This window comes from Pristis pectinata, chromosome 29 (assembly GCF_009764475.1).
Source record: "Pristis pectinata isolate sPriPec2 chromosome 29, sPriPec2.1.pri, whole genome shotgun sequence".
Classification (NCBI taxonomy): domain Eukaryota; kingdom Metazoa; phylum Chordata; class Chondrichthyes; order Rhinopristiformes; family Pristidae; genus Pristis; species Pristis pectinata.
Genome location: NC_067433.1, coordinates 6,383,076 through 6,455,164, shown reverse-complemented (window position 1 = coordinate 6,455,164; position 72,089 = coordinate 6,383,076). Strand labels below are relative to the sequence as shown.

Here is a 72,089-nt window from a genome sequence, read left to right as displayed (position 1 = left end):
TCTGTGGAAAGACAAAACAGTTCAGGTCCAGGACTCTTAGAATTGAGAAAGAAAGACAAAAAATAAGTTAGGTTTCAGTAGCAGAGAATGTGTGGGAGGGATGGGTGGGACAAAGGGCATATCTCAGTTAGGGTGAGACCAAATGTGTTAATTGGGTTTATTATTACTGACATACGCTGTGAAATTTGTTGCTTTGTGGCAGCAGTACAAGTGCAAGACAAAAATTACTATAAGTTACAAAAATAAATAAATAGTGCAAAAGAAGAATAATGAGGGAGGGTTCATGGACCGTTCCGAAATCTGACGGCAGAGGGGAAGAAGTTAGAGTGACAATGAAGCACGTTATGCTCCTTTGTCCATGTAATGTGTTGTTAATAGTGAGGCTGTGGGATATGCCCAGTAAGTCACTCTATACCAATGGAAACAGAAAACTGAGCCAAAATGATGAGACGTGGAAATGGCCAGTTCTGAGACAGACAGGAAGGGCTGGTTACTTAATGTTGGAGAATTCATTATTGAGTCTGGGTGGCCCAGGTAGGAGATGAGACATTGTTCCTCAAGCTTGCATTGAGCCTTAATGTAACAGGGCAAACAGAAAGGTCAGAGTGGGATGGAGAAGTCATGTGTCAGGCAAGATGATACTCAGGGTCGCCCCTGCGAATGGAACACAAAGCGATCCCCTATCCGCATTTGGTTTTCTAATGTAGAGGAGACCACATTGTGAACACTGACTGCAGTACAGATTGGAAAAAGTTGAAGTGTATCACTACTTCACTTGGGAAAACTGGGTCCCTGGATGGTGGGAAGGGAAGGGAAGGGGCGGCAAGGTAGCGTAGCAGTTAGCACGACGCTATTACAGCGCCAGCGATCGGGGTTCGATTCCCGTCGTCTGTAAGGAGTTTGTACGTTCTCCCGTGTCTGCGTGGGTTTCCTCCAGGTGCTCCGGTTTCCTCCCACATTCCAAAGGTGTACGGGTAGGTTAATTTGGGTTTAAAATGGGCTGCGCGGACTCGTTGGGCCGGAAGGGCCAGTGACCACGCTGTAAATAAGATTTTTTTAAAAATTTAAAAATTTAAAATTTAAATTTGAAAGGATGGGTGTTACATCTCCTGTGGCTGCAGGAAAAGTGTCATAAGACAGGGAATGGTAGGTGTGGACATGAGTGAACCAGGGAGGTGCAAAGAGAATGATCCCTTGGAAGAGGAAGGGAAGGAAATATATGCCTGGTGGTGGAATCCAGTTGGAAGAATGACCGGTTGAAAGCGTCGGCTGGTGGGGTGGAAGGGAAACACCAGGGGAACTCTTCTTGTTCTGTCCAGAAGGCGGAAGTCGGGAAGGGGTTAGAGCAGAGGTGTGGGAAATGGATGAGATGCAGTCAAGGGCTCCGTCCACTATGGTAAACTACAATGTCCACTACGTCTCATCCTTGGAGCAAATCTGATGGGAACGGAAGAATATGGGGATTGGAGTTTTTTGATCTTCATCTACTGAACCTTGGCAGTTTGAAAGTGCATAAAAAGAGGAGTTCATTCTTGTACTCCCGTTTTAGCTCAGGGTTTCTATACAAGTCCTGTAAGCTTAGTAACTATAGTGGGGAGTTAGAAAATATCTACAGGGTTAGTTCCCCTTTAGCCATTGCTACTCAAATGCAGAAAACTTATAATTTTGGGTTTAAAATGGCAGCTACCAAATCCACAAAGATACAGCCATTGTGAAAATCTCCTGATTTACAAAGAAACGCTCCAGCTCTAGAATTTGGGTTGCATGCAAGAGTGCAGTTCAAATATTGTATTAGATGGTCTTGTGCAAGGCAGATTCCTTCAACGGGATATTTTAATTTTTACCTTTAACAGATGGTGCTGTGGTCTGTTGTGTCACCAGAGATTGCTGATGTTTGTGGGCAGTAACATCATGGCGTTACGTGGTGCTGTACCCTGGTGAAGTGTTGCTGGTTGAAGGCTTGTCCTGATGTCGTGGTTAATGATCGGAGTCCTGATGCTTCTACTGGAAGTCCCCCTGTTCCTTTCCAACACCCAGTCGAAGGACTTGGCTCGCTGGCACCGGCCTCGGCGTGTGGAGACAGCATCTCAGAGGAAGAACCTTCTGTCCTTCCTGGGCGCCAATGCCACTCGCAAGGTACATCACTGCCGTGCAGTTTTCCCCGTTAAGCATCCATGCTATTGGCCTCCTGACTCCGAATGGGACCAGACTCTGCATTCTCACCACTCCAAGTACTTCTGTAAAGGTTTCTCCAGAATCTGTAAATGAATAATCAAATTTTAGCCCTTAACGTGTATTTTATCTAAAATTTACTACCGAAGCATCTTCACTGCATTTACTTCATCAAAATGTCCAAAGAAATGTTATTTAATCAACTCATATTCCAGAGAAAATAACCTGACTGTCCAGGCTGTTGATGACTGTAATCTCTCAATTCTGACTGTAATCTCTCAATTCTGACTGTAATCCCTCACTTCAGACTGTAATCTCAATTCTGAATATAATCCCTCAATTCTGACTGTAATCTCAATTCTGACTATAAGCCCTCAATTCTGACTGTAATCACATTCTGCTATAGTCTCTCAATTCTGGTTGGAATAATTCTGAGTTTAATCATTTCTAGCTGTAATCTTGAGTCTGTTATCTCTTGGTTCTAGCTACCAGAACTGGGGGAACCAGTGAATGTGGTGTATTTGGGTTTTCGATAAGGCCCGACACAGGAGGTTAGTGAACAAGGTTAGAGCACGGGGAATTGGAGTAATATACTTGGGTAGACTGTGAGTTGGATAACAGGAGGAATAAATGGATCTCTCTCAAGCTGGCAGGTAGTACTAGTGAGGTACCACAAGTGATTGATACCTGGGCTCCCGCCATTCACAATTTATACCATCTATTCAGGGACCAAATGTAGTATTTCTAAGTTTGCTGACGACACAAAACTGAATGAGAATGTGGGTGGTGATGAGGATGCAAAGAAACATCAAGAGGGGATCAAAAACAAGAGCATATAGGTTTAAGGTGAGAGGAAGGAGTTTTAAATGGGATCTAAGAGGCTGATCTCTGGAAAGCACTGCCAGAGGAGGTGACAGAATCAGATACAACCACACTGTTTAGGCAGCACTCGACAGACACTTAAATAGGCAAGGCAGTGAAGGGTACTGGCCTAATGTGGGCAAATGAGATTAGTATAGATGGGCAAATGGCTCAGCATGGTGGGCTAAAGGGCCTGTTTCTGTAGTGTACAATTCTATAACAAGGAACCAGCTGAGTGAAGGGGCAACAACACAGATGGAAAATGATGTGGAAAAGTGCAAAGTTTATCCATTCTGTTAGGAAAACCAAATGCTGATTATTTTGTTCTAAAACAGAGAGAGACTGGGAAACATTAATGTTCAAAGGAATCAGAAATAGATTTATTATCACTGACATATGACATGAAGTTTGTTGTTCTGCAGCAGCGGTACAGTGCACAGACATAAAAATCTATACATTACAAAAACAAATAGTGCGAAAAAAGGAATAATGAGGTAGTGTTCATGGATCGTTCAGCAATGTGATGGTGGAGGGGAAGAAGCCGTTCCTAATAGTTGGTTCTTCAGGCTCCTGTACCTCCTCCCCAATGGTAGTAACGAGATGGGCAGACTTGTACACAAGTCATTGACAGTCGATATACAGGGGTGCACTGGAAGCTGTGCTACTCTTGGTGCTTTAACCTTGCTAACAACCTGTTGTTCCAGGTTCCACAGGCAATTATCATCGGAGTTCGGAAAGGGGGAACTCGAGCTCTGTTGGAGATGATAAACCTGCACCCTGACGTTGTGGTGGCCAGGGCAGAGGTCCACTTCTTTGACTGGGATGAGAATTACCAGAAGGGCTTCGACTGGTACCGAGAGCAGATGCCAGTGTCTCTGCCCCACCAACTTACAGTGGAGAAAACCCCCGGTTACTTCACCGCGTGGAAGGCTGCTGAGAGAATCCATGACATGAGCAACTTGACCAGGCTGCTACTCATCGTTCGAGATCCTGCAGAACGCGTCATTTCTGACTACACCCAAGTGTTGTACAATAGAAAGGAACGTCGCAAGTGGTACCAGCCTGTTGAAGAAATTCTAGTGCAGAATGGGAAACTAAACGCCAAGTACAAGGCCGTCCAGCGCAGCCTGTACGATGTCCACATGGCAAGCTGGCTGAGACTATTCCCATTGCACCAAATCCACCTCGTGGACGGAGATGTTTTGATCAAGGATCCACTGTCACAGCTGCAGGAAGTGGAGAGGTTTCTCCAGCTTCCCCCTCGAATCAAAGCCTCCAACTTCTATTTCAACCAGACCAAAGGTTTCTACTGTATGCACACTGCAGGACGCGAGAGGTGCCTGGATCAGTCCAAAGGGCGGCCCCACCCTCTGGTGAATCGAACTGTGCTGTGGCAACTCTGCCATTACTTTGGAGAACACAACAAGAACTTCTTCAGAATGGTGGGGAGGACATTTAACTGGTGCTGAAGAATCCCAGAGGAATTTATTTCAAATCCAGCGTCAGTACCACTGCACTGTTATTACACTTACTAACTATGCCTGATAAACGATTAGGGGCAGCACGGTGGCATAGCGGTTAGCACAACGCTATTACAGCACCAGTGACCTGGGTTCAATTCCCGCTGCTGTCTGTAAGGAGTTTGTACGTTCTCCCCGTGTGTCTACGTGGGTTTCCTCTGGGTGCTCCGGTTTCCTCCCACATTCCAAAGACGTACACATTAGGAGCCGTGGGCATGCTATGTTGGCGGCGGAAGCGTGGCGACACTTGCGGGCTGCCCCCAGCACATTCTTAGCAACGCAAAAAGACGCATTTCACTGTGTGTTTCGATGTACATGTGACTAATAAATAAATATCTTAAATGGGGCACAACACAGACCCTGGCAGACCACAAAGCATCTCCTCTCAACATCAGACCCTAGGCGGGATGTTGGGCACTATTTATTACATACTTTTATCAGGGAAACCCTGAGTCTGATCTTTACAAACTTTTCTAAGAAGACTATTCGCAAATTTTGTAGAATATAAGTGGTAAAACACTTCCAATGAATGAAGAATGAAAGGCAATTTCATTAACAGAAATAAAACCATTACTTAGTAAAACGTAATGATCCAATCATCTTGAAACTTTCTGAATACTTCAGTTGTTATTTTGATTGCTGTGTAGTTGCTGGTATCTTAGCTGCAGGCTGTTCACGTTGTAATTACATTGGGACATCGCTTCAGTTACCCCATCTGTCAGTCAGTCTGAGTGACTGCAGTTACAGCTCATTCACCAGTTCAATAAAAACTGTAGCTGTGTGTGTCATAAAAACAGTAAACAGATTAAAAAGTGTGAGATGTTGAATTAAAAGATACTAATCGCTCTGGTATTGTTATTTGGACAGAGAGTAGGGTGGTACACCCCATGGCCTGAGCTGTCATAAAGTAGCCAAGATAAATGCATGTCCCAATCTTTGAGTGTCCACTGAATTACTGGAAAGAGCAACCGACAATCTGCTGGCGGAACTCAGCGGGTCGAGCAGTATCTGTGGGAGGAAAGGGACTGTTGACATTTCGGGTCGAAACCCTGCATCAGGACTGAGAGGGGAGAGGGGAGATGGGCAGTGTAAGGAGAGCGGGAGTGGAGGGACAGGAGCCCGAGGTAAACGGTGAACTGAGGGAAGGAGAAAGAGGGCAGGCAGATCAAGCCAGGTAGGGGAAATGGAGGTAGATGGAGCGGGGGGGGGGGGGGGGGTGGTAAACGTGGAGACAGCTGCTGGAAGGTCCTCTCAGCCCCCATGCAGGCTTGTGACCCAAAACTTGGCTTGTGTCTCCAGACAGTACCGCTTTGTTGCGGGACATGGCGCCCAGTGTCCCGGGACACCGACTCCCGCTCTACTCCATACACGAGATCTTGACAGGGCACTCACTGTCTCAGGACATGAGGTTCCACGCCGCCTCTTCACTAGCCGGTATGGAGTCCAATTTGCACCCGTGTTGTCCCGGGACACAGGAGGTCCAAACTACTCCCACATTTTCCTGGGATATACAGTCTAAACCAGGTTATTGGGATACAGGGCGTCCAGTCTCCACCCGCACTGTCCTGGGACTTTGCTTCTGTGGGGGCACCAATTTGTCCCGGGACATGGATTCCACCCTCCACCCGGGATATATTTTCTTCCGGTGCATCTGATTATCCCGGGATACGGGACCCAAACTACACTATTATTCCAACACTGGATGTCCAAACTACATTCGCATCGTCCGAGACACCAATTCCTGAGTGTAACGCAGCGCCCGGGTACACCAGGTACAGACCGCCTCCGTGTTGTCCCGGGACACGGCGTCCCATTGCATCAGTTTATTTGCGGGACACAGGATCCAGTTTGCACTCGCATTGTCCCAGGACACCGCATGCAAACAGCACGATTGAGTCAGAACACTGCACTTACTTTGCAGCCACGATGAGCTGGGAGCCCAGAGTCCCCACGTTGCTTCAGCACGGGCGATCCACACAGCAGCGTTTTATCCCGGGACACCAGGGCAAAACTGCACCATCTGACCCCGGGAATAGGGTCCAAATTGCACCGTTTTCTCCCAGGAGAGGGGACGCAGGCTGCACCGTCTTTATCCCGGGCCGAGCGGTGGGGTCTGGGCTTGGGATTCCCTTGGGCTGTCACTCAGACTGAACTAACCCTTGTTAAGGGTTAAAGTTTTAAATCAAGGCTTGACGATCGTTTTTTTCCCCCCAGAAGCCAAGTAAACGATTAAAACCAGAACCACTCCTGCCGACAGACTTATTGCATCAAGGGTAGTTTCCCTAATTTAAGGACGGAGACGTCTGTCTCCAAATCCGGGCGCAGGCTCGGGAGGAGCTGCTGCAGAATCAGCGCGAAATGGCTGCACGGCGGCCATTTTGTGAGAGCTGCTGGGAATAAGCCCTATACACTGCACAGGGGAGAGGTCAACACTGCACAGGGCAAAGAACTGCAACAATCAATGCACTGGTCTACGAACTGGTCTACAAATCATCATCGTTCCTCCTGATATTAAATGCATTAAATAACAGAGCTGATTACCAAAGGCCTAAGAAGGCAGCACAATAATTGCAGACACAAGACACTGCAGATGCTGGAATCTGGAGCAACACACAAAACGCTGGAGGAACTCAGGGGTCGGGCAGCATCTGTGGAGGGAAACGGACAGTCGACGTTTTGGATCGAGACCCTTCATCTGGCCTCTGCGTTTTATATATTGCAGCACAATAATGGTCTTGGGCAAATTGTAATTAAGTTCACTAACGTGGACTTCTGTGGGTGCTAGGACACAATTCCATAATAGAGGGTGCCCCTAAGATAGAAAGTGACAGCATGAAATGTAAACTCGAATCATATGTAGGATAAGTATCATTGGGACAGGGCATTCAGTCCAATGTCTCTGCCAGTGTTGGTAATGTGTCTCTTCCCAGTCCATCTATCACACTACAGCCTTTCAGTACATCTTTCCATTCCTCACTGTATCGTCTCACTTGCTCTTGAAGCATCTCAGACTCTTCTTGTGGTATGACATTACACACCCTAATTATTTTGAGTAAAGATATTGCTCCTTATTTCCCAATGTATTTATTAGTGACTTTTTTTGTATTTACGTCCCTGTTGTTTTAGAATTTCTCACAAGTGAAATAATTTGGAGTGGGGGGTGTGGGGACAGAACAGGGCAATGGGACTGAGGGGATTCCTCAACTTGGACAGCTTGGCAATGGGCTGAATGTTCTTCTCCTGTGCAAAAATGTTATGATACATCTTCTCCAATGAAGAACCTCTTCCATTTTACCCAAGAACTGTAATCTCTTCGACTTGATACCAACCCTCTGAATCTTGTTCATAAGTTTTCCCTTATTAGTAGTTTAAATAAATTCTCAAATAAACCCCTTCGAACAATTGTGATATCAAGGTGTTGGTCATTAAAAATTTTCAGCTCATTTTGATCAATGGTCTGAGTGTTTTAGTTGGATAAAGCCGCAAAAATTTCTTCTGCATTTCGCCTCCAACTTCCAAGTTCATGGAATCACAGAACAGATTGGGCCCTCCAGTTCATTCCAGCTCTCTGTAAGAGCAATTCACCCAATCCCATTCCCCCAACCTCTCCTCAGAGTGTTCTGGGTACTTATCCAGCCCCCTCTTGAATGCTACAATTGAATCAGCCACCAATTCTCCCCCAGCCGTGCATTTCAGACCCAATCCTCACTAAGTAATAAAAGTTTTTCCACATTATCAGTCTTGGCCAATCGGCTTCATTCTGTGAATCCATGGTCTGTCTGTCCCTTTCATCAGATCCCCCTGCAACCTCCTCTGTTCCCAGACATCGTCCTTTAATACGTTACCTCCTCTCTGTTACTCATTTCTGATTTCCCACCTTGTTCCTCATTACTATTAGTGGAGTGTTGTAGAACAGAGGCACAGGAGTACAAGTACGTAGTTCCCTGAAAGTGGTGTCACAGGTAGACAGGGTGACGAAGAAGGCATTTGGCAGCCTGGCCTTCATCAATCAGGGCATTGAGTATAGGAGTTGGGACATTAAGTGTCAGTTGTACAAGACTTTGGTGAGGCCGCACTTGGAGCACTGTTTACAGTTTTGGTCACCCTGTTACAGGAAAGACGTCGTTAAGCTGGAAAGAGTCCAAAGAAGTTTTACTAGAATATTGCCAGGACTCGAGGGGCTGAGTTATAGGGAGAAGTTGGGCAGGCTATGGTTTTATTCTTTGGCACATAGAGACTTGAGGGGTGACCTTATAGAGGTGTATAAAATCATGAGGGGCATAGGGCGAATGCACACAGTCTTTTCCCAGGGAAAGGGAACTAAAAACAAGAGCTGAGGAGGGAAAGATTTAAAAGGAACCTAAGGTGCAACTTCTTCACGCAGAGGGTGGTGCGTATACGGAACGAGCTGCTGGAGGAAGTGGTTGGGGAAGGTACATTAGCAACATTTAAAAGGTACTCGGACAGGTACATGGATAGGAAAGGCTTAGAGGGATATGGGCCAAATGCAGGCAAATGGGACTGGCTTAGATGGGCACCATGGTCAGCATGGACAAGTTGGGCCGAGGGGCCTGTTTCCGTGCTGTATTACTCTATGACTCTATGCACCACCCTTACAGGCAGTGAGTTCCAGACCCCCCATCACCCACTGAGCAAAAAACCTTTCCTCATCTCCCCTCTAATCCTATCAATTGCTGTAAATTCATGCCCCTGGGATTTGTTCACTGAGCTAAAGGAAATAAGTCCTCCCAAATCATCCTACACACTCCTCTTGTAATTTTATACACCTGAATTAAGTTTCCCCTCACCTCCACCTCCATAGAAATCACCCCCATCTTTCTTCATGGCTACAATTTTCCAGTCCTGGCAACATCCTCCCGAATGCCCTCTGCACATTCCCCAGTGCAATCGCTCCTTGTCTGTGATGTGGTGACTAGAACTGTACGCAGTGCTCAAGATGAAGTCCAACTAGTGTTTTAAACAGTCGCCACATAAGCTCTCCACTTTTCTATTCAGTCCTTCAGCTAATAAAGAAAAGCACCTGTTGTGTCCTTTTAAACACTTTCTTGACCTGTCCTGCTACCTTTAAGGATCTGTGGACGTACCACCCAAGGTTGCTCTGTTCCTCTGCACCACTCTATATCCCTCCATTTATTGTATACTCCCTTGCATTTTTGCCCCTCCCAAGCGCATTCCCTCACATTTCTCTGGACTGGATCCCATTTCCCACTTTTCCACTTCCAGAAGTCTAAACCTTTCATCCACACAATCAACCCCACAGACAGTGTTTGCTGCATCTGCAGACATCTTCATCAAGCTCCCTACATTTAACTCTAAATCATAAATATACACTACAAAGAAACAAGGGACTGAGTACCAAGCCTCATGGGACCTCCACTCGTGACCGCCTTCCAGTCGCTAGAGTACCTGTCAATCATCACCCTTTACCTCCTGCCACTGAGCCACCTTTAGATCCAATTTGCCCCTCTCCCTTGGATCCCACAGGTGGTTACTTCTTTGACCAGCCTGCCATATGGGACCTCCTTTGTTGTGTAACTTTGCAGCACCCAGTCCTGGTCACCCATAGAACCATAGAACAATACAGCACAATACAGACTCCCTCGGCCCACCATGTTGTGCAGCCCTTCAAACCACGCCTAAGACTATCTAACCCCTTCCTCCCACATATCCCTCTATCATAGAACAAAAGTTGGGCTCGTCACCCTGCAACCATGTCTCCATCATAGCTAGTAGATCTGTGCTTTCAACTCATCTGTCTTATTGCAAACGCTGCGTGCATTCAAATAAAGAGTTTTGATTTTTTTAAATAGCTTTTACTAACGGCGGATTTGCCCTGTTGCACACTTTTGTTCACGTTTCTGCCCCAGTCTGTCACACTTTGCTTGTTAATCCCCCATCATTGTCCTGTGCTACCTCTCTCTCACTTCCTCTTGATTTATTAGACATTCCATTCTGGGGGCCCTCCCTTCCTATTTATTTTAAAGCCTATTTACACCAATGTGATTCACCAGGGCTCTGGCCACAGCACAGTACAGACGAAGCCCATCCCAATGGAACAACGCTCTCCTTCCCCAGTACTGATGCCAGTATCCCATGAATCAGAACCCATTCCTACCACATTCTGAACCATGTATTTACCTCTCTAATCCTATTTACTTTACCAGTGATAATTCAGAAATTATCCCCTTTGTGGTTCTGCTCTTTAATTTCTCCCCAAACTCCTCATAATCCCTCAGCAGAACTCCCTTCCTAGTCCAACCCACGTCATTAGTGCTTACATGGACCACGACAACTGGATCCTCCCCCTCCCGCTCCAGAGGAGACGTCCTTAACCCTGGCACCAGGCAGAATACACAGCCTTTGGGACTTTCTGTCTTTGCAGCAGAGAACAGTGTTTGTTCCCCTCTCTATACTATCCCCAGGATTCAGATTAATTTGTCACTTACACCAGAGTGCAATGAAACTCCTTGCTCACATGAAGCTCACAGAGTAACGGTATACATAAGAAATAAGATACCTTTATTAGTCAGATGTACATCGAAACACACAGTGAAATCCATCTTTTTGTGTCGTGTGTTCTGGGGGCAGCCCACATACAACAACGAGCACGAAAGGGCAGAATGGTGCAAAGATTAAAGTGCAAATCTGAAGTAGTGCAAAAAGAAATGCTAAAGTGACAATAGCGGAAGAACATACTACCACATTTCTTTCTCGTTTTCCCCCCCCACCCCCCTTTGAATAGCTCCCTGTACCACGGTGCTATGGACTCCCCTCTGCAGTCCCCACACCCTCACCCACACAGGGAGCAAGAACCTGGTACCTGTCGGAGAAGGGGAAGGGCTGAGGCTTCGCTGGAATTACCCTCTGGATCCTTCTACTTCTCTCTTCTGCAGGCACACCGTCCTGTCCCTGAGCATTTGCTAGTTTAGAGATAGTTAACTTAAGGGGTGTGACTGCCTCCCAGAACACCATGTCCAGGTAATTCTCCCCCTCCCCAATGCGTTGCACTGTTCGGATCTCGGACTCCAGCTCATCAACTCTGATCCAAAGTTCGGCAATGTTCAGTGACCGCAACATTTACTGTAGTTGTGGTCACTGTTCATGACAATGGGGTCTCCCAGCTCCCACGTTTTCCAACCACAACACATTGTCTGCCCAGCCATCCATTCCAATTCATTAGTTACATTTATTAGTTTAATAAGCTAGCATATTAGTTTAGTAACCTAGCATATATAGTGTAGCAGTTAGCATAACGCTATTACAGCGCCAGTGACCCGAATTCAAATCTGGCCACTGTCTGTAAGGAGTTTGTACGTTCTCCCCGTGTCTGCGTGGGTTTCCTCCGGGTGCTCCAGTTTCCTGCCACATCCCAAAGACGTACAGGTTAGGAAGTTGTGGGCGTGCTATGTTGGCGCCGGAAGCGTGGCGACACTTGCGGGCTGCCCCCACAACACTCTACACAAAAAGATGTATTTCACTGTGTGTTTCGATGTACATGTGACTAATAAAGGTATCTTATCTTATAATTACTTTGGACCGATTTCACCACCTTAAGTGTGCAGAGCTCCCCATAATAATGTTCCCTGAATTAAATCTCTTGACCAATCAGAATAGAAAGAGAAAAAGAAAAAGTACCCACCAATCACTTACCGGCTGACCTGTGACATCATAAGCTGGCACGCCCAATCAGGAAGAGATGGTGAGCAGGGTATTTTTCACTTAGACTGAGTGGGTCAGATTTCCAGCATCTGGAGTCACTTGATTTTCAAGTAGTTTTGAATTATAGTTCCTGTATAAATGTAGGAGGGGTGTATGTGAGCCTCGGAAGGGAGGGTGGGTGCCTCGGAAGGGAGGGTGGGTGCCTTGGAGGGAGATTGCGTGTGACTCAGACAGAAGGATGCACGTCTCAGAGGGGCAGATGGGTGCTTTGGAAAACTAAAAGCCAAAAAAAAGGAAATTTGAGTCCAGAATGCGACAAAATCACCATGACAACAGTCAGGACATGGGCTTCCCCTTCCGGTCATCACAGAGCCTTTTTCTACTAAACAGTCCATGACTATGTGTTACCTAGCTGAAGGGGAAAGAGTTGTGGGTCAGGACTGCATCTGTAAAGAGGACTGCAAGAAAGTATAACAGGGACTTTATATAGTCTGTACTATTTTAGGAGGTTAAGGTGGTTTGGCTTGTCACCGAATGCTCTAACAAACTTCTACCGATGTACATTGAAAGTATCCAGACTGGTTGCATCATGGTCTGGTATGGCAATTTGAATGCACAGGAACATAAGAAGCTGCAGAGAGTAGTGGACTCTGCCCAGTACATCGTGGGCACATCCCTCCCCACCATCGGTAGTATCTACAGGAGGCGTAGCTTCAAGAAGGCAATCAAAGATCCCCACCATCCGGGCCATGCCGTCTTCTCACAGCTACCATCGGGCAGGAGGTACAGAAGCATGAAGTCCCACACCACCAGGTTCAGGAACAGCTACTTCCCTTCAACCATTCAGTTCTTGAACCAATCACTACAGTTTAGCAACACTATGACCACTTTGATCATGTTACACTAAAATGGACTTTCTTTTTGTTCTAATTGTGTTCCTTCTTGTAAAAATTGAGTGTAATTTATGTTTAATTTATGTTTTTTCTTGTGAATGCTGCTTATCTGATGCTATGTGCCTGTGACGCTTCAGCAAGTAAGTTTTTCATTGCACCTGTGCATACATATACTTGTGCAGATGACAATAAACTTGACTTTGACTGCAACTGGGCCAAGTCCATTGCCCTTTCTGGGATACGTGCTGGAGCCTGAACTATTTACAAACTATAACAGTGAGCTGGATGAAGAAAAGTTTGCTGATGGTATAAAGACAGCTGGGTTAGCACGTTGTGAGGAGCACACAAAGAGCCCACAAAGGCACATAGATAGGTTAAATAAGAGACAAGCCCAGCAGATGGAGTATAATGTGGGAGAAGGTGAGGTTATCCGTTTCAGAAAGAAGAATGAGGAAACTAATTGTTACACAGAACACAGACCATTACAGCGCAGTACTGTGCTGTAATTACTCTAATCCGTTCTGCCTGCATGTGGTCCATCTCCCTCCATTCTCTGCACATCCATGTGCCTATCTAAGAGCCTCTTAAACGCCTTCTTCGTATCTGCCTCCACCACCACCCCTGGCAGCGCATTTCAGGCACCCACCACTCTCTGTGTAAAAAAAAATACTTGCCCCGCACGTCTCCTTTGAACTTTCCCCCTCTCACCTTAAATGCATGCCCTGTAGCATTAGATATTTCAACCCTGGGAAAAAGATACCGACTGTCTATTCTATCTGGTCCTCTCATAATTTTATAAACTTCTATCAGGTCTCCCCTCAGCCTCCGCCGCTGCAGGGAAAACAACCCAAGTTTGTCCAACCTCTCCTTATAGCACACGCCCTCTAATCCAGGCAGCATCCTGGTAAAAATATTATTTAAAAGGATAGTAAAGTCTCAATCTGATAGAGTCTGATAGAGAAATAGAGGGCTATGTGGGAGGGAAGGGTTAGATGGATCTTAGAGCAGGATAAAATGTCGGCACAACATCGGGGGCCGAAGGGCCTGTACTGTGCTGTAGTGTTCTATGTTCCAAAATGCGCGAGCATTCAGGTACAACAAGTAATTAGCAAGGGTGCGGGATGTTGACCTTTATTGCAAGAAGTATGGAGGATGAAGTAGGAAAGTTCTGATGCCAGACCAGTGAGCCCACACCTGGAGCACTGCCTACAGTTTTCCTCTCATATTTAACCCAGGATGCGCTTGCTTTGGAAGCAGTGCAGGGAAGTTTCACCGGCTCGATTCCCAGATGAAGGGGTTGAGGTATGAAGAGAGGTGAAGCAGATCGGCCCGTACTCACTGGAGGTCAGAAGAATGAGAGGCAATTCTGAGGGGGCTCTACAGGGTGGATGGCGAGAGTATGTTTCCTTGGTGGGGGGGGGCATAGTTTCAGAATAAGGGGTCACCTATTTTAGAGGTGAGGAGGAATGTCTTCGCTTAGAGGGCTATTTGGAGTTCCCTTACTCCAGAGGGCTGTGCATGGGAACACCACACCACACCACCCACAGTTTTCCTTCCAAGTCATACCCCACACAGTTCTGGAAGTATATTTCTGTCCCTTCATCGTCACTGGGTCTAAGTGCGGGAACTCCCCTCCCAATAGCACCTCCACCACACCAACTGCAGTGGCTCAAGAAGGCAGCCAGTCACTTCCTTCAGGGGCAATTAGGGATGGGCAGCGATGCCCAGATCTTGCACATGAATAGAGACACAAGAGACTGCAGATTCTGGAATCCAGAGCAACATACACTAATCTGGAAGAACTCAGGTAGCATCTATGGAGGGAAACTCTCCCCTCCCCCATCTGTCTTTCACCCCTCCTCACCTGGACCTACCTATCACCTGCTGGTTCTTCCTCAATCCCTTCCCCTAGGATCTTTATACTGGATATCTCCCCCTCTATCTTTCAGTCCAGATGAAGGGTCTCGACCCGAAACATCCACTGTCCATTTCCCTCCAAAGATGCTGCCTGACCCGCTGAGTTCCTCCAGCTGTTTGTGTGTTGTTTGCAACTGAAAATCCTGTCACCAAACACAGAAATATTATTCCATAACCAGGCATTATTAAAAAACACAACTGGAGATATGAGCACATGAAATACTTTACATTAACCGCTTTCTTATTAAAATATAAAGAACAAACACAAACTGATAGGAACATGTAGCTGAAAACACAGAGTGAAAGACAGGTTAATATTTTTCAAGCATCAGACACTTGCAGTTTTTTCTTCATTAAATAACACATAATTTTTATTTTGCTGTAATTTTGCATCCCACCTCTGACTTTATTCCTTTGTCTGTGGGGAATGACACATACAAGGTCCAGACCCCTTTGGGTTCGTGAATGAAGTCCTTCAACAGGAAAGCCAAGAGCTTGGAAGTGGCAGAGGCGAGAAGTGTGCCTATATCATGGTAAAAGGTGACACCTTCTGGCTGCTCTAAGTAGTGTCCCAAATCTCTGCGTATTCCCATGGCTGCAAGTTTGGTAGCTGATGACCCAGCTCTGACTGAAGCAGGGCACCTTGAGTTCATTCTATCCCCTTTTCCTTCAGATCATTTTACGCCGCAGATTGCCGGAAATGAGATTCAACGGGGCAACTCGGTGAATGGGAGGACCAATGAGATTTGAGATTAAAAAAACAGAAAATGCTGGAAACACTCAAACACTCAGCAGGTCAGGCAGCATCTGTGGAGAGCAGAACAGAGTGAATGTTTCAGGTAGATGATCCTTCATCAGAAGAGCAGAGTGTTTCCAGCAATTTTTCTTTATTTTAATTTCAACAAGTTTAAAGAATTGAGAAAGAAACAGCAAATTACATATTACAGACATTGGACAGGTACATGGCTGGGAAAGATTTAGAGGGAAATGAGCCAAATGCAGGCAAATGGGGCTAGGTGGATGGGTACCTTGATTGGCACAGACCTACTGGGCCGAAGGGCCTGTTCCTGTGCTGTCTGACTCTATGACTTTATATGGAAATTCATCAAATCAGATGCAGGACGGGGAATAGAACTGGGCAGTACAGTGGTATAACCAGTGGAGCTGCTACCTCACAGTCGCAGTGACCCTGGTTCGATCTTGACCTCCAGTGTTGTAGGTGTGGAGTTTGCACGTTCTCCTGGTGACTGTGAGGGCTTCCTTCCGGTTTCCACCCACTTCTAAAGATGTACGGGTTGGCAGGTTCTGTAACTTGCTCCAAGAGTGTGGTGCGCGGTGGATTTGGGGAAGAACTGACAGGAATGTGGAGAGAATAAAATGGGATTAGTGTGAATGAGTGTTTGATGGTCAGTACACAATCAGTGGGCCGAAGGCCTTGTTTCTGTGGTGGGTTACTCCATGATTCTAATTATGAGAGGGGAAAAAAGAAATAAAACATAAGCAAAGAAGTATAAGATTAAATGATTCCTCCGAACAATATTTACAAGGCTAGAGTTTGACTTGTTCTCTCAAGGGCCCCCAAGGTTATGGGAACATTCAGCCAGGGTTACAACTAAGAAGGTCCTTGCATCATTAGATACCTTTACAGACGTCCTGCTGCAAGGTTTAATAACGTGGATGCAGGAATTCCTTGAAATGAACGGGAAGATACAGGGTGAGGTCCCATCGCAGCTTGGTTAATGTCTAACCAGCTCCAAACCTGCCAGTCCAGCTGCTCCACAGTGCATGGTAGAGCTTTTGCTCACAGCAAACTGCTAGTCTCTCAATCAGTAATAACAACCCCAACACATAAATACCCTACACACTAACCCTAACCCAACCCCAGCATGTAAATACCCTACACACTAACCCTAACCCAACCCCAGCATGTAAATACCCTACACACTAACCCTAACCCAACCCCAAGAATTTACCCTACACACTAACCCTAACCCAACCCCAAGAATAATTACCCTACACACTAACCTGAACCCAACCCCAACATGTAAATACCCTACACTCTAACCCTAACATGTAAATACCCTACACTCTAACCCTAACCCAACCCCAACATGTAATATCCCTACACACTAACCCTAACCCAACCCCAGCATGTAAATACCCTACCCTCTAACCCAACCCCAACACATAAATACCCTACACACTAACCCTAACCCAACCCCAAGAAATAATTACTCTACACACTAAACCTAACCCAGCTCCAACACATAATTACCCTACACACTAACCTTAGCCCAACCCCAACCCAGTTTTCCCAGGGCTCAGTGATCCCGCAACCACTGGAGCAGATTAAAGCTCAGCCGTCTCGCCACATCTGGAGCAATAGATAAAACAAATCCAGCTGGTGAAGAGGATGTGACCTAGTAGACACATGGAAGGTACAAATGAGTTGTATCAGTGTAATATGTCAGAGACGTATTGTTCCTGATGAACCCAGCACTTCACCCCTCCCCATGACCGGATGTAGAATCGTATGCCCTCAGGCCGCGTGAAGTATAAATATGTGCAAAATGTTTCATTAGGTAATATGTTTTCTTCATAATTACCAGCTGATACTGGCACAGACTGTGGCCATTTGGGAGTCTGTTCCCAGCCTCTTCATCCAACACATCCGTTCCATTTCTATATTCCTCAAGCATTTACGGAGCCTTTCTTTATCTATACCTGAGCTAGTATCAGCAAGGTCAAACGCAAAACCACGGGATCATTGTAAAAACTCTCTGGATCACAAATGTTGTTCAAGGAGGAAAATCTGCCATCCTTAATGTGCATGTGACTACAACCCACCAACATGGTTGATCAATACTCTCAATCTGGGGCAACTGTGGCAGCGAGCTCTGGGGCCATTAGTTCTGGTGAAACTCAAAGCAAAGCAAAGCTAAGCGAGTTGTTGGTGTGGGTCACTTGATGACACTGCTGTAGAACATCACGGGTTATGGGTAGTACTTTCCACAGCAGCGGTAAGGTTGTTGTTTAGTTGTCCACTCTAAGTGCACACATGTGCTTGAGCATGTGACAATAAACTCGACGCTGACTTTGACTCTGTCTGCCTGGATGTGGCAAGACTGTTGAGCTTTGATCTGCTCCTTGGGCTGTGGGATCACTTAGCCTCGGCTACAGCAAGTTGAATCGGCTGCATAGTCTGCATGTAGTTGCAGCCTCACCAGGTTGGAGTATCACTTTTAGGTTCATGTAGTACGACTCCTGGCAGGTACTGAGGTTGATGATGATGGCAGACTGAGGGAGATACCGGGACATGAGGTTACAGATTGTGGAGAAATACACTCTTGCTCTTGAAGGTCCATAACTTCTCAGAGATACAAAGGACTGCAGATGCTGGAATCTAGATGAAAAACACAATGATGCTGGAGGAACTCAGCAGGCCAGGCAGCATCCATGGAGAAAAGCAGGCGGTCAGCCATTCAGGACCTGAAGAAGGGTCCTGACCTGAGACGTTGACCGCCTGCTTTTCTCCACGGATGCTGCCTGGCCTGCCGAGTTCCTTCAGCATCATCGTGTTTTTCAACTTCTCTGAGATGCCCGGTTCTAACTTGCCAGATCTGTTGTTCTAATCTGCTCCATTCTGCAGGGGTCCTGATGCAGGATTTTGACTCCAAACATCGACAATTCCTTCCCTCCATCAGATGCTGCTCGATCCTCTGAGTTCCTCCAGCAGATTGTTTGTTGCTTCAGATTCCAGCATCGGCAGTTTCTCGGGTCTCCTCCACTCTTCACTGCAGTAACTTAAAACTAAATGAAGGCAGAATGATTGGACCAATACTTACTCACACCAACGTTATCAGACAGAAAGCTCTGTGGCCAGAACTAATGGGATGTTGTGTTGACTCCTTCAGTTTACAGAAGGGGTAAGCAACAGGTGTTCCATCTTGCCTGTGATCACTAGCTTTTTATTCTGGATTATTTTCAATTAACAGTTAAAATTCTCCTGCTTCCGTGGTGAGATTTGAACTTATGTCTCCAGATCATTCACCCGGGCCTCTGGATCCCTAAGGTCTCAAGCATTAACATTCCATACAACATTTTGAAGCAGGGTCTTGACCTGAAGCATCAACAATCACAAGGAAGGCACGCCAGTGTCTTTACTTCCTTAGGAGGTTAAGGAGGTTCAGCATATCACCGAACACTCCAAGCTTCTACAGATGTACTGTTGAAGGTATACTGACTGGTTGCATCATGGTCTGGTACGGAAATTCAAATGTGCGGAAGCTGCAGAGTAGTGGACTCAGCCCAATACATCACGGACACATCTCTCCCCACCATCAGTAGTACCTACAGAATGCGCTGCCTCAGGAAAGCAACATCCATCATCTAAGATCCCCACCATCCGGGCCATGCCATCTTCTCACATCTACCATTGGGTAGAAGCCTGAAGTCCCACACCACCAGGTTCAAGAACAGCTACTTCCCTTCAACCATTCGGTTCTTGAACCAACCTGCACAACCCTAATCACTACCTCAGTATAGTAACACTGTGATGATTTTAATCACTTTGCACTAAAATGAACTTTGTTCTTTTTGTTCTAATTGTGTCCTTTCTTGTAAAAATTGTGCATAGTTTATATTTAATTTATGTTTTTCTTGTGAATGCTGCTTATCTGATGCTATGTGCGTGTGATGCTGATGCAAGTAAGTTTTTCATTGCACCTGTGCACACATGTACTTGTGCAGATGACAACAAATTCAGCTTTTGACTTTTTGACTTTGGATAGATTGGAGGCAGACAAAGAGAAACAAAAATAAGAGGCAGATGGAGGTGGGGGGAGGTGGGGAGTGTGGTTGGGAAATGGGATTGTAGGATCAGTGTAAGTGATGGTCAGGGAATGATGTTACCAGGGAATGACACAAGCCCAGTAGCTGGAAAGATCTTATTTCAGGAGATCGTGCCTTAGAATAAGAGTCAGTCCGAGGTGCAGCAATATTGAGACTAAATCACAGTGACAGGGTATATAGTATCATAGAATGGTTACATTACAGAATGAGGCTATTCAGCCCATTGTATCCATGCTAGCTCTCTACCAGAGCAACTCACTAGTTCTAAACTCTGGCCCTTTTTCTCTCTAACCTTGGAAATGCTTCTTCGCGATATATTTATCCAATTCCCTCTTGAAGGCCATTATGTGAGTGTCTCCCCTGATTTCAATGATTTGTGCACACATACCCCGAGATCCCTCTGCTCCTGAACCCCTTTTAGAAAAGCATCAATATTGCCTCTCCCCATTCTTCCTGCCAAAGTATATCATGTCCCACTTCTCTGCATTCAACATCCTCTGCCACACGTCTGTCTATTCCTCCAGCCTGTTTATATCCTTCTGCAATCTATCAGTATCCTCTTTGAAGTTCACAAGACTGCCAAGTTTTATGTCAGGCACACATTTAGAAATTGTTTGTTACTATAGATCAAAAGAAGCAAAGCCTCCAAAACCAATCCCCAGGGAGCACCAAGATCCACCTTCCTTCAGTCACGGAAACCAGCCTCCCCTCCGTGGACCCTGTCTACACTTCTCGCTGCTTCGGTAAAGCAGCAGACTTAATCAAAGACCCCACCCACCCCGGATATTCTTTCTTCTCCCCCCTCCTATTGGGCAGAAGCTACAAAAGCCTGAAAGCACATACCACCAGGCTCAAGGACAACTTTTATCCCACTGTTATAAGACTATTGAAAAGTCCCCTAGTACGATAAGATGGACTCTTGACCTCACAATCTACCTCGTCACGGCCTTGCACCTTATTGTCTGCCTGCACAGCACTTTCTCTGTGACACTTTATTCTGCATTCTATTATTGTTTTCCCTTGTACTACCTCAATGCACTGTTGCAATGAAATGATCTGTATGGACGGCATGCAAAACAAAGTTTTCATTGTACCTCGGTACATGTGACAATAAAAACCAATTTACCAGTCCAATAAACAACTATTCACCACAACCCGCTGATGTCTGTTACACAGCCAACTTCATATTCATGCCACCAATGTTCCTTTTATATCACATGCATCAACTTTGCTGATAATTTGTGGGACCTTATCAAAAGCCTTCCAGAGGTCCATGTACACCACACTGACTGCATATCTTCACCCTTCCGTCTGAGGAGGTGTAGGATTAATAAACTATAACTGTATTCATAGTTTAAGACAGATGAGAATTATGGCTGCTTGAAATACTGATTTAAAAAGTGTCCTTCAGGCCAGAACAGCCACACCACTGCTTTCCTGGGCTGGGTGCTGTGTGGTAATTGCTGTGTCTGGAATTTAATTGGATTCCCATTATGTTTGACTATGGAGATGATGGTCAATCTTAACGGGAAATGGGAAGGCTGTCTCAAACCACGAAGGCGATACCTGCCTTTGTCTCATCCGATTGCAAAACGATTAGCTGAAGCTGGGGTGTGAGGCTGCTCTTTGTCCATCTGCAGTAGCCCTTTGTCCGTTTCCTGCTCAGCCAAGAACTCCGGCGCCTGACTCACTAAAGTGTGTGTGACAATGTTTGTATAAATTACCGTCTGCCCCCTCTGTACCTCGGAGAACTCCGCAGCAGGTTCCACGATAGAGTAAGGAGATTTCTCCCCAGCAATATATTGCAAAATAAACACATTTGAAGTAAACTGTTGCACTGTGTGATCTTCCAACAGGCAGAAGGGGAACTTCAAAATCGGGTTAACAATTTGGCGAGCCAGCCAGGAGTCCAAGACGAGGTTTCGGAAGCCGGGTGAGCAATCGACAGGGACAACATCTACCTGAGACGGAAGGGCCCACAAGGTAAACTTCACCTTGATCCTTCTCGGGCAGCGGGACTCCTGACCGATCCCTTCACTTATCGAAAATCCTCTGACGGACTCCTCGCGAACCTGTCTGAGTGCCACAGGTAAGAGAACTGGGGTTAAAATCAAGGTTATTCGAGGTTCATTTGTGGTTTGCCTTGGTCAAGTTTTACATGTTTGGGCTCGGACACCCCTGTTAATGTCAAGGTTCATTTTTGGTTTGCCTTGGGCAAGCTTTATATGTTTGGGCTTGGACGGCCCTGCTAATGTCAAGGTTCATTTGTGGTTTGCCTTGGGCAAGCTTTATATGATTGGGCTTGGACGCCCCTGTTAATGTCAAGGTTCATTTGTGGTTTGCCTTGGGCAAGTTTTATACGATTGGGCTTGGACACCTCTGTTAACGTCAAGGGTCAATTTAAGGTTTGGGGTTCAAGTCCCCAGTCAGGGTTAGTTTAAGCTCGCGAATTTTGAAGTTTAGAGCTCTAAGTATTGAAATCGGTTCTCTGGTACTACCACCCTGCCTTAGACCAGTTCTTAAGAGGGGAAATCCCCCACGGGAAGGTCAGGAACCTGAAGTGGGTGAAGGAAAGAGACCGATCGATCTTATAGATAATCGCAGCAATCTGTACCGTACGGTTTAAAAAAAAGGAAAAGTAGTAAGAAATAAAAAAAATGGGACAAACTCTCGATAAGTCTGGGTCCAATACCCCACTATCTAAACTATGTAAAGCCGATCCAAAAAATGAGTATAACTTCCGCAGATTATTGGCATGCCTCAATAAAAAAAATTGGGAAATGGAATATGGCCATTAGGGGGAACCTGGGATTTGGATAAGTGCCAAAAGGCAGAAAAGGCGATTTGGGAACGCAATACCGGAAACAAATGGAAAATATTAATGTCTGCTTGGAGAGAAATGGCCGAAGACCTAACAAATAGATCTAAACAGAATAGCTGGGAACATAATGCACGTAGAAGAGGGATTAGTGTTTGTGATGAGAAAAGCAATCCCAAGAGTTGGGAAGTTCTGAGGTCTCAGTGCGGAGAGCACGATGCGGAGAGAAGCAGAAGGGAAAGGGAAGGGATAGATCAGAAGAATGAGGAAAAACGTCGAAATAATAATAAAAAGATTAATAGCAAGGAGAAAGTGGAGGTACCTTCCAACATGTCTGGTGTGCCCCTGTTGTTCCAAGATAATGATACGGACGAGAATGAGGAGGGTTGGAGGGTTCGACACACGGCCCCTATCTACCCCCCAATTCCACTGCCGCCCCTATGCAATGTGGCCAGTCCGCAAACCATTACTGCCAGCCAAGCCCCGTCCCGAGAACAGACCCTTGACCCTGTCACGTCCCAAACCAGAAATGAACTCAGACAGAGAGTGAGAGGGCGCCTCCAAACGGTTCAAAAGCCACAGACATACGGCGGAACCTTTTGGTAGAGGACAGACGGACAATGATTACAACTCCGGTTCTACCACTAATAATGACGACCCTAGTGGTCCCGACCCATCACCTATGCCGAATAAGAGAAAAGGAATTAAGGCTAAAAGACAGCTCCTCAATTGGAGTGTCCCCAATCCCGATCCAGCCCGCTAATCCCACGATCCAAATTTACAGCCCTTGGAAGCCTCAGGAGATGTGTCTAATCATGAGTCAGGCACCCAACCGTAAAACCAACCCGGAGGATTTTATAGATTATGTCATTGGGACAATTCAGATGTACCAGGCGCCTGGTACAAGACCTGCATAAGGTCAATGATGTAGTGGAGCCACTGCATCCCGTGGTCCCGAACCCCGCTACCATCCTCAGTAACATCCCAGCCAACTCCTGTACTTTTACACTCATAGATCTCCAGCACGTATTTTTTGCAATTCCCTTATCCCCCGAATCGCAGCACCTGTTTGCTTTCACCTTCCAAGGTCAGCAATACACCTGGACGCATCTCCTGCAAGGTTTTACACACTCCCTGACTATTTTCTCCCAAGCTTTGCATAAACAACTCCAAGAGTTACAACTTTTTGACGAATCCACTGTTGTCCAGGATGTCGATGACCTTTCATTAGCAAGTCCCTCGGAGCCCGCCAACATCGCGGACACCAACAGGTTACTTAACACACTCCACTCCTGGGGATACGTGATACCTCCACAGAAAGTAAAACAAACCCAGCGCCAGGTAAAATTTCTGGGCACCCTTTTAAGCGCCACTGAGCGGCAGCTCACCCCTGAACGTATTGCTCCCATCATTGCTACCCCACCGCCCGCTACCCCGAAGGGTATGCGCGCCTTCTTAGGTTTAGTAAATTTCTGCAGGCAGTGGCTACCTAACGTAGCCCTCCTTACTAAGCACTTCACACCCCTGGCGTCAAGCCAGTCAGTGGGACCTTTTGAACTTACGGAGGAACAAAAGGTGGCTTTTGATAAGCTCAAACAGGCCCTTGCCAGTGCCCCAGCCCTGTGATGACCCCTATATGATCGCCATTTCCAGCTTTTTGTAAATGTTCTGGAGGACTGCGCCACAGCCGTCCTTACTCAAGCCCATGTGGATAGAAAAAGACCAGTGGCATATTACTCTACTCGGCTGGACCCGGTTGCTCGGGGACTTCCACCGTGCTCTCAGATGCTTCCAGCAATCTACTCCCTCGTAACAGCAGCCTCCAATATAACCCTGCAACTGTCCGTGGTTGTTTATTCTTCCCATACCGTAACGGCACTCCTGACCTCCCATCAGACCCAACACCTTACCCAGGCCCGCTTAAATCAATATGAGATAGTGCTCCTGAATAACCCGCTCCTCTGCTTTGCATACTGTACCATCATTAACCTTGCCACCTTCCTAGAGACCCCACCTGAGGATCTTGAAGACCCACCACCTGACTGTTTACTGCGTAACCACTTTTTGACTACACCCTGTCTGGACCTTTCAGATAAAGCCTTCCAGCCAGCAGACTTAAACCAGTATGTCAACGGCAGTTCCTCCCTTTCGGAACAGGGAACCAGCCTTTGCAGCTACGCTATAGTAGATGACTCCCACGTTGCAGAGTCTGTGTCTTTGCAGCCCCTAGTCTCTGTCCAAAAGGCAGAACTTTTCCCCCTTACCAGAGCCTGTGTTTTAGCCAAGGACAAATTAGTTAATATCTTTACTGATTCCTGCTATGCTTTTGGAGTCGCCCATGATTTTGGTCAACTATGGGCACACAGAGGATTTCTGACGTCTACAGGCAGCCCCATACAGAATGCGGCTTACGTGAAGAACCTCCTCCAAGCCACCCTCCTCCCTAACAAATTGTCCATCATCAAATTCTCAGCCCACCTCTCAGACCCCTCCCTCATAACACAGGGCAATAACAGGGCAGATGCAGAGGCAAAATTGGCAGCACACTGGGGGACTAATATCGTTTCGACAATAGCAACGCAGGGCACCCCAGACATGGTTACTGTGCAGCACTTGCAGGGGGACGCCCCTGACTCAGAAAAACAAGTATAGAAGGCGCACGGGTGTACGCACTCTGCGCCACACTCTGCACCGACATGCACCACTCCAGTCGGTCAAGTATGTATACCTGATTCTTTGTTACCAATGCTTATTGACTGCCTGCATTCTGACACCCACCTTCGCAAGGGGGTAATGAGTAATATTTTACTATGTACCTGGTGGCACCCCAGATTGGAGGAAGCAGCACAAGGCAAAATACGATCATGTTTAATATGCCAACAAACCAATGCTGGGAAAGGGGTGAGGTGCGCCGCAGGCAGAACCCCCTTTGCCAGGGGGACCGTTTGAATGTATACAACTCGATTTTATTGAATTACCGCGTGTACGTTGCTATAACCAATGTCTTATTATTGTTGATGTATTTTGTACATGGATTGAAGCTTTTCCAACCACTAACAATAAGACCTCAACGGTGGTGAAATTATTGCTTACAGAGATCATACCAAGGTTTGGGGACCTCGACAGATTAGTTCAGACAATGGTCCTCACTTCATACGGAAAATAAATAAAGAGTTGTGCGAGGCACTGCATATCAAACAACAGTTCCATTGCACCTACCACCCTCAGGCAGCGGGTATAGTAGAATGAGCCAATGGCACGCTGAAGAATAAATTAACTAAATTAGTGTCAGAAGACAGGTCTAAGTTGGCTGAAGGTTCTCCCATTAGCTTTATACCACACAAGAATTCCCCACTCAGCCACCGGGGTGTCGGCTGCAGAAATCGTCTATGGACGCCCAGGAAGAACCCCATGGGATGCTGACACCCAGCTCCCCACCCAGGTCGACCTTAATATTATGGGGAATGAACTACAAAGATATTTCAGACAACTTACGACCTCTTTGAAGTTCCTTCATTCACAGGTAAAGAGCGCCTTTACGCAGCAGGAGGGAAAGGATGCGGAGCTGCCTAACCTGGAAATTGGAGAGTCGGTGCTGATACGGGACTGGGAATGACCTAAGCTAGGACCTCGGTGGAAAGGCCCCTTCCAGATACTACTGCAGACCCCTACAGCGCTGAAAGTACAGGGCCAGGAACGCTGGATTCATCTAAGTGACTGTAAACGATGGCCGCCAGAGGGAAAATGATGCTTCTTAAATTTGGACTCTTTATCATTACTGGTACTCGTGTGTGGACGTTAGAGGACAATTTATTTTACAAAGCCCATATACAACTGCATGGCAATCGCACCATTTGCTACCCCTTGGCAGAATCAGTGAAAGGTCTTTTTGTAGCCACACCAAGCTGGAGCCCCAGGGCTCTCTTAAGTTATGAATACTCGAAAACAAAGTGCATTGGGCAGACGGGATCTTACGGGAGGGTGCTGCCAGGTAAATGTTTGCAAGGAACCACAGTAGACCTAAGCAGCACAACTAGCCACCAGTCCCTCCCCCACTGCTTCAACGGTAAGGGATGGGGTTGTGGGCTAGCGATAGTACAGCACCCACTATCATGTGCCACCACCACTTGTAGAGAGAGAAAGTGTGCATTAAGGGGAGGATGGTTTAGGTGTGAGTGTGCCAACACTAGGTGTGTTGAACTACTTGCAGGAGAGCGATGGGTTTGTGGGGAAGGGAACAGTACCCATGTGAAAGTGTCAAATGTCTCTTTGGAATGGCTAACCAGGGAAAGTTATCTGAGAATTCATGGGAGGAGAGTTGCTGGAATCACTTGGTATCCTCAGATGCCTAGTCCACAGTAAACGGGCAATATAACCTGTTACCGGGCCAAGGAAGGGTATGTGCTCCTTTTCGATGGTACCTATACCACCGCCACCCCCACTCTGCCAGCCTGGTTTGCAATAGGAGCGATTGGGCCAGTCACGGTCCCCTGCCCCCAGGAGGCTCATATCCGACGAAGACTTGCAGCACGGTCAGTAAGTAAGGAATTCTGCGAAGAATGGAGGGATCCTGTGGTAGTGGGATCATCGTTAGGCTATGCGTTTCTGGGTGCTCTCTCTCAAGGAGGTTCGGCAGGGACCATGGCCGCAAACAATCGGAACTACCTCGTCTGCGGACTGACCGTGCTGGGAAACAGCACCATCAAGGGCCTGGAGGCAGTGAACCAGGAAATGGTGGAACTTCGACTTTATGCCCAACAGACCCGGTACTCTGTGGACTACCTGTTAGCTCAGAAAGGGGGAGTATGTGCCATAATGGGGGATAAATGTGTCACCAATGTTAGGGATGAGACCTACAATATTTCCCATGCCATTCTGGATATTCAGAAGCAAGTAGATAACTTTGGGCAGGGACTTGCAGGAGGGAAGGGTTGGTTGGGGTGGCTAATGGAAGGGTCAGTGGCATCATACCTGCTGCATGGAGCAGTAGGGCTTATAGTTATTATTATAATATGCCGTGTGGTACTGACCTGCTTGAATACTTGTTGCAAGGTCCTTATTAATAAAATCTCAACCCCGTTCTAAGCACACCTTTAGGTTATCATGATATGATAAAAGGGGGGAATGAGGAGGTGTAGGATTAATAAACTATAACTGTATTCATATCTTAAGACGGATGAAAATTATGGCTGCTCGAAATACTGATTTAAAAAGTGTCCTTCAGGCCAGAACAGCCACACCACTGCTTTCCTGGGCTGGGTGCTGTGTAGTAATTGCTGTGTCTGGAACTTAATTGGATTCCCATTATGTTTGACTATGGAGATGATGGTCAATCTTAACGAGAAATGGGAAGGCTGCCTCAAACAACGAAGGTGATACCTGCCTTTGTCTCATCCGATTGCAAAACGATTAGCTGAAGCTGGGGTGTGAGGCTGCTCTTTGTCCATCTCCTTTGTCCTCTTCCTGCTCAACCAAGAACTCCGGCGCCTGACTCACTAAAGTGTGCGTGACAACGTTTGTATAAATTACCATCTGCCCCCTCTGTACCTCAGAGAACTCCGCAGCAGATAGAGTAAGGAGATTTCTCCCCAGCAATATATTGCTAAATAAATGCGTTTGAAGTAAACTGTGGCACTGTGTGATCTTCCAACAGACAGAAGGGCAACTTCAAAATCGGGTTAACACGTCCATTAACTCATCAAAAAATCCCATCCATTGGTTAAATACAATTTCCCCTTCACAAATCTGTGCTGGCTTTACATAAGTCGTCCACTTCCTCTGGGTGTATTAACCTTGTCCCAAATCAATGTTTCTAAAAGCCTTGCACACTGAGGTAAGACTGACTGCTTTGTAAATTGCTGGGATTATTTTAGCTTCCTGTTTTTGAATAAGGCAGTAACATTCACCACTCTCCAGTCCTCTGCCAACACCCCATATCCAAAGACTGGTGGAAGATCATTTCCTCCTGTAACCGCTCAAAGTCCCAGGACGCATCCCATCAGTACTGATGACTTACCTACTTTTAAGTCCAGCCAACATTTCTTAACACCTTACGCTATTAATTTTTAACACACCTAGTGCTTCAACTATCTCCTTCACTATTACTGTGGAAGAACCTTCTTCCCTGGTGAAGGCAGATGCAAAGTACTCAATTTGTGCCTCAGCATCCACGTGTGTGTCCCCATTTTTGTCCTTAAAAGCTCCACTCCTCCATGTACGTCTCTCTTACTATTTATGAGCCTATAGAACATTTTCAGGTTCTCATTTATGTTGGTAGCTAATCTTTTCTCCTATGCTCTCATTGCCTCTCTTGTTTCAATATTCACTTCCCTTCTGAATCTTTTGTAATCAGCCTGGCTCTCACTGGTATTTACCTAACATTATAAGCAGCCTTTTTTTTAACTTTATAGATTGGACAAATCAAAGTAATACTGACAATGTAGAGGGTGAAATCCTGGAACGCAGAAGTGGTGGATTTCTAGATCAGTAGAGTTATAGAGTCACCCAGCACGGAAACAGGCCCTTCAGCCCAACTGGTCCATGCCAACCACGATTCCCATCTAAGCAGGTTCCATTTTCCCTCATTTGGTCCATATCCCTCTAAACCTTTCCCATCCATGTACCTGCCCAAGTACCTTTTAAATGTTGTTAATGTACCTGCCTCAACCACTTCCTCTGGCAGCTCGTTCCATATACTGACCACTCTCTGAGTGAAAAAGTTGCCACTCAGGTTCCTATTAAATCTCTCACCTTAAACTGATGCCCTCTAGTTCTTGATTCCCCAACCCTGGGAAAAAGACTGTGTGCATTCACCCTGTCTAAGCCCCTCATGATGTTATACACCTCTATAAGATCACCCCTCGTTCTCCTACACTCCAGTGAAAAAAGTCCCAACCTGCTCAACCTCTCTCCATAACTCAGTCCCTCAAGTACCAGCAACATCCTGGTAAATGTCCTCTGCACCCTTTCCAGCTTAATGGCATCTTTCCTATAGCAGGGCGACCAAAACTGAACACAACACTCCAAATGTGGCCTCACCAATGCCTTGCACAACAGCAACATAACATCCCAACTTTATACTCAATGCCTGACTGACGAAGACCAGCATGCCAAAAGCCTTCTTCAGCAGTATGTTGAAGAACAAACTATTTTAGATCTGTACACCTAGAAAGGGTTAATTAATAATCTTGTAAAGGGGCCCCTAGGAAAGATTGAATGCAATATGTTGGAATTTTCACATTATGTTCAAAAGTGATGTAGTTCAGTCTGAATCCAGGAATTTCAATGTAAACAAAGGAAACGATGAATCTGTGAGGGGCAGTTTGACAGGGTAGGTTTGGAAACTACATTAAAGGGTCTGACAGTGGACAGGCGATGGCAAGCATATAAAAATATATTGCGTTCTTTAAGATACAAAGACACAAGAGGAAAAATGGTTCAACCACAGATCACAGAGTAAATGAAGCTAGTATTATGTCTGAGGAAAAGGGTTACAAAGTGCCAAGAAAAGCAGTAAGCCCAAAGATTGGGAGAATTCAGCATTGAACGTGCAAGAAAGTGATAAAGAAAGGGAAAATAGAATATGAGTAAACTATCAGGAAATACGCCAAAAGATGAATTCTTGATCTCTCAGTCTACCTCGTCGTGGCCCTTGCACTTTATTTGTCTACCTGCACTGTACTTTCTCCATAACTGCAACACTATATTCTGCATTCTGTTTTTCTTTTCACTACCTCAATGTACTCATTGTATGGCATGATCTATCTGGGTGACACGCAAACAAAAGCGCTTAACTATTTCTAGGTACTTGTGACAACGATAAACCAATACCAATATAAAAGCAGACTGTACATAAGAGGGCATAGACTAGTGAGGGAAAATGTGCAGACGGAGATGGGAGAATGGATAATGAGGAATGAGCAAATGGTGAAGGACAGAGAGAAAGCAAAGGGTAAGAATGATGGGTCGTCCTCAGGTTGGCAGTCTGTGACTATTGGGATTACAGGGATCAGTGCTTGGGCCCTAACCATTCACTCAATGATTTGACTCAGGACACCAAATCTAACACTGCCAAGTTTACTGATGATACAAAACCATGTGAGTAAAGGTGAAGATGTAAAGCCGCTTAAAGAGGATAGAGACAGCCTGAGTGAGTGAGCAGGAGAACGGCAGATGGTTTAACATGGAAAGATGATCCACTTCAGTGCACAGTGCAGAAGCGCTGAGTATTTTTAAGCAGTGAGAGGTTGGCAAGTGTTGATGTTCAAAGGGACCTGGGTGTCTCAGTTATTGAAAGCTAACATGCAGATTCATCTGGCAGTTCAGAGGGCAAATTGAACGTTGGCTTTTGTTGCTGCGGGATTTAAATACAAATGTAACAACGACTTACTATGATTATAAAGGGCCTCGGTGAAACCAGACCTCGAGCACTGTGTACAACTTTGTTCGCCTTATCTAACACAGGATCTACTTTCTATTGAGGGAATGCAGGAAAGGTTCACCTGACTGGTTCCTGGGGTGTTAGGTCACTACATTAAGAGAGATTGAATAGGTTAGCTGTCCATTTGCATGACGAGATCTTATTGAAACTTCACAATTCTTACAATACTCCACAGGGTGGATGAAGGGGGTGTGTTTTCCTCAGAGTCATGGTTATAGAGTTATACAGCATGAAAACAGGCCCTTCAGTCCAACTCGTCCATGCCGACCAAAATGCCCATCTACACCAATCCCACTTGCCTGCATTTGGCCCATATCCCTCTAAAGCCTTTCTATCCATGGACTTGTACAAATGTCTTTTAAATATTGTAATTGTACCTGCCTCAACCACTTCCTCTGGCAGCTTGTTCCATATACTCACCACCCTCTGTGTGAAATAGTTGCCCCTCAGGTCCCCTTTAAATTTTTCCCTCTCATCTTAAAGTTATACCCTCTAGCGGTAGACTCCCCTACCCTGGGAAAATGACTGCGACCACTCACCTTATCAATGCCCCTTGATGATCTTATATTCTTCTACAAAGTCACCCCTCAGCCTTTTTTGTTCCAGGGAAAAAAGCCCCAGTTTATCCAGTCTCTCCTTATAACTCAAGCTCTCCAGTCCCAGTAACATCCTTGTGAATCTTTTCCGCATCTTCTCCTGCTTAATAGCTATAGCTAGGCAATCAGAACTGCAAGCACAAGTGTGGTCCTACCGACGTCTTGTAACAAGATATCCTAACTCTTCTACTCAATACCCTGACCAGTGAAGGCATCCATGCCAAAAGCCTTCTTCACCACCCTGTCTACCTGTGTAACCACTTTCAGGGAACTATGCACTTGTACCAACAGTTCCACAACAATCTCCAAACCCCTACTATTTACTACGTAAGTCCTGCCCTGGTTTAACTTCCTAATATGTAACACCTCACACTTGCCCAAGTTAAATTCCATCTACTACTCCTTGGCCCACTTTCCCAGTTGATCTAGATCCTGTTGTAACCTTAGATAACATTCTTCACTGACCGCTATACCACTGATTTTGGTCTCAGAACAAAAAGTACATACGTCATTTAGGAGTCAAATGAGGAGAACATTCTTCATTCAGAGGGTGGTGAATCTTTGGAGTTCTCTAGCTCAGCCATTGATGATGTTCCAAACTGAAATAGATACATTTTTGTATATCAGAAGATCCTGGGATATGGGGATAAGACATGAAATGGTGTTGAGGTGAATCAGCCATGATGTGCAGGCTCAAGGGAATGAATGTCCAACTGCTATTCTTCTTTCTAATACCTTTATATTTTCCAATTTCCTTTACCTGTCTTTCAAACAGAATCGCGTTTCTATCGCAACTGCTGGTGACTCCTGGAGCTTGGACCAACTAACCCAAAGGGCATTGGGAGTCAAAAATATACAAGCATCTGAGATGCAAGAAAAGATGGAGCAGTGGTGTGTGGAGGGCCACGAAGGTCTAATTAATTTTGAGTACATTTGTCTTGCTGTCACGGGAGTGAAGTGCTGCAGGTGCCTGGAGTGCTTGCTGCTCGGGAATCAGCTCTTATCAAGCTGTGGAAAGTTGAGTCGGCAAGTTTGTCACTGAGCCTATTGCAGAGAACATTCAGCAAAGAAACAGGGGATTCATCCCAGTGTCTGAAATTCAGAGGAAAGAATGTGAAGAGGTGGGGCGGGAGATCTTGCAGCATACCTTGCTGTTCCCTTTCTATCATTCACTCACCTTGTTCCTTTTGAAAGCGTTCAAGCCATTTACCTCAATCACTTCTTTTGGTTGAGATAAATTTTATGATCTACCTATCCCTTTCAGTTAATAAACTCCAGCAAAGAAATTACTCCTTATTAATAACTATCTTCTTTTGGTTTCGTTTTCTCCCAAAAATTGGAAATGTTCTCTCAACATCTGCCCCATCCAAACCTTTACTGACGTATTAGATCTCTTCTATGGCTTTTTGAAAGGAAAAAGGCTCAACTTATTCAGTTTATCCTGAGACTTCTGGTACAATCTTTCTAAATTATTCTGCACTCTTTCTTCACTTTACAACGTGACAACCAGAACTTTGCACGGTATTCTAACTGCAGCCTGACTAGGGTCCTGGACAAGTTTAACATAACCACCAATTAATTTTATACCACTAGAAATAAATCTCTGGATCTGGTTAACATTAGCAATTGCAGTGGTGACCTGTGATATTCCTTCTTTAATGGCTACCAACTGTGACTCAAATGATAGCACTTTAATCGAAGTTAGACATTAATGAGTTCAAGTCCCACTCCTGAAACAGGAGTAAAAAAAATCACACAGATAGTGACAGAGAGTGCAGCACTTCAGATGAAACATTAACCACCTGCTCTGTCAGGTATGCCTTGGCACAATTTTGAAGAGCTGGAGGGTTATGCCTGTTATTTTATCCCCCACTAAAGAATCATCTGCTCAACATCATGTTGCTGCTTGTGGGAGCTTACTCTGCGTACAATGGCTGCACAGTGAGTAAAGCTGCTGCCTCATGGCTCCAGCAACCTGGGTTCCATCCCAACATCCAGTGCAACCCATGTGGAGTTTGCACCTTTTCCCTGTGACCCTGTTGCTGTCTGTGTGGAGTCTGCACATTCTCCCTGTGACCGCGTATGTTTCCTCTGGGTTCTCCAGTTTCCTCCCACACCCCAAAGATGTGCAGGTTGATAGGGTTAATTAGCCACCGTAAATTGCCCCTGCTGTGTAGGTGGGTGGTAGAATTTGATAGGAACGTTGGGAGAATGAAATGGGTTGGGGTAGGATTAGTGTAATGCTTGATGGTTGGCATGGATTCTGTGGGCCAAAGGGCCTGTTTCTGTGCTTTGACTCTATTACAGCAGTGACTACTTTTTAAAGTGCTTAACGGTCTTGAGATGTTTTGGATGAAGTGACAATGTACATTTGTGCCCCTAGGCTTTACTATATTCCATTCCCTGCTTTGAGATATGGGTGATTACTTTTCTACGTGCCCTTGTATATCACCTCACATGTTAAAGCTTATTTTCCAACTAACTCCACATCTGCAAATTTTCTAATATGTTATATTCCCCACCATTATCTTATGCGTGGGAGATGAAAACTGAATTACTTGTTCACATTCAAAATATTCATATGGAGTGGGCTTCGAACTCCATTCTGAACCTTGAGGCCTACCCACTTCTCTAACCACTACTAACCCATGTCAGCTCTGACCTGATTAATTCCATTGAGCTGCTTTCTCTATATTATTTTCCATAAAGTATTTCAAAACAATTAGTTGACACTGCAACTCTGACACAGAAACAGAACCAAAAATACTCAGCAGGTCAGGCAGCATCTGTGAAAAGAAAAACAGTTAATGTTTCAGGTCTGCAACCCTTTGTCAGTTTTATTTCAGGTTTCCAGCTTCTGCAGTTTTATTGATTCTCATTTACTGCAATTCTGGCATTTTGGGGCAGATCATTCCTCTTTTTTTTCCCCCCACAGAAAATGAATAGGCATTTTCTAGCACTTGTTCTAATTTTAAGAAAACATCTTCCTCTGGATTCCCCTTCTATGAGAAAGTCTTTTTTAAAATCCTATTCTCATTCCATCAATGATAGAACATAGAACAGTAGAGCACAGGAACAGTCCCTTTGGCCCATGATGTTGTGCCAAACTAATTAAACACCTAACTAAATTAATCCCTCTGCTTGCACAATGTCCATATCCCTCTATTCTCCGCACGAGATGTCCAACATATCTCGCCAAGCAAACATTAGGAACAACACAAATAGTTCATTCCTAAACATCCATTTTACTTGTGCAATAGTTTCAACCCCAAGGTTTTGTCTGACCTCTGAATCTAACCTCATCTGAAAATCAAAAAAAAACTGCAGATGCTAGAAATCTGAAATATAAACAGAAAATGATAACAATCTGTTTTTCTTTTCACAGATGCTGCCTGACCTGCTGAGTGTTTCCAGAATTATGTTTTTATCCCAAGTCATATCTAATTGATTGTGGAAGGCATCATAACAGATCCTGATTCTTTTGAAGTATAAGAGAATGTGTTGCCCATTTAGCTCTGAGTCTACTCCACCATTAAACTAGACCACAGCTAACTTTTCCTTTGTGGATAAGCTTTATTTTAACAAGAGATGCCAGACAGCAATCAAAAACAAAGACTTTTACTTCACCCAAACAATCCCAGTGAATAAAATACAGTTCTGACTGATGACCCACTGGAGGCGAGGATCAAATCTGCATGGCTGAGCTAATCAGAAGCTCAATTAACTGCAGAGAATAGGGGAAAGAGAACAGTTTGAGGTATGTTGTATTATATAGAGGGAGCAGTATTACAATGTGAGTTACCCAACTTGCCCATGACACACCCAAAGAGTTAGTGAGGAGATACTGAGCCTCAAGTATGGAACTACTCAGCATTTCTTACAGTGGGTTGTAAAGATAAGATAATTAGAGGTTATTCATAAATGCAAATTTGCTGTTTGGAGCTGAAATTAGTTTTTGGTTGTCAGTGCTAAACACCTGCAAATGCACTGGCCCTTAGTTGTATTCACCCCACACATTAGAATTATCGTAAATATCTGACCCAGGAGACCACTATTTAACGCAAGGTATCTGTGCCGGTCAAACAAGTGATACCCAACCTAATACCACCTTTCAGAACAACAGGTTACGGTGTTTCAAATACACAAGGAAGTACATTTTAAATGTAATGAGCGTTTCTGTCTCTGGCACCATTTAAGGTAGAGAGTTCCAAACCCCTGCCACCCTGGTCAAAGACCCCACCCACCTGGGTCATTCTCTCTTCTCTCCTCTTCTATCAGGCAGAAGATACAGGAGCCTGAGGGCACGTACCACCAGACTTAAGGACAGCTTCTACCCAACTGTGATAAGACTATTGAACGGTTCCCTTATACAATGTGATGGACTATGACCTCACGATCTACCTTGTTGTGACCTTGCACCTTATTGCACTGCACTTTCTCTGTAGCTGTGACACTTTACTGTTATTGTTTTTACCTGTACTACCTCAGTGCACTCTCTACTAACTCAGTGTAACTGCACTGTGTAATGAATTGATCTGCATGATCGGTATGCAAGACAAGTTTTTCACTATACCTCGGTACAAGTGACAATAATAAATCAATACCAATACCAAACAATGTGAGTTTCCTCATCTGCTCTCTAATCCTTCAACCTTTTGCTTTAAATCAATGCCTCCTGTTTTTTGTCCCCTTGATTTAGGGAAATGGAGTAAATAGGAAGAATCTATCAAGGCCCCTCAAGTTATATATGCCTCAATTGAGTCTCACCCCTCAGTTCTCTGTTCCAAAGAAGAGATTTAGAAATTTATCAACTGCTGTCCTGTTGTGTGTTAAAGGTAGCCTTGGTTTATCCAGGAATGAGTTACAGTTGGAATATAGTCAAGGTGTTGGGGTGTGGCTTCTACATAGAAAAGCAGTCTCAGGAATGATTTATTGGCTGGAATCTAATTGAGGCATTCAGGTACATATACTGTGTCCAGTTCTGGTCACCTCATTATAAGAAGGATGTGGAAGCGTTGGAAAGGGTGCAGAAGATTTACCAGGATGCTGCCTGGATTGGAGAGTATGGATTATGAGGAGAGACTAAGGGAGCTAGGGCTTTACTCTTTGGAGAGAAGGAGGATGAGGGGAGACATGATAGAGGTGTACAAAATATTAAGAGGAATAGATAGAGTGGACAGCCAGCACTTCTTCCCCAGGGCACCAATGCTCAATACAAGAGGGCATGGCTTTAAAGTAATGGGTGGGAAGTTCAAGAGAGTTATCAGAGGGAGGTTTTCACCCAGAGAGTGGTTGGTGCATGGAATGTGCTGCCTGGGGTGGTGGTGGAGGCTGATACATTGGTCAAGTTCAAGAGATTGTTAGATAAGCATATGGAGGAATTTAAAATAGGGGGACATGTGGGAGGAAGGGGTTAGATAGTCTTATGCGTGGTTTAAAGGTCGGCACAACATGGTGGGCCGAAGGGCCTGTATTGTGCTGTATCGTTCTATGGTTCTAAAACGACCACACTTATCCAATTTTTCTTCAGATACAATTCTCCAATGCTGGCAGCATCCTTGTAAATCCTCTGCCCCCTCTCCCATATGATCACGTCTTTACTGTACTATATATACTGGAACTGTAGACAATACTCAAGCTGTGGGCTAAATGGTGTTGAATGCAATTCTAGCATAAGCCCCCTGCTGTTATATTCTGTGTCTGAACTAATAAAGAAAGCATCCAGTCTGCCTTTTTAACTACCTGTCCTGCTACCTTTAAATGCACACCATGGTCCCCATGTTCCACCATATATCTCAATATCTTCCAGATTATTATATACTCCCTTGTCTTGTTGTTCCTCTCTAAATACATTACCTCACAGTTCTTTGGATTAAATTCCATTTACCAATTTTCTGCCTACTGACCAGACTATCTGTATTCTCCTGAAGTCAAAAGCATTCCACCTTGCTTTCAACCACACATCCAAATTTTGCAAGATCTGCAAACTTTATTATGCACTCTGCACTTGTCTAAATTAACATATACTAATAAAATAGCAAGGGTCAAATACTAAGACCAACTTTTGTGACAGCCTTCCAGTCAGAGACAGCTGTCATTTATTACCCTCTTCTCTGCCTGTCTCTCATGTTTCTTTACTCTTTGACCAGCCTGTCACATGGGACCTTGTCAAAGCCTTGCTAAATGCACAAAGATTACATCAAGCACACTGCCTTCATCAACCGTCCTTATCACCACCTCAAAAAATTCAAACATCTGCTCTTAAATCCATGCTGACTTTGTGACCTTCTAAACTCTCAATTATACTGACTCAATTAATTCTAACAATTTGCCCATCACTGAGGTTAAATTAACTGGCCTAAATGACTTGGTTTATACCTTCCTCCCTTTATAAACAACAGTACAACATCAGCATGTTCTCCAATCCTGTCACCACTCTTCCAGCCAGAGAGCATTGAAAAATGGCCAGACCGCTGCAATCTCTTCCCTTGCTTCTTTTAATAGCCTGGGATAAATCACATTGAGGCCTGGGGATCTATCCACTTTACACAATGGTAAAGCCTCTTCCTTTTTTTTTACAATGTTTATCTCATCCAATATTTCACACACTTCCTTCTTAATGGCAGTATTGGCAATATCCTCTTCCTCAGCTGCAGAATATTTATTAAGAACCCTCACCACATCCTCCACCACCACATTTGGTCCCTATCAGGCCCTACTCTTCCCTCATTTCTCTTATGCTTTGTGTGCTTATAAAACATCTTTGGATTTCCTTTAAATGTTACTTGCCCATATTTTTTTCATACCCTCTCATTGTTTCTAATTTCCTTTTATTCACCTAGACTTTCTAAATCCTGCAATATTAAGTTTCAGTAACAAACATGACCTCGTTTTTGCCTTATCTTTCCCTCTGTGGACCTTGTCATCAAAGGCAAACTAGCCAAGTAAAATTGTCTGTACCAATTTAGGATCTTTCCTCCCATTTTTCTTTATACTTTTCAATAACTTTGCTGAATCTAACTAAATTATGATCACTGCCACTAAAGAGTTTTTTAATGCCTCTTCCACCTGTCTGACTGTATTATCTGAAACTATATCCAGAATTTCACCCCATCCAACCTCCTGGCTAAAAAAATTCTACAGAATATAACTTAGAAAATCTGTGACCTGCGTACATTTTACACTTAAGTTGATAAGCAAGGGGTGAAAAGTTGCCGCAGGCAAATTGGAATGCAAGTTAAGATTATGATCAGATCAGCTAAGATCTTATTGAATGGCAGAGCAGCCTTGGAGTTGGGGGGGTGGTTGTTGAATGGTCTACTCCAGTTTCTAATCTGTGTAACTGTACCCCAATTAATACTTGGGTAATTAAAATCCACGTTATTGGCACTTGTCAGAAAGTTGCCTGCAAATTTGCTCAGTTCTCCCTCGGACTGTTGCATTCTGTCAACAATATCCCTCTTTCTGTTCTTTATTCTAACTCATATAACCTCATGTTGATATGTTAGCTTCATCAAATCTTACATTTGATTGTTTCCCAAATTAATATTGCTAGCAACTCCCTCCTTTTTTAATAACATCATAATTAGGAGTGGTGGACAACTATCTGGTCCTTCAAGCCTGCTTCCCCATTCATCAAAATCATGGACCATCTTCTACCTCGGTGCTATTTCCTGTACTATCCCCATATACTTTGATGTACTAGCCCAATGTAACTGCACTGTGTAATGAATCGACCTGTACAATCGGTATGCAAGACAAGTTTTTCACTGTACCTCGGTACAAGTGACAATAATAAACCAATACCCATACCTTGTCTGAAAACCTTTTGACCAGCAACAGACGTACATGATCAACAAGTGCCTTCAGCACTTCTGTGTCATACATTTTCATTTTAGCATACATCGTTAAATACAGGCAGATTCAATTTTTCTTAATCCATTTTTCCAAGCTTTGTTTCCATTGCCTTCCAAACTGATTTTGTCACCCATTTTCAGATCTGCTTTCCTCCATTTAGAGTCTTTGCTCAGCTTCCCATCCCACTACCTTCTTCTCAAACCATCCTCACCAGAATTAGCAATCCTGTCTGAGGATATCTAAACAACCGCAGTGGGGTTGGGACCACTGTCTTCAATAAAATTGAATGTATGAAAGACAACTACAGAGGCAAATATTCTCACTTTCATTTAGAATCTGAAACCAAAGGCTGAGCAACAATGCTACCCTTACTTTACCCAGCTAACTTATGGAAGATTTTGTTATTTAGATTGAGAGGCCAGTTTCAAATACCTAACTTCATAAATCCTTTTTTTTTTGGTAAGGTTTTTCTGCACTTAAAAATAGTGCTGCCATTCTTTTCCTTATAATGGTTGACCCCAAGGTTTTAACTGCACCATGACATATCCTGAACAATATGTTCGGTAGAAATTAAGTGAAACCAGACAGAACATTGGCTTTCAATTATATCAAATGGCAGTTTAACATTATGATAGCCAGCCTGTTTGAACACTTATCAATGTTTGGTTGAATCACGTCAGAGTTACACAGCATGGAAACAGTCCCTTCGGCGCAACTCATCCATGCCATCCAAGATGCCTTCCTGAACAAGTCCTATTTGCCTGCATTTGGCCCATATTCCCCTATACCTTTCTGTTCCATGAACCTGTACAAATGTCTTTTAAGCAGTCTGGCAGTTCATTCCATAACCACCTTCTGTGTGGAAAAACTTGCTGCTGAAGACCCCTTTAAATCTTTCCCCTCCAATCTTAAATTTATGCCCTCTAGTTTTAGACTCCCCTACCCAGGGAATAAAAGTCTGACCATCCACCTTATCTACATCCCTCATGGTTTTTATAAACATCTACAAGGTCCTCCTCAACTTCCTTCGCATTAAGGAAAACAGTCCCAACCTATCCAGTCTCTCTTCTTACAATTCAAGCCCTCTAGTCCTGGCAATATCCTTGTGAATCTTTTTTCCACCCTCTCTAACTTAATCACATCCTTCCTATAGTATGGTGTTGAGAACTGCACATAAAATTCCAGGTGCAGTCTCACCAATGTCTTGTAGTTGTAACATGGCATCCCAACTCCTGCACTCAGTGCCCAGTCTGATGAAGGCAAGCATGCCATTTGCCTTCTTCACCACCTTGTCTATCTGTGCCACCCTATCAAGGAACTATAACTTGTAGCTCTGGGTCTCTGTTCTACAACTCTTCCCAGGGCTCTGTGCAAGCCTGGCCTGCTTTAACTTCCTAAAATGCATTATTTCACATGTCAAAGTTAAATTCCATCTGCCATTCCTTTACCCATGTTCAAACTGCAGCTCATTTGGAATGCTACAGTCTGCCCTTGTATGCTCACTAAATTCTAAGGGGATTTAATCAGGATTAAACATTCACTTTCAAACCCAAACTACTTACCCTAGGAGCAAATTCCTTCATCCCTATTCTCCTCTCGTGACATGCAGCATGTGGCTCCCCTTTCAATGGCAACATTACACTTTCCTGTATCCTTACCTGAAAATACTGCAAAACTATCAAATATGCTTTCAGGTGCTACTCATCTTGGATTTATCATTTCAAAGACCCATTTAATTTTCCAATTTGTATTTTGGGTAATTCTTCTGCAGTGAGCACCATATACCTATACTTATATGAAAGCTGTCTATTGTATATTTTATAAACTGACAGCTTGAGCAGATGCAAAAATAAACTGAGTGTTAACAGGCCACTGAAACCAGATTAAAATGGCCATGATGATTTAATAATTTAGGAGAAAAGCAGATACACTAGAATACAATCTAACCCTCAATTCAACAAGAAAAATCCAAAAGTAGGTGGTCAAAATTAAAGCATTTGCTTCCAAACAATTAATGCACATTTGCTTAACCAAATTTTTGTAGGATTGTCTCAAAGCTCAAGGTACTTCCATACTTGCATGTTACAGGAAAAATATGCTGTTAACTGGACTTCATTCCAACACCCTACATCAGCACTCAACTCAAATTATTAAGATTTACCTTTATGTAAAAGGATGTTGTGCAACAAACCAAAATTAAAGGACCCTCATCTTGTTTGTTCACATACAACCCTCTTATTCAGTGGTTTGAATTCGTGTGGCAAATTCAACCGGTTTACAAAACAGGGGGAATTGCTTCCACACAGGGTGTGTAAGCAGTGAGATGGCAAATGAGGCCAATGTGGCAAATGCATACTTTTACAGATGGGGCATAGGGTGGCTGCCAGGGCAGGCAAGTGGATTGTCTTGAGGTGGTGTGCACCTTCCACTGCTAGCACTAGGCCTCTGCTCCCAATGCACAGGATTGAGGAACTAGTCCAAATGCTCATCTACTTTGAGTATTCTTGGGCAGAGGTCCCCAGCTGTTAGCTCAGATGTTGCATTTCAATAAAGCTTTGAACACATTTTTCATACTGCCCACCTGGTAGAAGATGTATGAAAAGGATGCAGCCTGCCCACTGTGGCCAATTATATGATGTGGGCCTCCATACTAGAGAGGTATAGCAGGGAGAGCAAACTGGTGTTGCATCACCTATTGTTCCAATGAACTATTGTATGCCTGTACCAACTGCTTACTTATGGCTATCTCAAAATTCAATCATGTATGGCTAAGAATATACATGTGCATTGCTGAGCAGCAGGATCTGAAGAACAAACTGGCCGTTGCATAATTCAGGAACATCCAGCATGCATTACAGTAATTAAGTCATGGAGAAAGTAATCCCTTCAAGGAGTTTGTTGTGGGCTTCAGAGTTACCCACAAACCAAGCCAAACATGCAGCTTTAAAGGCAAGGTGAAACTTAATTCTTGCATAGATTCATGTGGAATACCAAAAATGCTGAATGTAAGTTGAATGTACACTGATGTTTGCAACCCAATATGGATTCAATACATCCAGTATTACATTAATTGTTCAGCAGGGGCATGCATGTCCGAAGAGGATGAGGAGGATGAGAAATCAGAAGGGAAAAGAGCCCATTGTTTAGGGCAACCATCCAAAGAAATAAACAACTGAGCAGCAATTAGATAGCACAAATTGGTTCTAATCTTTAAGACTTCAATAATATTTTGAAAGGACACACGGCCAACACAAAATTTTTAAAAAATGGTTTTATGAACTGTTTTATTGTATAAAACACACTTATGTAACCTAGTTGTTGACAAACAGCTGTATTTTCTAGTTATATTTTCATACAGCTTCAAATCTAAACTGTAGGACATACAAACAGATCTTTCAGATTATATTGAACACTAAATTCATCTCCTAAAACTCTCCCATTTTATTTTAACTACTCTTTTTAAAAAAAATATGCCAAGTATCCCCAGGTTTCTTCTGTCCAAATTACAGTACGACAGTAGGGAGGAAGAGGGTAGGTTCAAAACTGGGCTTTATGCAGTCTTCTGCTGTCCCTTCTTTCCAATCAGAGACTTGTGAATGTGAGGGATCACACCTGTAACAGAAAACAAAATAATGTACAAATGCAACAACTTAAAGCACAGATTTAACAAGATTGTGCGCTGCATTTCAACTAAAATGGTCTGTCCACTTTTGAGATAGGAATGTTCTCATAGCTTGAAAACAGCCCAATACATAGCAGCTAAAATTGAACACTATTGACAGTAAGCAGCTATTATGTAAACAAAAATCAGGTAGAAATATTATGTAAAATGTCTAATGTTTCCCTACTAAGCCATCGATACTTGTTAGTGAAAACTAAACTGTCTCCCATTGCTTATCTGGGAAACGTTGTAACTGCCTGATATGAATACAATATCTATGAATGGATAATTTACTGCATTTCTACCACTAGAATGAGTAATGTTCAAGGAAAACAGTTCTGATAAATTGAATAGAGGGGATTTAAATTCCCTCCAGCAATCACTGAAATGCTATTCTGGCTTGGGAAACTCCCAACTCCAGACTCCTGCCATTTTACATTTACTCCTTAAACCCTTCACAATTTATTTTAGGATATGACCATTAGTATCCCAGAACACCAATGTAGATTAGATTGTTGCATACTATTAGAGCTGCTTTATCACAGGACAAGTTTGCTCATAAACTGCCAAGTGTGACAGGGGAAAAAAAACAAAACCCTTAGTGTATCAATGCACCTATAAAAATTATTTTTCAGATTGAAAATAATCTTTGAGAACTTCAGGATGCCGATTTCTTAGAGTGCTGATTCCACAGCCACTGCTACCTCTGGCTTCTAAACTAATCAATATCATGCTTCACACTGAGTTTAGCTAATGCAGTTAATAGATTAGAACCAGTAATGCAGCTGGCACAGAAATTTGTGTTGCTACCACACAGCTCCAGCAACCTAGATTCACTCCTGAACTTGGCTGCTGTGTGGTTTGCAGTGTCTGCAAGGGTGCTCTGGTTTCCCAACCCCACCCCCCCCCCCACTTCAAAAGGCACACAGGTTAATTGGTTAGTTAATTGTCTGCTATTAACTACCCCTGGTATAGGAGAATGGGGAGGGGCAAGAGTAGAGTTGATGGGCACATGACAATAGATTACAGGGGTACAGGACTGATGGGAATGCTTTGAAAACCAGCATGGACATAGGCTGACTGGTGTGCTATACTAGAAGAAAATGAAACCACTTGATTAGAATGGTTCATGGAATTACCCGATTTTGTCCTCACTGGATTTTGTCCTCATTGACAATTGTTTTTTTTAAAAAAGGGATTAAAAAAAAAAGTAGGGATGATCTTTTCCACAATGAGCCTTCCCACCGGTAACTAGTGCAAAAACAAAACCTAAAGAATGGCTCGTTCAAATTCCAAAGGCAGTAGAGTTATTAGCGATCTTAAAGGTCCTCTGCAGTTTCCTTCAAGTGAAGGAGCTCTCAGTACTGCATTTAATATTCTTAATGGTAACTAGTACACCAACGGTACTAGGAATGACCAAATTATGAGCTATGGGTAACTCAAGTACAAAGTGCTCAAATGTTTTCCGATCAGTAATAGATTGCAGGGGAAATGCAAAAAATCCAAAGGTAATAAAAGTCTTAGCATTCTGTAGCTGTTATTTAAAATACAATTTTAATGAATTTTAAAAAAATAACCTGAATAATTCCCAGGCTCATTTTATTGCACACGAGGCTCAAGACTGTGCAATGTAATTTCCTTCACAACCTCCTGTGATTGAGGACAGTAGTGAAGTATGGGCTAGGACAAAGTGTGAGAAACAAGCTGCAGAGATCAGAGAAGAAAAACATTTTTTGGTGTGAGGGGTGAGGTTTTGAATTTGGTGAGATGATCAGGGGGATACGTCAATGTCTATAGAAACACAAGCAACAGTTTCAGCCCATGAACTCTGGCTTCAGCCTGAAAATGATACTCCAAGCACAAGGTTTGGGAATCCATCATCTATATGCCAAGTGGAAGAATGAACATATAGAAATGAAAGTCACATTGCACTGAACAGGCAAAGGTCCAGATTTATATGTATTAGAATTGTAGCATAATTGTCAAGTTTTTGGATTGGTATGCAGAGGCCTGGAACATTGACCTTTAGATAAAATTCCAAATCCACTATCATAATCAATGAATTTTAATTCAGTCATTTAATCTGTCATAAAAGCTATAATGCTGACCATAAAAAACTACCTAGTCCTACAAGAAATCTACACCATACTTAGGCTAGCCAGTAATTCAACCCACTAATGCCTTTGACTCTTTACTTCCTCAGTTCCACAGTAACCAGGAATAGACAATTAACATTAACAATGCCAGCGAGGTTGATATCCTGTGAATGAATTAAAGTAGCCAGGGAGGCCTTTCCTTTTGGAAAAAGGAACCATCTGCTGGAGATACAGGTCAAATAAATACATTATGTACTCACTACAAGTGGCACACACTGATTGTGTTATCATTCAGCAGGTAGGGCTAATGAGCATTAAAATCTTAACCAAGTCAACTTGGAGAAGAGGTACGAGACGGAATGACAATACATCAAATTATCACTCAACTATATTTACACTTAAAAGATTCAAGTTGATCTAATAATACAACTTTGTTCTTTCAGTACAATGATAGACTTTGTACTTCAACCAAATTTATAATACTTTTTCAAACATTACAGCTTCAAATAATGAAGAGCACTTATGTCCCAAGGATGAAACCCTGTTCTAGATAAGATGCATCCAAAGAACAATGAACAGCATGCATAAATTTCAAAGCTTCCAGTTTAAGGATATCTGACACCTCATTTGGAGTTATGTGAAAACAAAAAACACCAACAGCTACTTTAACTTCCAAGGCCTGCTCAAGAATAACAGGAGTTACTTTTAAATAAGACAGCCCTTAAGTGCAAAAAGATTTCTCTTAAAAGAGTAAAAGAATCTTCTTCAAAACAAAGCCAACTTTAGAAATTACCCAAAGAACACTATTCCCATGCATCACTAAATAACTCCAACATTGCAGATAATGCAACTTAAAAAAATAAAGAGCATAACAAATACTATGCTAAAACACGACTGAAACCATTTACCTGATGCTTATTTCTAAATAAATGTGGTCTACATCACCTTGTTCATTCCCCTAGCAAGCTTACAGATCTTAAGAGCATCTACCCTAAAGTTGCTCAGGCATCTTCATCTACATTATTTAATCTATATTCACTCTATAAAGAACTATCGAAATTTACCTATATACTTATGCAAATCAAATGCCTTTCTCAGTCCCATTCTGACACATCATCTGCTCCCCTGAAGAACTGTTGCTTTTGTATCAATACATACCACCACCAGCAATGGTTGCCTTGATCAGCGAATCCAGCTCCTCATCACCTCGGATAGCCAACTGCAAGTGACGTGGCGTGATACGCTTTACTTTCAGATCCTTGGAAGCGTTTCCTGCCAACTCCAATACCTAGAGTATATCAGCAAAATTCTATTTACAGCTTTTGAATATATTGAATTCAACATTAAACAATTTTCAGCTCTTCATTAAATTTTGTGAACATGTTTAGTCCAACATTCCTAGATTTCCACATTTTGAAAGGGCTGGAATGAAAAGGCAAGAAATCCAACATTAAGCACTCAACCTCTTCAAATTGCACTTGCTCCATGCCACATTAAATGTACTTACTATGCTCTCAAATATCTTCTAGCCTCAATTTTTATGTGTGCACACATTCTATTTCACTTCCAGCCACTAGATTCCTAGCCTGGAATTCTCCATTCAGGTCCTTCCCATTGTTGCTTTAGAATATTCATGTTTCCTTCTTGACTGAAGGAATCTAAATAGTGATTCTCACACATAATATAAAAGTGATAGATTTTAAAATCAACACCCATAACTAAGTTCTGCCCATGATACATCTGCTGAAACACTGGTTGGTCCCAAGAGTCTTACTTGGGACTAATATCATTGTTGGCGACAAACACTTAAGGTCCTACCTAGAAGTGTCTGTTGAATTACTTCTGCCTCACAACACTCAGGTTCTTAAAAATCCCTTTTATGTAGCCTTTGATTCCCCTACCTTAACTTTAGTTAGTCCTGATGAAAGGTCATCAACCTAAATGTTTATTCTTTCCCAGATGTTGCCTGACCAGTTGAGTATTTTAAGTACTCTTTTCATTTCAAATTTCCAGCATCTGCAATATTTTTGGTCATCTATTTCTCCCTTCTTTTTGCCATTCTCAATGAAAAGCTGCTTTGTCTTCTTGCATGATACTATAGAAATACAAGTTTTTGAGAGGGAAAAAAAAAATCACCTCCAGCAGTTGAGATCAAGGTGGCCAGAAACATCAAGACAAAAACCAGCAACACCGGTAGATATCATGCCCTAGACTTTTATTCACACTTCTCATCCTAATACAAAAGCATTATGTGAAATGTTTGAAATACTTGTCAATCCCATCACCTACCTCAGCAGTGAGATACTCAAGGATAGCTGCACTGTACACTGCAGCTGTAGCGCCCACCCGTCCATGGCTGGTGGTACGAGTCTTCAAATGCCTATGAATACGACCTACAGGAAACTAGAAGAAAGAATACCAAGTGATAACTGTCAGCCTGGTCCAAAAAAAACAAGAATCCTATTTGCAGAATGAAATATCATTGTTAGCTTACACATTCAAATTCTTCCAGTCCTATTAAAATATACAAGTTCAAAAGAACATTAGCTTATTAAACCCATGCCTTTCCCTTGGAATAAAAAGGCTTCTAAATTTAACTTCTATTATCTCCAGCTGCCTCACTTAAATCCCATGTCCTCAAGCTTCTCTCCTGGAGATCACAAATCCTACTAGAGTAATTGTTCTACAGATTTCACCACTGAATTTCACTTAATACTTTTGGCCTATTAACTGAAATCCTGGTTAACTGCCACCCCGCCCCCCATGTCCACATAAAGACAATTATTCAAACCAAAGTTAAAAGTGCAAACTAAATTTAAAACACAAGTTAATTTCAAAGGAGTGTCCCATTTATAGCTTTGAGCAGTCCAACAAGGATGTAAAGTCTGGTATTTGTTAAGTATTTACAGTTTAAAACTACCAATAAATGGATTTTCTTCCCTGCAAAACCCTTTTGAACTGTACTTCATTACATACAAAAGTTATTGGTTTGCCCTCAACTGAAGCACTATCCCTAATTCTAGACAACACTTAGGAAGGATGTCAAAACCCTGAAGAGAATGATGATGCAATCATGAGGAACCAGTGATAAATCTGGAATTCTCCTCTGAGGTTAAAGGTAGCGTACAGAATTAAGGTATTTTGAAAAGGCACAGTGGGAGAAATTATTTACACTTATGATAGAGTCAGCAACTAAAGGTCACATTTTAAAGTAAACAGAAGAAAAAAAGGCAGACAAGAGAACTCAATGCAGTAAATCACAATCTAGAATGTACTGCAGAAAGGTTGGTAGAAACAGATTCAACCACAACTTCGAAAATGGAATTGGAAAAAATGAAGTCTTGCAAGATAACTGGGAGAGCAGGTGGGATTACTTCAAGAGATTAACATACAGAGGGGGCATGTGCCTCATTCTGTACTGTATGTTTCAACCATTCTACGTTTATAATTTTCTTCCTTTGTGCCCACTAAAGTTTAAGAAAAATCATTGTCCGCTATGGTCAAAGGGAGATAATTAGAATGGGGTTACAGATCAGCAGTGATTGAAATGAAAGCAGAAATCAAGAGAATGAATGGCCCACTCTTGTACCCGAAGGATTAACAGCTTTATGCTGGGATTCCACAGAATTAATCTGTTTAAAACAGTATTATCCTACTGGGAGTTTCTCAGGGCAAAAAGCGCCAGCAAACCAGCTATGACTATTTAGAGGGCAGTAAATCCAGTGTCACTCATTAAGTATTGGAGCAAGCCAAAAAGTGCCATATAACACTTATGCAAAGATGATGCCTAATATTCCATACTACACATTGAAGAGATACCATAACACCCTACATCTTAATAGAAATTTACATATTTATTTTAATCATTTTATAAGTCACATTGCTGTACATTTAGATTAATGTACAACAGATTAATTTATATTTTAGAAACCAATACTAAGGAATTATGATAATCTTGTGGCCATCTCTGGGATATCCAAAGATTAATAATTCTGCATTGAACAAGCAATTCAGTAAGACTAAATGCAATGCCACCAAATGTTTAAAGAACCCATAACAAGTTTAAGCAGCTATCTCTAAGAACAATTACTTATTCATACATTCATTTTAGCCTATGGCAGGATATTAGATCCATGATTGTTCATTACTGAACGGAAGACTGCTTAACTTGCATTTTTAAATTATCTTGCCAATGTCCATGGGATGATGCCAAATTTCAAATTTACACTAGATGAAATCTACAATACCTTCTTTCAATGATGTGTGCAATATAGATTACTTAAATTATCAACTGTATCCTGGAGAATTCTCAGAAGCTTCAGACTTGAGGATGAGGCAATCTTAAAGTTCTGCTTACTTTTGTCCCCTACCCAAAACTTTACCAAATTTCAGGAATGTAACATTGAGCCCTACCCAAAGACAATTATGAATCTTTCAAGAACAAAAGTATCAAAGCAAGCCCAGGTCAACTTTTATTGATGCAACATTTTTACAGTATGTTGGCATGTGCAAAAGAGTTGTTCTTTCTACACTCAAAGATTACCTAGCATGCTAGTTAATTTCAGCTAATGAAATAGATGCTTCATTAATGTCTTGTGAAAAGTTAATAAAAACAGCTAAATGTGTCATGACTCAAACACCATTCTTTCAGGCTAAAATAGTTGCAAGGACTCAAAGCACTTTAAATGACATAATACAGATGACTGGGCTGGTTCAGTCCAAGGCAAAACTGACAGATTGGGATTGTCAAATGATTAGGATTTCAATACGTGTCGTTAGCATTATGCCTCGGCATGCCATAGTAGAGCAAACTCAAGATAGAAACAAACTTGTGTGGGCAACTGAATATGATGACTGCACTCCCACCCAACTGACAGAGGTTGAAGGGAGGCTGGTGCTGCTCCCCGAATTTTTCCTCCAGGTTGGTGCAGTGAAGATCATGTCTGTTTGTCTCCAGATGGACAGAAACCACACTGATTTGGAGAGCACTGATTTGGCGTTGTCTATGTGGCAAACAGCATGGAGACCTCTCTGCAATTACTAGTTAGGCGACTAGAATCAATTTCAGTGAAGACCAGCATCAAACAAGGCTACATCACTGTGCCAACACCACCAATCATTCCCGCCACAATAAGGCACTTCACCTCCAACAAACTTCTTGGAGTGGAGCTGATCTTGAGAGCCAACAGAAAACTGTTCAACATACAACAACTACATTCCAGAACCAAGATCACCAGAACCTCTGGTCAACCTGCAGTAGGCAGATGATGCTTGTGTTTTGCATGCCCAAAGGCAGAGTTCCAAGATTTTGACCTGTTCACTGAAGCATACAAGAGAAGAGGCCTTGCATCCAAGAACTGAAAGGCCAAGGTCCTCTACCAACCTACCTGCACTACATCACACTGCCTTCTAACAATAAAGGTTCACTTTGAAATCCTGGATAACTTCCCATATCTTGGGAACCACTTCTCAGCAAAGGCAGACATCACTGTTTTTGGTCAATTGGGTCAAGGGTATTTAAAGATCAAGATATCCAACCTAGCACAAAACTTTGCTCTATGGGGTATAATTGATGCAAAACAAAAAATCTACTAACAGTGTCTTCACAAAATCCTCCCAAGTTCACTAGGAGGATAAGCAGGCCAACATTCCCAGCTTCTCGTGGTCAGCCCAGCGTAGCCAACCACATTTCTTGCATGACTGCTAATGGACTCCTGAAACAAGCAATAGCCGAGCTCTGCTGCGAGACAGGCAGACAGAGGAAAAGATTCAAGGATGTGCTCAAAGCTTCTGAATACCTCAATATCTCCATCCACTCTTGGGAAACTCTGGGTCATAATCCCTCGAAGGGGAGAAGGAACATTCAGGATGGGATTAAGAACTTCAGATCATGCACCAGCTGCATACAGAAGTCCTGCAGAAGCAGGAGTGCAAAGTGCACCCTTCACAAACTACCCACCACCTCAGCCACCTTCTCCCCCATTTGTGAAGGAGTCTGCAGTTCCCACTTTGGCCTCATCAGCCACCTCAGAACGTACAAAACCAGAGTGAAAGTCAGTCATCCTCAATCCCAAGGGACAGCCCAAAACAACATGATGATGCTTTTGCCGCACAATGAGAGTATTCCACATTGCATGGTAGCACTAATTGTGCTAAACATAAATATAGATTTGATCTAGTAGCCTGCAACTAGACAAGACCACAACCTAATCAATAAGTCAGTGGATTCCTCCCTAACCCATGGGGAACATAGAAGGGTACATCACAAGCATTAAGCCTACCTCAAGGGAATACCAACTTAGTGGAGTTAAAATATAGGACTACATGCATCAGTAAAAGATACACTACATGCAAACATCTTTAGCCAAAACCATTTGATCTCTTTCCCCCAGGTTTCAATTTCTAGTGTCCATCAGGTCATTTGACTGCCATTGAGCTGCAAAGTATAGCAGATACAATGAAGCATTCATTTTGAGGAAACTAGAACATAAAAGGAGTTAATGCTAAGGCTTTATAAGGCATTGGTCAGACCACATTTGGAGTACTGAGAGCAGTTTTGGGCCCCATACCCAAGGATGTACTGGCATTGGAAAGGGTCTAGAGGAGATTTATGAGAATGATCCAGGGGGTGGGGTGAAATGGTTAATGTACGAGGAGCATTCAACGGCTTTGGGCCTGTACTCATTGGAGTTAAGAAGGAGCGGGGATCTCACTGAAACCTACCGAATATCGAAAGGCCTGGATAGAGTGGATGTGGAGAGGATGTTTCCAGTAGTGGGAGAGTCTAGGACCAAAGGGCACAGCCTCAGAATAAAAGGACATCCCTTTAGAATAGATGAGGAGGAATTTCTTTAGCCAGAGGGTGGTGAATCTGTGAAATACATTGCCACAAATGGCCGTGGAGGCCAAGTCATTGAGTATATTTAAAAGCAGAGGTTGATTGGTTCTTGATTAGTAGGGGTGTTAAAGGTTACAGAGAAAAGGCAGGAGAATGGGGTTGAGGGGGGAAAAATACATCAGCCATGATTGAATGGCAGAGCAGACTCAATGGTCTGGGAAGGATTTGGGCTGGAATATTACAAGTGGAGCAAAAAATCTAGCCAGTATGGGATAATAGTGGCTTACTGGTCAAAGTATGAGACTATTAATCCAGAGACCTATGTTCAAACCACACCATGGCAGCTACAAAATCTACATTAAGTTAATAATTTGGAGTGCAATGACCACAAAACTAATCAATTGTCATAAAATTCCATCAGGAGTACCAACATTCTTCATGGTAGGAAATCTGTCAATCTTACCAGGTCTGATCTATATGCAATTCTTAAATGTCCCCTGACATGGCCAACCAGGACATTTAGTTGAAAGACAATAATGCTGGCCTTACCAGCAATGTTCAGACCCCAAAATAAATACCAATGCAAGTCTGCTGGTCATCTTCCCAGAATGAAATTAGCACAAGAAAATATATTTAATAATACATCTGATATGTCAATGACCTCTTTCCCTCCCACCCACATTTTTCCTCATTATATTTCACTAGCCATGGCCTTGCCCATCCACCCAGTTTGTCTATCCCCTTGCAGCCTCAGTTATCTTATGAATCACACATCAGAATCAAACTTGGATATGGTACACTTGGTAGACTGTGACCTTGTCCAAATCAGTGAATAACCATGGCTCAAGATCCAATTTCTGCAACACCTAATTAATTACAGACTACAACACTTCTGTCTGTTAAGCAATCCTCACTCCATACCAATACATTGCCCTTAATCCCATGTGCTATAATTTTTTAATAACTTGTGTATGACACCTTAGAGGCCTTCTGAAAATTCAAATAGATCATATCAAGTATTAATTCTGCTGGTCAAAACCTGTTAACTCTGCCTTATCCTATCTTCTAAGCATCTTATTACAACATCCAATCTTGATGTGGACTGAGATACAAAAGCTGAATGCTAGGAGGCAAAAGTTGCCCATCATCCTAAATAACATGGCATCAGAGGCTTTGCAAAACAGATTAGGAAAACTGAGTGATTGGTGTAGTACCTGACACACTGAGAAGTTATTTGTTGGAGGCCAATCACTGCAGTCCAGGACACTGTTGCAAGTTCTTCAGGGAAAAGCCCTCAGCCCAAATAATCTTCAGCTGCTCCAAGTAGGGCTGTTCATTGATGATTCCAAAGTGAAGCCTCTTAGGACATAACATTTTTCTCATACTATATAAGTAACATCTCAATTATTTAGAGGTATGCACCCAATTCTGAAAATCTATTTTCTTACATCCAATCTATTCTGAGCAGAAGGCCTACCTGTAATCCTGCTCTCTGAGAGCGGGAAACTGCTTTAGCTTTAGCCTTTCCCGAATCCTTCCCAGCTTTCCCGCCAGCCTGTCAAAGAGAGAGAAGATGAGAATACCATCCAAAGGTTTTCCACAGATCAATACAGCATGCAATACTGACAGAATTAATGGCCAACTATACCATAATATTTTTATAGTACAGTTAAAAACAATAAAACACAATTCGATGATTAATGCAGATTTCACCTTGCATTCATTTGATTACCAATTTCATTGTCTCACGATAGAACCCTTAGTGTGACATAGTATTATGAAGATGTTCTAAAAGTAGGAACATTTAGATTTAATGATTAGTACAATTTAAATTCACCAATAAAACTATTTAAATGAGGCATTTTGAAGTGTCTTGCTTATGACATGACATGGAAATTGAATATTTCTATTGAAATAGAAACACTGGAAAGGATTTAATACAATTTTATGCAATCCCAGCTCCACCTTTAATGGGCTGAATAAGAATTTAATTGGGGGAGGGGAAAAAAGTTGTTTATAAACCCAATTCAGGATATGCGGTCATTGTTACTTCACAATTAGAGATATGACATCCAGTCTTCCAAATTTAAAGCACTCAGGAAATAAGTATGAAATGTTCTTAAGTCAAAATTCAATTCATACACAAATTGATAGTGACAAATTCTACTTGATACTCACTGTAATGATGCACACTTTCACAAGATTAAAAACTAAAGTTCTGGTCAAAGTCAACTCCTTGATCAAAACATCTGAACTTGGATAGCTACACTTTCATGTACAAAATAGTCTATACATTGTTTTGAGACACCCCAAGATCAATAAAAGGCAATAAGTGCAAATCTATCTATTCAAGCAATTCTTCGTCACAAAATTATCTAACGATCTCAACATGCACAGGATGCAAATAACTAAGATTTCAAGTGTTCAATAAAAAAGCAAGCCTATAACCTAGTCACATTTGCTCCGAGTTGACAGCTGATCACTAAGGATGCAGCAACACATTTCTTTCTTACTAGGTAAAGTTTACGCCTTGGCTGGAGTCAAGTTTAATACAGGATTAATTAATTTTTTGGGAAAGTATGATAGCAGTAAATCCAGTTAAATAAAGCCAACTAAAAGCATAGCTGTTCATGCTCTTAGCAAATCATTTTGCATAAATCCAGACCCACACCCCATCAGCCAATGCCAACCTCCTTCATCCAAGTGCACAGCAGTAAGTCTGGAAATGGGACAAGAATTTAATTCAGCTGCTTAGACACATAACAACCATTAATGATTTTACAAAAGAGCATCACTTCCTTAAGTCAATATGGCTTGGAATAATTCACAAAAACATCGACAAGTAAAAGCAATTTATCCTCGCACAGAAACCCCTCGGATGACATAACCAAAGTTGCAAATTTCCACCCAATACTACAAGTTACCACCAATATTAAAGTACCAATTTATGAATATTTAATTAATCAAAAAACCTGGAACAGACTGACACTACAACTTGCAGGCAAAATAGTCGAGACTTTATAACACACATTTCAATCTTACCTGAAACCCAAAACATCTCAGTCAAGTCTGTATAAATACAATCCGTCTAAAAATTATGATTCGGTCAATATTCTACAAACTACACGTTAACAGTGTGTTACTGCAACAGGAAAATGCAAACACTTTTGCATTTCATTCTCAGCTGAAATCAAAATAACATCTTTGTACAGATTGGATTGAGATATCTAAAAATTAAGATTCGGCAAGGTCTTCTACAAATTACACATTAATAGCGTGTTGTTTGGTATTGGTTTATTATTGTCACTCGTACCGAGGAACTGTGAAAAACTTATCGTACAGGTCAATTCATTGCAGTGCAGTTACATTAACTACAACAGGAACATGCAATCACTGTTGCTAAAGTATAAAAGTGAGATTTACACGCCAAATGCACACTCAAACTTGAGTTAAAAGTTATCCGGCTCGATGTTTTTCCAGCCGATTGCGATGACAACTGGCAGAGTTCCTGAACTTGAGCAGTTGCAGGGGTTGCAGATCGTACAGCCCGCTCTCGGCAGATGCAGGGGGCTGCCAGGGCCAGGACAGCGTTTCCCGCCAGTGAGCTGTCACTCAGCCCGGGATCGGGCAGGGGAAACCCGCCCCTCAACTACGCCCCCCCCCCCCCCCCACACCTCCGCACCTGGACCCCACTGCCCCGCCAGGTCGCCCCCTCACTCGGCGGGGGTGCTGTCAACCGAAACCCGCGCTCGGAGGCAATTTTACGGCCGGGGACAGGGAGATAGGATGGGGGGGGGGGGGGGGGTGGTCCCGTCAAACATCCCCCCGAGAGATCCGAAAGTAACCGCACCGGCAATGAAGCAAAGTGGAGCAGCGGGTGCTCTCGGCGACCGATGCCAGTCCGAGCGACGGCTGTCGGTGTCCGGGGACCGGCGGCGGCGGCAACAGCAGCAGCAGCAGCAGCAGCAGCAGCACCCCCCCCCCCCAACCAACCCCCGAGCCGCGGGGGCCGGGCTGTTCCGCCAACGCGCGCGTTCAGCGCCCCGCCAAATAAAAAGCGTCCGGGTGGGAGGGAAGGGGTGGGGGCAAGATGCGTGTGGGGAAGGGGTGCGGATACGAGTGCCGCCAACCGGCGATGGGTTTAATGGTCCGAGGCGCACTCACCATGTCCGCTCCTGTCAGCACTCTCCGCCGCCTCGCGCCCACTCTCCACTCAAACAATAACCGTCACTTCACAGCGGCCCGCCGACGTCCGGGGCTCCTGGCCAATCGCCGCCCCGCATACTCATTCAAACCCGCCACCCGCCCAATCACCGCCTCCCTTCTTTTAACGTCTTTTCCTCCCTCCCAACGGTTTTTTAAAAATTTTGTTTTTCGCCCGCGGGCGTTTGGAGAGGTATTTACCGCACAAGCGATCGCGCTGCTGCTTGTAAGTTGAAGCGTCCTTATTTCGCTCTGTGGTAATTTAACTCCGGTGCAGAAGAAATAAAGAAAAAAAGCCTGTACTTGACGTGTGGAGTGCGACCAATTAGATCAGACCTTCCACATTTGTCCCGCCCATCCTGTGGTGTTTACTATTTATTGATAATTTGACGCGATGTGTTCACTAAAGCGAACTCCTTGAATCTATTTCACGCTTCTTATGAAGTTGAAACGAGTGAAGTTACTTTAGTGAGCAGGGTTTGGAAAGGGAGCGGGAGAGATGGTGTGATTGGCAGCCCCAGCAGCCAATCACTGGCCCTGTCATTGGGCGCGCTCAGCGGGCGGCGGGAGCTGGCAGCGGCCGGTGATTGACAGCAGCACCAGCCATTCCAAAAGAGAATTAAATCTTAAAACGCAGTTTGAAACTCATTTTGAAAAACAACAGTATATGCATCTTCCCATTCAGATTGTAAATATGCATCTCTTCAATTTGTTTAAAATCTGCCCTTATCCTTCCTGCAAGATAAGCACCCCAACGATCGCGATTCATAACTTAACATATGTTGTTTTATTATGTTGACTATCTTAAAAAGACTGATTTTTTTCAATTAGTGTTAGCCGTTTTTTGAATGTATATTTTATAGCATTTGCATTAACTTCATGTACACAAAATAAACATATGGTCCCTCAACAGGTTGTCTTTTAGACAGTTTGCACCATCTGTTCCTCCCAGTTGGGAGCTCTGTACATTAAGGATAAGCAATGGAAGGTTTATGAATTTCAAAATGCGCCACAACCACACCTTCTTCAAAGGCAGGGACTGATGCACTTCTTGACATGTTTAAACCTGCTTTCTTGAAAGTTGCATTTGCACTTTTAATTAGTTTATAATTTCCTGTTTGCACCTCAAAATAAAGGATTCTCCTGAACATTCCTGTTGCAGTAAGTCACATTGGTGCCTCTGCTCCATTTGCCTGCCTTTGCTCTTTATCCCTTGACTAAACAAGATCTGTCAATTGCAGCAAACAATCTGCTGGTGGAACTCAGCGGGTTGAGCAGCGTCTGTGGAGGGAGAGGAATTGTCGACGTTTTGGGTTGAGACCCTGCATCAAGATCGACACAGTGAGTTCCTCCAGCAGATCATCTGTTGCTCCAGGTTCCAGCATCTGCAGTCTCTTGTGTCTCTATCAATTGCAGTTTGGAAAGTTTTAACTAAACCAGCATTTGGGAAGAGGGTACACATTTCTACTAAAGTGTGAAGAAGCATTTTTTGATTTCACTCTTGGCTAGCCCAGGTATCATTTTAAGATTATGCCCTCTTTTTTTTGGATTTCTGTCACCACAGAATATAATTCCTCTCTATCTTCCCTCGTGAATTATTTCATTGTTTCAAACACTGCTGTTAACAGATTGTTGACCTGATTAAACTCTCCAACAGCAGGATGTATTAGCCAATTGCAATACCTGGAATCCAGAGGCTGGAGGTCTGATCTCCTGCTCCCTGCAACTGTCGAGAGTTGGGTCCTAGTCCACAACTTTACAGTGTACAGGCTCCTTGATCACTTAGTGGGTTGATTTTAATATGAAACAACACAAACCACCGTTTGCATACTCTAGCCCTGAATTAGCTAAATACAGCCATGACAGCAATAAAGTTCCAGCACGTGACTTCATTGGCCCAGCACAAGAAAACCAAATTTGCCCTTGTCATTCCTACAGGATAAGCACCCCAATGATTGCCATTCATCACTCAATATATGTTAGCTGTGTATTATGCTGACCATCTTAAAAAGATTGATTTTTAAATTAGTGTAACCCGGGTTTTGATGGTATATTTCATAGCATTTGCATCAACTTCATGGGCACAAAGTAAACATAAGGTCCCTCAACAGGTTGTCTTTTAGACAGTTTGCACCATCTTAACCTTCCAGATACTGAAAGACCTGGGTAGAATGGACAGGGATGGGATGTTTCCATTAGTAGGACAGTCTAGGATCTGAGGGCACAGTCTCAGAATAAAGGGACATCCCTTTAAAACTGACATGAGGAGGAATTTCTTCAGCCAGACGGCGGTGAATTGAGGAATTCATTGCCACAGAGGGCTATGGAGGCCAAGTCATTGGGAGTTCTTAAGGCAGAGATTGATAGGTTCTTGATTGGTAAGTGGGTTAAGGCTCATGGGGAGAAGGCAAGAAAATGGGGTTGAAGAAATATTAGCCATGATTGAATGGTGGAGCAGGCTCGATGGCTGAATGGCCTGATTCTGCTCTTATATCTTATGGGGAAGCAGTTCATTTGACGCAGTCGACAGGGCTACAGACCAGCAGTTGTGAGTGGGATTAGCCAAAATAGCCAGGACAACAGATTGAATATATTGTAAATTTCAATGACTCAATGATCTGTTGATTTGACATTGTTATATTGGACAGATCAAGGTTCTTCATCCAAACCACACCAGGATAGCAATTAGAAAACAGGACTCTGGTTATCTGCTTTATTATTGTCACATGTACCGAGATACAGAGAAAAGCTTTTGTTTGCGTGCCATCCGGACAGACCATTCCATACATAAGTACATCGAGGTAGTACAAAAGGAAAACAATAACAGAATGCAGAATAGGGTGTTACAGTTACAGGAAAAGTATAGTGCAGGTTGACAAATGAGGTGCAAGGGCCATGACAAAGAAGATTGGGAGATCAAGAGTTCATCTTTATTGTATAAGAGGTTTGTTCTTTAGTCTTATAGCAGTGGGATAAAAGCTCTCCTTGAGCCTGGTGGTATATGTTTTCAAGCTTTTGTATCTTGTGCCTGATGGAAGGGAAGAGAATGACTGGGGTGGAAGGGATCCTTGATTATGTCACCTGCTTTCCTGAGGCAGCAGGAAGTGTAGACAGAGTCAGAGGGGGGGCTGCTCTGACCGAGGAGAGGGGGGTTATGGTAATATAATGTACTATTCCTAATTGTTCTTTCAGTAATCCGAGTTCAATCAATTATAACACATTGCTCTCCTTCCAACACATACTGTATGTAGCCCATTCCTTGAGGTAATCTATTTGTTAGAGCCATTTTCATATCTAATTCTAGAGGGCATGCCTTTAAGATGAGAGGAGGTAAGTTCAAAAGAGATATGTGGAGCAAGTTTTTTTACACAGAGATGGTGGGTGCCTGGAATGCGCTGCCAGGGTGGTGGTGGAGGCAGATACAATAGAGGCATTTAAGAGGCTCTTAGATGGACACGTGAATGTGCAGAGAGTGGAGGGATATGGGCATTGTGTAGGCAGAAGGGATTAGTCTAGTTGGGCATTTAATTACTAGCTTAATTAGTTCAGCACAACATTGTGGGCCGAAGGACCTGTTCCTGTGCTGTACTGTTCTATGTTCTGTGTTCTATTTTCATCTCCACGTGGCGAGGAGTGACCACAGGCTTCTCACTAATTTCCATCTGTAACTTTGTAGGAGGTGGTAAACAGTATTCCTGCCAAAAGAGAAGAGTATCTTACAAAATATAAACTGGAGACACATGTTATCTTTAAAATCTGATGTGGTTCTGACCAGTCACTGGCTTCACCCAGAAGAATTCTGTGATGAATGGGCAAACCTCTTGCCCTACAAAATCTTTCCTCCCCTCTGTTGGTCTGTTCAACCCCTCCAGTCCTCTTTAATGCTCAGCTCTACTGGCAAGCCAATGGGAACTTCCTGCTACTGCACCCCGCAATGAGTTGCCTATCAATTCTTGTTTATCGCTGGCAGCTCACCAACATGACTGAGATATGGCTTTGCCACATGATAAGTCTGATCCGCTTCAATGGTGTCAGATCGTAACAATGAATAATTCCCACCGCTCCCATTCACAGCATTAATGAGAAATGAGAAAATGCTGGAAAAACTCTGCAGGATCAGTCAAAGTGGGGACAGGGGTCAGCCTATTCATCCTGTCACACACACTCCCTTTTTTTTTAACACATCTATTCCCCATTTTCTCTCCTACTCAAAACTAACTTGCACTCTTTTCATTCCCAGTTCTGACAAAGGGTCGCCAACCCAAAACGTTAACTTTTTCCTAACTTGACGGATGCTGCTTGATCTGCTGACATTTCCAGCATTTTTTTTTCAGATTTCCAGCACCTGCAGCTTTTTTTTTTGATTTTCAAATACAGGCAGTCCCCAGGTTATGAGAGGGTTCCGTTCCTGAGAATGTCCATCACCCAAACTGTTCGTAAGTTGGAAATGAACAACGACAGCGTGTGGAAGAGGGTCACAGAAACAGTGGTAAAGGGGGAGTGAGCAGGCGTGGAAGAGTGGCCGCCAGCCGGCCTCAGTGAGTGAGCGAGTGGGTCTGCTCAGCGCTCCCAGCTCTGCTCGGCTCAACCCAGTCCCTGATCATTGCAGCTCAGCGAGGTGGGGTAGGGAGAGAGGCCACACGAAAGTGCCCCATTCCCACCCGGAAGAAGATGTCTGCAGCCCCGCAGCAGCCAGTAAATCCATCCCCATCCATCTCTTTGGCTTCCCAAGCACTCGTTTGTTTGTATGGGGTGTCCATAAATTGAGTTTTCATAACCCGGGGAGGACCTGTGGTTAGAAATCACCCTCATGATGCCCATTTAACAGCTGTACGTGATCTTTGTTGGGGAATTAGCTCAGTTGTTTCTGGTGTAGCCAGAGTCCTCGCTCCTCCATTAGCAGGGTACAGAGGTTTCCGTGCAAGAAGGTTGGCACGGTTATGTCTGAGGAAAGACACCAATGTTGCAATGGATTTAAGATAAGGATATTGCCAAAGTTTTAGTTACAAAGTGAGATTAGTTGTGGCGGAATTATTTTCTTTGGAACAAAGGCTGATGAGGGATTTAATTGAGTGGGATAAATTATAAGAGGCCTCGGCTGTGTGAGAAGGGAAGGGCCTATTTTCCTTAATGCAGAGGTCATTAACTGGGGGTCGTAGGTATAGGGGAACTTGGGGACAGAATTAGAGGAAAGTGCAGGAATAAAACTTATCATGCAATGAATGAGGAGTCTGGAGCTCACATACGTTTATAAAGAACCTGGAAGACCAGTTGATGTACCATAGTTGACAAGGCTATGAAGAGAGAATGGGATTGGTCAAAATAGCCACCACAACGGATTGAATATATTGTAAGTTCCAATGACTCTATGATCTGCTGGTTAGATGCTGTTACATTGGAGATAGCAGTGTTCTCTGTCCAAAACACACTTGTTCTCCCACCTGTTCGCATTTATTACCCATCCCTATGCCTTGGCGATTCGAGTGCTTGTCTAGAGGCTTCTCAAATGTTGTGAGATTCTCTACCTCCACCACCTCTTCAGGCAGTGCATTCCAGACTCCAGCCACCTCAGGTCTCCCCTAAACCTCCTCCTCTCATCCTAAACCCATGCCCTCTTGTTTTTGATACCCTCCTCAGGGGAAAAAGATTTTGTCTATCCACCCTATCTATGCCCATCTTAATTTTATACACCTCTGTCAGGTCACCCCTCAGCCTCCTCTGCTCCAGGGAAAACAAACCCAGTCGATTCCGTCTCTCCTAATAAACGTAATGCTCCAGTCCAGGCGTCATTCTGGTGAATCTCCTCTGCACCCTCTCCAGCGCAATCACATCCTTCCTATAGTGCGGTGACCACTACTACACACAATGCTCTAAGTGTGGCCTAACCAATGTTTTATAAAGTTGACTTTATAACTTTATAACCTTGTAAATTTTAAGTCAAGTCAAATCAAGTCAGGTCAAGTCGAGTTTATTGCCGTGTGCACAAGTACGGTGAGGTACAGGTACAATGATAAACTTGCTTGCAGCAGCATCACAGGCACATAGGTACAGACAACACATGGAATATAAATTATTCATAAATTATACAAGACAGTGAAGAGAAAAAAAGACTGTGCAAAACAAGACATTAGTGCAAAAAGGACAATCAGAGACAAGTCCATGGTAGTGCACGAGGTGGTCTGTAGTGTTCCGTTGCAGAGGGAGGATTAGGCTTGTGCAAGTCGGTTCAAGAACCTGATGGTTGTAGGAAAATAGCTGTTCCTTGTGTGGGTCATGCGGGACTTGGCTTCTGTACCTCCTGCCTGACGGTAGCAGTGAGAAGAGGGCATGGCCCGGATGGTGGGGATCGCTGATGATAGGTGCCACCTTCTTGAGGCAGCACCTTCTGTAGATGCTGTTAATGGTGGGGAGAGCTGTGCCTATGATGGACCGGGCTGTGTCCAAAACTGTCTGCAGCCTCTTACGTTTTTATGCATTGGAATTGCCGTACCAGGCCATGAAGCAACCAGTCAGGATACTCTCAACAATACACCTGTGGAAGTTTGTAGATTTGTTGACATGCCAAATCTCCTTAAGTTTCTAAGAAAGTAGAGGCACTGGCACACCTTCTTCATGATTGCATCTATGTGCTGGGCCCAGGACATTCCAGCTCTTATGTTCTATGCCGCAGCCAATGAAGGCAAGGACCCCAAATGCCTTCTTCACTATCTTATGGTTCTATCCCCTGTGACTCTAGGAGTGGGCATACCCACAAATATCAGCATCTATTTATCTGCTGCTCTCCAGCTTTCTCCAGCCATTTTAGGCTTTTTTAAAACCCTATTTCCAACCCGACCCCTCCAGTACAGTACTCATATACTGCATTTGGAGAACTGTTTCTAATTATGGTGCAGGCAGTGCCAGAACGAGCATCCAAGCAACAAATGGCCACACAGAGGTCATCCCACAGCAGCATGAACTGAAGCAGAAGATTCCAATCTGATACGACCCAGTCAATAGATTTCCTGCCCCCTTCAATGTTCTGTAAGTACAGCAAGGCAGGGAAATTTCCAAGCAAGATTTCAGTGAGGAACAGAGGAAGCTGAAGATGGAATTCGGTGTGAGCTGCCGCGGGTCTGCTGAACACTGATTCATTTGAGAAAAGGATTGATTTAAAGTGTGCACCTTCCTGTACACAAAGGGGCACTGTTGCCTAACACACAAACAATGAATTGTAAGAGAATCCAAAAAAACCCAAACCATAATGTGATCAGGCACAATAGACACTGTTTGTTGCTCACAGCTTCCGTCAGTGTTGATGCAAAGAATTGCTGTGCATTTAAATTCTGGGATTGGGTGGATCATACGAAAAGAGTTCAATATACACTACTGAAGAAACAGTGAAAAGAAAATTACATTTCCATTTAATGTTTCAATCAATTATTACATTTTCAATCAATGTTTCTCTCTTCTTTTATTATGAGCCTGTTATATAATGAAGCAGCAATTTTCACCCCCCCAATCTTTCTCATCCAAAACCTTACTGACTTTATCCAAACTCACACCAGTTCCTGAGATCCCCACTGATCTACAATTGATCTAAACCCTCTTGCTGCTTTCAGTTTAGAACAACTCCAGAAATAAAATTCTCACCCTTGTTATCAAATCCCTCCAATGACCTTACCCCTCCCTATCTCCACAACCTTCCTGAGCACAAAATATTCAAAGATCTCTCCATTCCTGCAATTCCAGAACCTTTTGAATCCCTGATTTTTCTCACTGTCAACAGTGTGCGGGCCCTGAGATTTTGGAATTTTCTTTATAAGTTGTCTTTCTTCCGTGTTTTAATAACACCTGATGTTGCTCAAAGTTAATTCTTCTCTGATAGTCTAACATCTGTTGTTGGGAAATTCTGGAACCTATTGTTAAGGAAATGGTAACAGAACTTTTAGAAATGCATAATGTGATCACACAGAGTCAACACAGTGTTATGAAAGGGAAATTACATTTGACAAATTTTGTAAAGCTTTTTGACAGGGCTTTGATATTGAGAGTAATATATTTGGATGGATGGAAGATTGGTTTACTGACCAAAAATTAATTTTTGGGCATTTTCAGACTGTCAAACTATAACCAGTGGGTTGCCACAAGGATCAATGCTGGAACCTCAGCTGTTTACAATCTCCACTGATAACTGAGATGAAGGGAACAGATATATTGCTGTAAGGTTTGCTGGTAATGCATAGGTTGGTGGGAAAGTGAGGTGAAGGTTAGATAGAGCATGCTCCAGACCAGTTTTTGGTGTTAAAACAGCATTGAGCTGCTTATGAAAATTACATAAAGAGTGATAACTTAATTTGTGAGGCTTACAGAGCAGTGTTGTTGGGTTTTTCTGTGTAATATTGGACAGACACTGGCACTGCCGCTTTCAATGAGCATTCCGTATTGGTGTGTTGCATGTTCCTACAACTGCCACCAATTAACTCAGCAGATGCAATCTTTGCAGCCAGCTCTTAAAGGGACAAACCACAATGCAAGCAACTCTCTTCTAGTCAGTAGCGAGTGTTGTAACTGAATCAATGGTTGCTGCAATGATGTGGGTAGGAGAGTCTTTTAGGGACAGGGGCACCTGGACAGGCTGGTGAAGAACAGGAGGCATGATCTTTGTGAAAGGGCCACAGAGACCTAAGAGGATTCAGCCAGGTGGTCCTCTCACAAGGCTGCTGGGAAGGGTTCTATAAGGACATGAGTGCCTGCTGAATTGTGGTTAAATGTCGGTGCCCACTTTGCCAGCTCCCACTGGGTGCCGAGACATTGGATTTCACTCTAAGCATGTCTGTGTATAGTGTTAACACCCAATCAGATCTTTTACTAAAATATGTTCATGAACTTTGCTGAAATACGTCAGAAACAGCACTGTGGTAGTTTACATTCTCAAATGTGTGCTGTAAACTAGGCTTCAGGGGTTTCTAACAGGAGCAGACTCCACTGAATGCAGCTTCTGATAACTCGCACACCAGCCTGGGAATGGTTTCCGTCTTACAGCACATTACTCTTGGCAACCAAGCACCGGCATGAAGGAGAGAGGGGCTGCAGGAGAGAGGGAGCGAGCCCCCAGGTTCAATGAAAGAGATCTAGCGTTTTTATCAATGGGAGGCCTGGGGTAAGGGAGAGGCAGGAAATCCACTGGATGCCACCATAGGAACAACACACAAAACACTGGAGGGACTCAGCAGGTCAGGCGGCATCTATGGAGGGGAGTGGACAGTTGACCTGAAACGTCCAATGTCCACTTCCCTCCAATAGATGCCACCTGATCTGCTGAGTTCCTCCAGCGTTTTGTGTGTTGCTCTGGATTCCACAGCATCCATAGTCTCTTGTGTCTGCACCATAGGAAGAATGAGGCAGGAAGTGACTCCAGCATCTCCTCAAGGGCTCAGAGTCCCCACTCATTCCAGCAGAAATAAATTTTGTGTCCTCACGAGGTAGGTCAACTACAAAAAGCAGATCGGAGCGTGACATTTCAGGAAAAAGATCAGGGATTTTTCACTTACGTATTATGATCAGTGAAGATGGTCCAGTAAAAAGAATCAGAAGGATTATTGTGTGTCATCTGGGCTCTGTTGAACCATGTTGGTGTTATGGATTGGAATACAGAGAGTCTGAACTGGGAACCGTGATGTAGCAGGCTGCTAATGAAAAGCATCACTCCATCAGGAAGTTCCCCATTGCTGGTGCTGTCACAAGCTCCCTGCTCTGCTCAGCTGACACATTCCGTGCTTGCCTTCCTCACCCCCCTGCTTCTCTTTTCATGCTGTTCTTCAGCCTCAGAATCAGGCTCTCCTTGCTGCTTTCTCACTGAAATTGGTGAATCAGTTTATTATTGTCGATGCATACCAGGGTACAGTGAAAAACTTTGTTTTGCATGCCATCCATACAGATCATTTGATCATATCAGTGCTTCAAGGTAGTACAAGGGGAAAGCAATAATAGAATGCAGAATAACATATTACAGCTACAGAGAAAGTGCAGTGCAGGCAGACAATAAGATGCAAGGCCGTGACGAGGTAGATTGTGAGGTCAAGAGTCCATCTTATGGTACAAGAGGTCTGTTTATTATTCTTATAACAGCGGGATAGAAGCAAGGTACATGCTTACAGGCTTTTGTATCTTCTGCCCAATGGGAGGGGCGGAGGAGAGAGAATGTTTGGGGTGGGTGGGGTCTTTGATGATGCTGGCTGCTTTACTGAGGCAGTGAGAAGTGCAGACAGAGTCCATGGAGGGGAGGCTAGTTTCCGTGATGGACTGAACTGTGCCCCCAACTCTCCGCAGTTTCTTGGGGTCCCGGGCAGAGCAGTTGCCAAACCAAGCCATGATGCATCCAGATAGGATAGTTTCTATGGTGCATCAATAAAAATTGGTGAGGGTCAAAGGGGATGTGCCGGAGTTCTTTAGCCTGCTGAGAAAGTAATGAGACTGTCGTGGGTGACGGTTCCTCGAGGAATGCAGTGAGAACAAGGAACGCAGCACCACGAGAGGACCAACTGCACAGGAGGGGAGGAAAAAGAGTGAGGGAGCCATAGTGATTGGAGATTAGTTAGGTGTTCCTGTGGCTGTGGACCTGACTCCAGGATGGTACATTGCCTCGCAGGGTCAAGGAATACGCACTATCCTGAAAGGAGAGGGTGAACAGTGAGAGGTCCTGGTCTGTATTGGTACCAACAGCACAGGTAGGAAATAGGATGAGGTCCTGCAGACAGATTTTAGGGAGCTAGGAAAGAGGTTAGAATCATACAGTCGTAGATAGATACAGCATGGAAACAGCCCCTCTCACCCTCCAAGTCTACACCAATCATGCACCCATTTACACTAATCCTGCATTAATTCCTTTTTTTATTCTCTCCACACATTCCCATCAACTCCCCCCTAGATTCTACCCTTCACCCACCCACTAGGGGCAAGTTACAGTGGCCAATTAACCTACAAACTGCATATCTTTGGGAGATGGAGAAACCAACATAGTGACAGGCAGAACGTGCAAACTCCACACAGACAGCCCCCAAGATTAAGGAGCAAGACTTCAAAAACTCCCAGTGTGACTTGCTAATAACTATAAAGGAATAGGAAGTTAGAACAGATGAATTTGTAGCTGGAGAGATGAGGCAAGAGGGAGGGCTTTAAATTTCTGAGGCACTGGGGCCATTTCTGGGGCAGGTGGGACTTGAACAATTCAGAGCAGTTACAACTCTGCAAGACCGGAACCAGAATCCTCGCAGGGGAAGTTTGCCGGTGCTATCGGGAAGGAGCGAAGCAAAGTGGGCAGAGGAAGTTTGGAAAATAGTACGTGAAATAAAGAGGCAGCAGTAGCAAAGGCAAGCAGTGCATGGCTTCAAAGTGAGGCAGAATGTTCAAATTGCCAAACTGAATGTGTTCTATATAAATAGTTGCAGAATTCACAACAAGGTAAATGATTTGTGTCTCTTGTGTCTCCCAAAGTAAATGATTTAATAGCACAAATAGAAGTAAATGGATATGAGCTCATTGCCATTGTGGAAACACAGCTGCAGGGTGACCAAAGCTGGGAGTTGAATGCTCAAGGGTATTTGATCTTTAGGAAGGCAGAGAAAAAGGAAAAGGTGTTGTGCTATTAATAAGGTAAGAGATCAACAGAGTGGTGGGAACAATTCTAACTTGGTAGATCATGGTGTAGAATAAGAATCAATTTGGGTTGAGCTAAGAAACGGCAAAGGGCAGAAAATATTGGCGGGAGTTGTTATTGGCCACCAAACAGTACTTATAATAGAGTCACAGAGCTACACAGCACAGAACCAGGCTTTTCGGCCCACAATGTCTGTGCCGACTGTCTCCCGCCCATTTTACACTAATCCTACCCTAACCCATTTTATTCTTCCCACCAGCTGCCCCCAGATTCTACCCCTCATTTACACACTAGGGGCAATTTACAGCAGCTGATTAACCCAGCAACCTGCATGTTTTTGGGATGTGATGGGAAACCAGAGCACCCGGGGTCCACTCCACACAGACAACACCCGAGGTCAGCATTGAACCTTAGTCTCTGGCACTGTGAGGCAGTGGCTCTACTAGCTGCATCTCAAATATGTGTGAAAACTGAGGGATGGGGGGAAAGGTCGACGAGCTGTGGTTTTCCTCAATGCTGGCCTGCTCTTACTTCCATTTCTCAGTTTCCTTCAAAAGCCCATTCCTATCCTCTCAGGACATGACAGACACTCATAACAAACATTAGCCCTGCCTGACCTGTTGAGTACAGGGATCATTGAGTTCAGGATTCACTGAGGGCAACTGTAATCTCCTACTAACAATGAAATTTGGAACCAATAATTACTTGCTGTGCCACTGTGCCACTCCATTATCAGCAGGGAATTAATCAGGAAATCAGAGGTGTAATCATGGAGGACTTTACATATCACATGGACAAATCAAATTGACGGTAATAAGGTTGAGGATGAATTCATGAAAAGCATACAAGATGGTTTTCTAGATCAATCAGGGAACTAGTGAGGGAAAAGGCCATTGTGGAATGAGAAAGTGTTAATGGGTAACTGTGTTATAAAGGGGCCCGTAGAGAAGGGTGACTGTGTGGTGATAGAATTTTACGTTGTCTGGAAGCAATGTAATTCAATCTGAACCTGCAGGAGTGGCGGAGATGGAAGCATGTGGTCTTGGGGATGGATGGCTAATTCCCAGTCCACGGTGACACTGCCTCTTGACCAGGACAGAACATCAGAAGTCAGTGGAAAGATGAAGCTGGAGTGGTGATACAGTCTTAATGTGCCTGTGCACAGCAGAGAGACTGCGGGAGTGGTTCTGACACTCTTGACATGCCTGTGCACAATGCGGTCCAAGACGGTGACATTTGCACAATGCGCGGCTGCTGCCCATGCTGCAGGGGAAGCTGACACCACTGCTGTGCACCGTGGTTGGGTTTGCAAGTGTTGGCACAGGGCTGGACATCACCTCCATGGATAGATCCCATGTTCTCCACAAGGGCACATGCAATGCGGCTGGTTTATCCTGTGTTCCTGAACGCTTCACACAGGTAGATCAGGCAATGCCCCAAACATCTCCATGAGCATCCAACCGCAGAATCGTGGACTGGTTCCAGCATGGAAGGAGGCCAGTTGGCCCATCAAGTCTATACTGGCTCTGTGTGTGAGAAACCTAGCCCAATCCCACTCCCCGTCCCACTCCCCATGATCTTGCAGATTCTTTTCTTTCAGATACTTATCCCATTCCCTACTGAACACTACAATTGAGTCTGTCTTCACTGCGGCCCTTGGCAGTGCATTCCCGCTTCAACCATTTGCACTTTGGATTCTTTGGGTTGTTTTGCCAGTTACCTTTTTATTATGGTTCTTGATCCTCTGCTAATGGGAGAAGTTTCTCTCCATCTACTCTGTCTCAACTGTTCATGATTTTGTAGCCTTGTTACTTGTCTCACAGCCTAGTCTGTTTCAAGGAGAACAAACCAAGCTCTCACAGAACTAGCCGCACGTCTCAGGAATCATAGAGACACAGAAACAGGCCCTTCAGCCCCACATGTCCATGCTGACCATCAGGTACCTCTATACTACTCCCATTTACCAGCACTTGATTGGGCAGTATTGGCAATTCAAGTGCTCATCCAGATGTTTCTTAAATGTTGTGAGAACTTTCTCAGGTAATGTGTCATTGAGTGAAAAAATTCATCCTTAGATCTCCTCCAACTTCTTACTTCTCACCTTAAACCCATGTCCATGTCCTCTGATCTTATACACCACTGCCATTGGGAAAAGTTTCTTACTATCTACCGTATGTATTCCTCACATAGTTTCGTACACCTCTATCAGGTTCCCTCTCTGCTCCAAGGAAAGCAAACCCAGTCTATCCAGTCTCCCCTCATAAATGAAACATTGCATCCCAGGCAACATCCTGGTGAGTCTGCTTTGCACCTTCGTTGGTGCAATCACATCCTTCCTATAATGTGGCAATCGCTCAGTGAATCATATTGGTGAATTGATTCTGCACCTTCTCGAAAGCCTTCACACCTTCTTCGGACACAATATTCCAGTTGTGGTTGAAGCAGACCTTCATCTGCCCCATGATGGTCCTCATCAGCATTCTCTGGAGCAGAACTGCTGTGCAAATTCATCCTCCCGGTAGCTGTCTCTACACTTTGTTTCTGGCGTGACTGTAATCCACTCTTGAAATAAAAACGGAAAATGCCGGAAAAACTCAGCAGCTCTGGCAGCATCTGAGGAAAGAGAAACCAGTTAAGATTTCATGTCAAAGACCCTTCATCAGAGCTGGCAAAGATAAGATGAGATATTTTTATTAGTCACATGTACATCCAAACACACAGTGAAATGCATCTTTGCATAGAATGTTCTGGGGCCAGCCCGCAAGTGTCGCCAGACTTCCGGCGCTAAAGTAGCATGCCCACAGCTCCTAACCTGTACGTCTTTGGAATGTGGGAGGAAACTGGAGCACCCGGAGGAAACCCATGCAGACATGGGGAGAACGTACAAACTCCTTACAGACAGTGGCCAGAATTGAACCTGGGTCGCTGGTGCTGTAATAGCGTTGTGCTAACTGCTACACTACCAGCAAGTCTATAATAGGGTGAAATAATGCAGCCATTAAATGAACAGTTAAGCTCCTTTGTCTGTGTAATGTGTTGCTAGTTGTAGTCCACTCATGTCTGATGTATCACATGTCTATAACTCTGCACCTCCCGTCCACGAAGTGCCAGGGTCCAAACCGAGGGACGGAAGCTTCGGTGACGGACATCATCTTCTTCCTCCTCAGCTGTCTCTGCTGAAGGGCCAGGCAGGTGGGACTGCCTGCCATATCTGAAATGTGAGAGGTACAGGTGTGTGGTCATGGGGAAGTGCAAGGGACAGGTGTAAACCACCTTCTGATGCAGAGAAGACTGGAGGTAGATACTGACATTTCACTGGCAACTGATCTGTGGCACTTGAGTCCCTTTATTCTCCAGGTGACAGAGCTGGTAGTGGCTCCCTATCCAGGCTAATCTGGTTGCTGGCCACCTTCTGCGAAAGAGATGGATGTTAGTGGATACTGCAATGTGCTTGTACAATATGCCTGCCTTAGTTATTTGGAAGTAGCATGGGTGTCGGTATGTAGGGTCTGTTGCTCTGTCCCTGGTGTGTCAGAGGGAGCATGGGAACGAGGGCCCTGTGTTCGGAGAGAGCGCGGGAATCCACCAGTGACAAACCATCAGGATGTCCGAAACACGGGATAGCAGATTATCAGAGTTTCACTCTAATGGTCTGGGCAACTCCTGAAATCACTCACGCCTAACACGTGTTTATGGAAACACAAGATACTGCAGATGCTGGACAAAATGGAGAGACAAGAGACTGCAGATACAGGACGAGTTCAGTCCAAATGAAGGGTCTCGACCCGAAACATCGACTGTCCTTTTCCCTCCTCAGATGCTGCCTGACCCATTGAGTTCCTCCAGCGTTTTGTGCATGGAAAAGCCATTTTGACTGGTGCCACAAGGTGTAGGCATGGAAATCATGCATTAATAACACTGGGATAAACTGACCTTGGTCCCTTGTACATTGATGTTTTAGCACAAGTTTCAATGGGCAATTGAATTTCTAATATAGAGGATCAGCCGGATGTTCTAACCTGTGGAATGTTAGGACCATTTGACCTGG

At 43.8% G+C, this 72,089-nt stretch overlaps 2 protein-coding genes across 3 annotated transcripts in view; one reads left to right on the top strand and one right to left on the bottom strand.

The window, feature by feature from the left end:
* LOC127584306 (heparan sulfate glucosamine 3-O-sulfotransferase 1-like) overlaps positions 1-5,250 on the top strand; it is a 20,022-nt gene extending 14,772 nt beyond the window's left edge. Inside the window, exons 2-3 of one of the 2 annotated variants that reach the window (XM_052040997.1) lie at positions 1,882-2,136; positions 3,738-5,250. In XM_052040997.1, coding sequence (XP_051896957.1) covers positions 1,969-2,136; positions 3,738-4,502 — 933 coding nt within the window. In that variant the 5' untranslated portion in view covers positions 1,882-1,968 and the 3' untranslated portion in view covers positions 4,503-5,250. Of the gene's footprint in view, positions 1-1,853; positions 2,137-3,737 lie in introns of both variants that reach the window. The other variant, XM_052040996.1, reaches the window with a different exon arrangement.
* A 37,611-nt stretch (positions 5,251-42,861) lies between these two features.
* On the bottom strand, positions 42,862-56,478 carry LOC127584387 (histone H2A.V). The gene is made up of 5 exons (XM_052041165.1): positions 56,365-56,478; positions 53,678-53,755; positions 47,652-47,765; positions 46,521-46,650; positions 42,862-43,217 (listed from the first exon to the last, which is right to left on the bottom strand). The coding sequence occupies exons 1-5, from the start codon at positions 56,365-56,367 to the stop codon at positions 43,156-43,158; spliced, it is 387 nt and encodes a 128-aa protein (XP_051897125.1). The 5' UTR covers positions 56,368-56,478; the 3' UTR covers positions 42,862-43,155.
* Between the last annotated feature and the right edge of the window lie 15,611 nt (positions 56,479-72,089).

Excerpts from the sequence above, each read along its gene's own strand:
- LOC127584387 (XM_052041165.1), bottom strand. Across the intron at positions 47,766-53,677 it reads CTCAGAGAGCAGGATTACAG|TTTCCTGTAGGTCGTATTCA; the intron begins GTAGGCCTTCTG and ends TCTTTCTTCTAG. Across the intron at positions 46,651-47,651 it reads TTGAGTATCTCACTGCTGAG|GTATTGGAGTTGGCAGGAAA; the intron begins GTAGGTGATGGG and ends GATATACTCTAG.